The sequence below is a fragment of the Molossus molossus genome, unplaced genomic scaffold (genome assembly GCF_014108415.1).
Source record: "Molossus molossus isolate mMolMol1 unplaced genomic scaffold, mMolMol1.p scaffold_m16_p_4, whole genome shotgun sequence".
Classification (NCBI taxonomy): domain Eukaryota; kingdom Metazoa; phylum Chordata; class Mammalia; order Chiroptera; family Molossidae; genus Molossus; species Molossus molossus.
This window is the reverse complement of record NW_023425377.1, coordinates 5,472,464-5,544,552: the sequence shown is the minus strand read 5'-3', so window position 1 is coordinate 5,544,552 and position 72,089 is coordinate 5,472,464.

Below are 72,089 nucleotides of genomic sequence, written 5' to 3'. Positions count from 1 at the left end.
ATCGGCAGTCACTTTGAGGCAGGGTGGAGGGCTGGCTCCCAGGAGGCTATTTATTTCCAATAAGGAATTAGGCCAGGTTGCTGCTCGGAAAACACAAGTGCTTGGGTGATGGTCTGGGCAGCCAGGCTCCTTGCGGGAGAGGCCGCTCACGGCACTGGCACACGCACGTGCACACAGCCACGGACGCTTGTGCGTGCAGACACGTGCATGCGTCCTTCACCTGCACATACTCATGGGCACGCGTGTCTACACGTACATGCACACATGCACGCATGCTTTTGCACACACTGCCATGAACGTGCACGGGCACACACTCTCACACCATGCAGTTCCTCCATCCAGCAGGCAAACGTACACGTCAAACAACACCCCATTTATAGAAACAACAAAGTGAGCAGAAATTAATAAAATAAATGCCAACACAAAATCTCATACTTTTCTCTCTTCTCTCTCACTAGAAACTTCATCTCTTTCCTTCTCCAGTTCTCATTCTGCTCTAAGGAGAGAGGCTGCCCCTTCCTCTCACTCTTACTTTGGCTTTGAAAGGTGCCCTGAGTCTTATTCTTTTTCTTTTCTATTAAATTTATCGGGGTGACATGAGTGAATAAAATCATATAGATTTCAAGTGTTCAATTCTACGATATGTCCTCTGTATTTTGTGCTGCGTGTTCACTGCCCAAAGTCAAGTCTCCTTTGGTCACGTATATCCGACCCCCCTTCCCCTCTGCTATCTCCCCCCAAACCCCTGAGTCTAATTCTCAGCTCTGACCAGGCTGGAAGCTCTCACTTGCTCTCTCTGGGTGTGTGTCATTTCACGGCCTCGGGAATCAGGCTGTCTGGGCTCAGAGTTCCAGCTCTGACGCTCTTGGCTGTGTGATGTGGGGTGAGTCACCTAACTGTGCCTCGGTTTCCTTGTCTGTACAATGGGGATAATAATAGCACTGAGCCCAGGGCCTGGGCTGTAGTGAGTATCCAATCAATACTAATGATTACTAGTTTCCTCCCGGCTCTGGCTTCTCTGCAGAGATGTGGCTGCCTTGGGCTTTCCCCTCTTGCACCCAATGACCCGAGTGTTTGGGGGACAGACCCTCTTTCCTTTCCACGTGAGCTGGAGGAGGAGGAGCCAGCAAGATGAGACCCAGTGTTCAAGATTCCTTCCTCCGATCCACCGGCTTCCATCTACCTGCCTGCCTGCCTGTCTTCACCCTGTCAAGCTATCGTTGGGATTATTCCTAATTTGTCTCACATGGTTCCTTAGCAACCCTCGCTAGTACATGATTAGGTACAAAAATACTTTGGGTTAGAATTCCAAGCATCCTAATTTATTAAAAACCATTGCTTTACAAAACAATTACTTTGACATCCCCCTTATTTCAAAAGCAATGCAAATGTATTATAAACTAGAACACCCAGATAATCAGAGAGTGTGAGAATCACTTACTGCCAGCATCTTGGTGCATATTCTCCTAGTTTAAGCATGTATGTATAAACATGTATGTATTTGCACCAAAAAGGAATTGTTATGCACATTGTTTTTGTAAACCCCCACTCCCCATTTCACAATATCCGTCTGTCCATAACGTTTTAAAATGATTTAAAAACACACACACAGTATTTCTGATCAGAGGAAGTGCGGCTTCTCCCAGAGACACAGTGCCCACATACGGAGCCAGTGGAGAGGGGGCCCTGTGATGGCAGGGAGCTGGGGGGGGCTGCACCTCGGGGCAGGGAGGATGCAGTCAGAGTGTGGGAGGGAAAGGCATCTCCCATCCTGACATTTCTCTTGCAACCAGAGATGGCTTTCAGCCTAGGTGAGAGGGGCTGGGCGGGCCACCGGCTGCCATTGGCATTTACTGCCAGCAGGGCCGTTCCTGGGCAATGTGAAGCCCTGGGGGCCTGGGCCAGGGCTCGCTCCCAGGGAAGCAGAGTATGGGAGAGCACGCAGATGCCGGAGCCAAACCCTGCATTCAAGTCCCACCACTGCTGCTTGTTAGCTTTATGATGTTGGGCAAATTGCTTGCTCTTTCTTTGTGCCTCAGTTTCCTCATCTACGAAAGGGGATGATGACTTCACCTACCTCATGAGGCAGTTGTACGGAGTAAGTTAATGTGCCCTTAGGACAGGGGCTGGTCTTAGGAGCGCAGTGTGCACTTCGTTTGCAGATATTACAGTTTTAGGGCCATGGTTTTTTACCTTGACTGCATGTTTGAGTCACCTGGGGGAGCTTAAAATGCCACCGGTGTCTGTGCCCCACCCAGATCACTGAATGGGAGTCTTGTCCCACGGGCCGCAGGCAGAGGACTTCGGGGTTCTCCCCAGGTGATCTAACGAGCAGCAAGGCTAAGGCGCAACTCCCTCTGGGAGTCGGTGCCGCCTCCTGAGCCCAGATTTTGACTGGCAAGGGTAGTTCACTGTTTGTGAGGACAGGGGCAGGCACCTGGGGGTTACTCACTGTTAAGGCAGTTAGACATGAGGCCACTAGCCTGGGGTGGCCCACATAAGCAAAGCAAAACCTAACCAGGGTCAGTGCACTGGAATCTAGGAAAGCAAAACTCAAGAACGGCTCATGTGAACAACCAACTAGATCTTCTCAGACCCGAGACCATGAAGAACAATGACCATAGAGCCAAATAACTAGGTGTTCCCAGTCAAGGCAACCGTTTAAGTGATAGCCAGTACACGACTGGTTAGCTTCGCCTCCACGTCTTCTCTACAAAACCTCTGCCCTGCTCAAACAACTCTTCAAGATGGCACTTGCCTTGGTTTACCTCTTTCACCATGCAGAGGTGAGGACTTACCCTGGTAGCTCCAAGCGTCACCATGCAGCGGTCCCCAAGCCTACGTCCTGGGGAATTTAGAGAAAAGATTTTTACATTTGATTCCTGCAGAGTTTCTCTGAGGGTCTGCAGCGTCCTTAGGAATCTCGAGACGCTCCCAGGATAGCCCACGGAACCGCCATGGCCCCTTACAAATCCCCTACGTCTCCAAGCCTCAGTTCCTCAGCTGTAAAATCGGGGTAACTATGCCTTGCAGTGTTGCTGTGAAGATTTGACATCAGACATGCTGGGGCCCCCCAGACGACAAGGGTGGACATGGGGACAGTAGTGACAGACAGCTGAGGAGGCCTCCCTCCCGTGTCCTCCCTCTGGCCGCACACCACAGGCCGCGCTGGAAGGTGCCGCATCCACACCCTGTGGCCAGGGCTGGACCACCTCGCAGGGGCCGTGCCGACTCCTGTTCTCCTGGGTGGGGGACGCTTCTCTGTGGTCTGAGGTTCCTGTGGCTGCTGGGACAAATCACCCCATGCTTGTGGCTTCAAACACCGATTCGTGAGCCTACTGTTGTGGAGGGTAGAAATCCAACCTGGGGTGGGCAGGGCTGCGTCCTCTTGGGGGCCTTGAAGGGAGAATGAACCTTCCGCCCTGCCAGCCGAGGGAGGCCGCCTTCCTCCATCTACAGAGCCAGCAAGGCAGGGTTGAGTCCTTCCTCCGTGAGCATCCTCCAAGCGCCCCCCTGGCCCCCTCTTTCACCTTCAAGGACCCTGGTGATGACCCAGGGCCACTGGCTGACCCAGGATGAGCTCCTTGTTTGAAGGTCGGCTCATTAACCACTTTCATTCCTCCTTGTCATGTGAGGTAACACAGTTCTGGGGGTCAGGAGGGGACATCTCTGGGGGCCATGTGCTGCCCATGGTATCTAGTGCCTGGAACAGCTTTGTGCTGTTATTGGTCCCAGGTGAAGTGTATCTAGCCTGTTACTTACCCTACAGGTGTAAACTCCCAAAAGACTGAAATTATGTCCTGTCCTTCTGAATTGCCTGTGATTTGACCTTCAAACCCAGGCTGCTGGTCTCTCTGGCCGTGTGGGCTAACTTCCTACGGGGATGTGAGCCAAGGGAGTTTCAGGGGAATCCACCGAAGTGTCCTTTTCCTAAACGCACCTGCCTGAGAACGCACCTGCCACGGAGCCCAGTCCTCCCTTGCTTCTGTTCCTCTCAGATGCTTTTCTCTCGTTTTCGCAAAGACCCAGCCCTCCCTCCCCGTGACGGCAAACTGTGACATTCAAAATGGGGTCTGTGGAACCTACGTGTCCTCCCTCATTCTAAGATCTATCTTATTAAAAAATTTTTTTTTTCTTTATTGATCTTTAGAGAGAGAAGAAGGGAGAGAGAGAGATAGAAACATCGATGAGAGAGAACATTGATTGGCCGCCTCCTGCACGCCCCCTGACTGGGGATTTGGCCCACAACCTGGGCATGTGCCCTGACTGGGAATTGAACTGGCAACCTTTTGGTGTATGGGTCGATGCTCAACCACTGAGCCACATTGGCCGGGCCTAAGATATATTTTAAATAAATTGTGTTTAGTTAACGCATACACACCAACATTTGTACTGTATCTATGTTGCTTTGATCAGTTGTGTAGCAATAATAATTGCAATGGCAGCTCAATGCAGAGGAAACAATCTAAGCACACAAAGTCTCGTGGTTGCAGAAATTAAAAAGTAAACCAGCATTTCAGTTTATATACATTTTCTGCATGGAATTATGATCGGGTGATTAATAACATACTTTCTATCATAAAAATTGTATTACGGTACAATTCTGCAAGAAAAAACAAATAAGATTTCAAGGAGGAAAAAGAAAAAATGTGAACTCTTTCAACTTATAAAAAAGAGTTTGCTCATGTATTTTTTAAAATAGCTAATGGTGGGTATCAAATTTCCATGGTATTTAGATTCCATGGGAAACATTTAAAAGGGTGATGTAACAGTTTTATATGTATAGGGAAGGTCAATGTTTACAATAAAGTGGGAATTGCATCTTTTGTACTATTTCAACTTATGGTAAAAATTTTAGATGTCAACCCAAAATGTTCAAGGGCTGCCCAGCCCTTGTTTAAGTGGCTCAGTGGATTGAGTGTCATCCCATGGACTGAGAGGTTCCAATTTGATTCCTGGGCAGGGCACATGCCCGCGTTGCGGGTCCCATCCCCAGTGGGAGGCGTGCAGGAGATAGCCGATGAATGTCTCTCTCTCTCTCTCTCTCTCTCTCTCCCTCCCTCCCTTCTTTTCTCTCTAAAAAGCTCAATAAAAAAATATTTTAAAAAATGTGTAAGGGCCTGCACAGTACGTCAGAATTCTTTCAGGAGTAATATGAGGAGTAGAGACCCTCTGCCCTGGGGCACATTACATAGGTGATTCAGATATATTTGCATTTGAGTTGCAATTGAACTTTGCCCAATGTGAGAAATGACGAAATTAAAGTCATCATACGTGCTTAAAATGAGAACATTGTACACACCAGCTTCTCTGATGGGTGGCCTAGCTGTGTACCTCTTGACAGATGCGAGCATCTTTGGCGTCTCTGTGTGTCTCGTTCTCCCAGCAACCTGTTCTTCCACTCTCTGACACCAACTGGGTGTCCTACAACTCAGTTCACTCCTGACCCTAACTGCCCAGAGTTAGCACAGGCCCCGCAAGGGAGGGCTCAGTCCCATGAGACGGCCCCCGCGGGAGATACCAGTCATGAATGGGGCCCCCAGGTTACCAGCACTTCTGCCTGGCCAGCTACAAGTTGGGGGGTTCCCATGATCCCCCACCCTTCACAGGTTTGATAATTCAGTAGAATGACTCAGAACTTAGGAAGTGCTGGATTTACAGATTTATTATAAAGGCTACGACTTAGGACCAGCCAGATGGGAGAGATGTGTAGGTCAGGGTTGGGGTTGGCGGAGCTTCCATGCCATCTCTGGGTGCCACCCTCCCAGCACATCCATGTGTTCACCACCCCGAAAACTGCCCTAGCCTGGTGTTTTGGAACTGTTATCAAAGTAGGCATAGTTGATTGAATCATCAGCCATCACTGATGGACTCATCAGCCATCACCAATTGAGCTCAGTCTCCGCCCCCTCCCCTCTCCAGATGTCAGGGCTGTGTAGGGGGGATGGGGCCAGTCCCTCTGGCATCCAGCTCCCATCCTGAACCTGTCTAGGGGCCTGCCAACGGTCACCTCACTAGCATCTAAACCTAGGTATGGTCAAAAGGGGCTTGTTATGAATGGTTCTCATCACTCAGAAAATGTCAAGGGTTTTAGGAGCTCTGTGGCAGCAACCCAGGACAAAGACCAAATACATAATTTTTATCATGTCACACTGGATCCTTTTTTTTTTTTTTTAAGTATTTTTGGGCAAAGAGGCTTCTGAAACACACCTGCAAGTTCCTACCGTCCTACAGAGAGGTGTCTTTGGTCCGTGACTGCTACTTTTGTACTCCAGAAAGTAGATCCTACCCTACGTGGCCCTTCCTTTTTTTTTTTTCACACTGAGATTCTAAGAAATCATTAATCTGGCCCTGGCCGGTTTGGCTCTGCGGTTAGAGCGTCCGCCTGCGGTCTGGAGAGACCCAGGTTCGGTTCCCGCTAAAGGCACGTACTTCGGTTGCAGTTTGTCCCCGGCCCTGTTTGGTTGTGCAGTGGCAGCCACTCGATGTGTCCCTTTCACATTGATGTTTCTCTCTCTCTATCTCTTCCTCTCTCTCCCTCCCACTCTATCTGTACAAAAAATGGAAAAATGTCCTCGGGTGAGGATAAAAAAAAAAAAAAAAAGAAATTACTACTCTGGGAAGCTGGAGGGCTGGCTTCGTCAGTCCCAGAGGACCAGCTCTTGGGGAGCGCATCTAGAGCCCTCGTAGAGATTGTAGTTGCTTGTTCAACCCACCAGCCCACCAGCTTCACAGCAAGCTAGGCGCTAGGCTGGGACCGGGAGCCTGGTGGAGGCCCGAGGGCAGGCAGGGAGGAAGAGTCGAAGAAGCACAGTTCCTGCCCCTGAGAAGCTCGAAGTCCGCGGTGAGATACACAAACTCTCCATCTTTCTAAGCTTTCCCTGGAGACCCCCGGCCCGCTCTGCTCTTCTCTGTCTCTATTAGGATCACGTCTCACTGAAGACGTGCTTCTGGTGGGAGGGGCTCTGGCCTCCATGCAGCTGCCTTTGGGGGTCCCCAGTGAGGCAGCTGCTTCTCCCCTTTCTTGTGCTCTCCCTGTCCCCCTGACTCCTGCACTCACCCTCACCTGCGCTCTGGCTGACTTAGTCTCTTGACTTCTCATTTGTAGGAAGGAGTCCATTTTTAGGAGTGATGAGTGGATGGAAAAATGTTGCCAATCACTCGTGACAGATGTCACCGATGCTTAATTAAGACCAGACAGTTTCAGCTCAGAAACATTAGAGGGATGTAGGAGGAATGCTTGGCCACAGAGCATGGACTCAGGGTCTCAGGCTAGCTCTGTCTCACCTCTGTGCAAGGAGGTCCACTTTGCAAGGTAGGGGATGCAAAAGGTGTAAGGTGTAGTTGCTGCCCTCGTGGAGGTTATAATGAAAAATTTTAAAATTTGTGTGTAAAAAGAAATCAGATAAGACATAAAAATTGTATTCATACTCCTGCCCTCATCACCCATCCAGACACCTATATCTCTATCTCTGTCTCATAGCATCCTCTTTATATATCTATAGTCTCTCTCTCTCTCTCCATATATATAAATATGATTTTGGATTCTATCCCTGGCTGCTCAGGCTTAGCTTCCTCTCTCTGCTAACAGGGGTTGTGTGTCTGCCAGCTGGGTCCAGGAAAGGGAGACGGGGGGTGATGTAGTTGAGAACCTTAGGCTAGGGTTTGGGGTGAGATTTTGATGGGGAATTAGCCAAGGCTGGGCCTGAGGAGGGAGGCTCCTGGGAAGCTGCGGGTTAGAGCTGGGACAGCCATGGGGAAAGAGGGTTTAGTGTTGGTCTGGACTGTGAATTAGCTCCCCTTCGAGTTCTAGAAGAGATGCTGGTCAAGACTGGAATTACTTTGAATTAGTTTTGATCTCTAGGCTGCTCTTTCGTGATATCAGACAGACATGACCACGGGCCACCCTGGCTTGTATTTGGGTTATATGCATTTTTCATTAAATGAGTTCATGCCTGTCGTGGTGTAAATGACCAAATACTAAGCATTCGTTATTGCTCAGGCTACAATAAAAATAATAACACGATTTAAACCGAGGCCAGCTAGGCTATTTGAAAATATCTTCAAGATGAAATGTCAATTTAATCGTGCTATTCTTGTGCTTAAAAACTCGTGGGGACTTTTCCTTCTACTGGAAATACAATCCCGTTTCCCTGCTGTGGCTTCAGGATAAGCCTCTGCCCACCCCTCCCAGATATTTCAGGCCATTTCACTCACTCTGCTCTGGCCACACGGGCCTTCTTTCCAGTTCTGGAGTGCTGTGCACTTGGCTGCTCTCAGGGCCTTTGCACAGACTGTGCCCTCAGTCAGCGATGCCTCTCCCCACCCACAGTTCCCCTCCCTTCTCCGTGGTGGGCTTCCCCTCATCCTTCAAGTCTTGGCTAAGATCTCACCTCCTCAGAGGCCTTCTCTGATCTAAAGTAGGTGACCCCATTGTTACCTCTGATAGTGTACTGGTTTGAATGGTGGTCCCCAAAAGATATGTCCTGAAGCCTGGAAATGTGACTTTATTTTGAAAAAGAATCTTTGCAGATTAAGGTTCAGATCTCCAAATGAGATCATCCTGGATGATCTGATTAGACTTGAAATCCAATGGAAACCATCCGCGGAGGAGAGAGAGGAAAAACACCTGGGGAGAAGGCCTTGTGAAGGTGGAGGTGGAGTGAAGCAGCCCCCAGCCAAGGGACGCCAGGGGCCGCGGGAAGCTGGGAGAGGCAAGGAGTGATTCTCCCCTAGAGCCGCAGCGAAGCGTGGCTCTGCCCACACCTTGATTCTGAGCGTTCAGCCTCCAGAACTGAGAAAGAACAAACCTCTATTGTTTAAACCACCTGATTTGTTACAGCAGCTCCAGGAAACTCATACACACTGCATCCTGTCCTTTCTCTCTGTGTCAGTTACGGCGACTTGCTTTCACATCATGAAGTGGGTGACCTGGTTATTATCGACCCCTGCCTCCCCCTCAGCACCGCACAACACAGCCGGTCCGGGTCTTTTGCAGTCTCTATTGTACCCGCAGTGCTCAGCGCAGTCTCGGACCCAGCAGATGCCGAACAGGATCGGATGCATGAGAACAAATGGTACGTTTCCTTACTCGGGATTGTTGACAGAAGCAGCACTTCTGGAGAGCCTCCGGCTCACCGCGGGTGAAAAGCATGCTTCTCAAGTGCTTGATGTCACCCGCAGATGCCAGGTGACAACAAACTGCTTCTCTTTCTAAGGGGTGTAACTGTCCCCTCTGAAGCTGAGTCCACACTTTAAACTTTCCTTGCTCATCCTTTCTTTATGGAAAGGGAGACGTTTAGCTTCCCAATGGTCCTTGTCCGAGTGACCCGGCACCGTGGTAGGTCAGGGCAGCCTAGCTGAGAGGGATGTGCACCAGGCCTGGGCACATCAGGTTTCTTCAGTGCCAATGAAAACACATTCTTTGAAGGGAAGGGTGATCGCTGAAGGCTTTGTCTAATGGTAACGCAGAGGGGATGGACCATTTGAGCTGGTTTAGCATTCACGATAATATATGGTTCAGGACTCAAGAAAAGGGTATAATTCAATTGAGGGATTCCACTGAGCTCATAGACCACGGGAGCGCGGCTCGTCAGCGGAATGCGGAGACTGGGTTACCACGGAGCTCGGAGCAGGGACTGCTCAGGGTTGTCGATCACTCCTGAGAAAGCATTATCACAGGGCTCCTCTGGACTGCATGCCTAGAAAAATCGGCACCCAAGTAATTTAGTTAAATCGTGTGAGTATGTCTGTGGTCCCAAAGTGTACCAAGGATCACAGTGGAACTAATGGTTTCATTATGTGATATTAATGAAATTTATGTACCAAAACATCTGCCTCTAAGGATGCCATATATAAGCAAGTGGGTGTTTCTTAGAACTCCGGGTGGAAGAGCTTTTACCTTTACCCAGGAATCATAGCAGCAAATGTGAGCAGTGGCATGGTGTGAGACAATAGGGAGTAGTGTGGACTGTGATCAACGGGGAAGTGAATGTCTTGCTCAAACCGGTGCTTGCCAAACAAAACATGTCTGCAGGCCAGTGTGAGATTTGGGGTTACATGTTTTCTTCCCACTAGACAAGGGGTTCAAAAACTCCAGCCCTTGGGTCACATCTGGCCTGCCACCTGTGCTGGTATGTAAAAAGATTTATCGGAGTAGAGCCACGCCCCTTTGTTTATGTCCTATTTGTGGCTGTTCTGGAGCTACAATGGCAGAGTGAGTAGTTGTGCGAGAGAACAAATGTTCTTGAAGGCCTAAAATATTTGTCACCTCGCGTTTTACAGAAAAAGTTTGCCAACTTTTGCATTAGACCGTTAGGCCATGAGTGTCTGGAGGGCAGCCTGGCACTCATTGTAAATTTAGCAATTCTTTATTTTGAGGAGGAGGTTTTATATTGTCCATGGCAGGTCCTGTGAGTTGTCCACCCAATGGCTATTCCCCTCCTTTCTTGCTAACAGTGGCAGCCATGGGCTTCAGGGATGGGAGCTGGGCTTCTTGCCAGACAGTACATTTTGATTAGTTCAAGCCAATCCTGGTTCTTCCATTCATCCCACTAATCTGTGCTTTAGGCATAGGCTTGTGATGGGATACTGGCCAGTGAGATGTTGGGGACTGTGCAGTTCCCTGTGGTGGAAGTCTCCTGGGGTTCCAAGAAGGGAAGGTGACAGGATGGGCTCCTACTCTTCAAAAGGGACCCAAGAGTGCTGTCCTTCCTTCTTTTGTTTCTGGACATTGTTGTGGAAGGACATGGTTCAGCAGCTATAACATCTTGGGACAAGCTTAAGGCCAAAAGCCAGAGCTGAGGATCTCAGAGTGGAAAAGGACGAGCCTGGGCTCTAATGACATAATGAAAACCAAGTTAACCAAGCCAGGATCCTACTTTTTTTGGTTTTGGTGGTTAAATGTCCTTATTGTTTATTCACTTTTAATTGGGTTGATTGAGAAGCTTGCATCCTAAAAAAAAAAAAGAAAAAGAAAAATGCTACGTTGTTGGATCAGCCTACTCATTTCTTTGGGGGTTTCTAACTTTCATGCCTGTTTACTGGGAAGGTCTTCATAGACTTTATGTAAATGTTCTTTGATATTGTTTTATTTTTACATTTAGACCACTACTCTGTTAGGAATTAATTGTTTTCTGTGGTAGGAGGTAAAGCTTTAACTTTGGTTTTCTTCTGGATCGAGAAATATTTTTTTTTTTAAATGCAGGATGGTGAATGAAATCCAATGTAGATAGGATTTTTGTAAAGATAACATGTTATTTTATACACTGGAAACTAAAGACAATATCAATTTATTATTACTTTTTAGTTAATCACTCGAGGATATTTTTTCCATTGATTTTTAGATAGAGTGGAAAGGAGGGAGGGGGAGAGAGAGAAACACTGATGTGAGAGAGACACATGATTGGTTACCTCCTTTATGACCCCTACCAGGGCCAGGGATCCAACCTGCAACCCAGGTACGTGCCCTTGACCGGGAATCTAACCTGGGACCCTTAGGTCCCCAGGACAATGCTAAGATCGATTTTTTTGGTAGATATCATCTTAGAAAATGGATAACCTAATTGATGATTTTCAAGTGTGATGCCAATGCAGCTAGAGTGTTTTCTAATTCCCATAAAGGTACTTAAGGTAGCAGCAGTTACCAATTTGAAGATGAACCATATCACATAAGGGAAATGCTCATCCTGTTAAATACATCTGACCTGGGCGGCCCCAAGAAAAGGTGTTGGTCATTCCCTGGTGATTAGGCATGCTGAAAGAAGGGAGTAAAGATTGATCAGCATTTTGCACTGGCTTGAAGGAAAGCAGTTTGATTTGGAACCATAGGTGTTCTTTTTTTTTTTTATCCTCATCCGAGGTCATTTTTCCATTTTTTTGTTCAGATAGAGTGGGAGGGAGAGAGAGGAAGAGACAGAAAGAGAGAAACACCGATGTGAAAGGGACACATCAAGTGGCTGCCCCTCGCACGACCCAACCAGGACCCAACCAGGACCGGGGACAAACTGCAAATGAGGTATGTGCCCTTAGCAGGAACTGAACCCGGGTCTCTCTGGACCACAGGCTGATGCTTTAACTGCTGAGCCAAACCAGCCAGGGCACCATAGGTGTTCTTATCTGAAGATGATCGGTACTGGGAAACCCACTCTTAAAGTAAACCCTCTTGAAACAGGGACTAAAATTTCTTATTGAATCTAAAACAAACATGCAGACAAACAAAAAACCTGTGGCCAAAGCTTTGTTTGTTAAAAGATACCATCAATAAATAACTTACTACGAGAAGATATTTGCAATACACACACAAAGGAGTAGTATCAAGAATATAAAAAGAACACCTACAAATCAATAAGAAAAGAAAATAGAAAAATGAGCAGACAGGAACAGATACTGCTCAGCAGAGGCACAAGCAAGGCTGATACTTTTCCGAATTCTTGCTCATCTCATTAGGATCAGGGAAATTCAGACCAAGACCTCAATGAGATTGCCCTTCACCCCATTTAATTGGAAAAACTGTACCACACACAAAAACAAATTTAGTTCATAGTTGCAACTGTGCACTTCTAACACTTGGTACATACAAAGTAAGAGTCAAATGTTGATTTTTTTGGTGTCATTTTTAAAAAAACCAAAATCATAAGAAGGAAGTTCTAGATACATCCAGAGTCTTATTATAAAGAGGATTGATGTTGACAAAAATTTTGAGGACATCACATTCTGATGTTTACATCATTCTTTTTTTGAAACTCTTATATTGGCATCGTCCCTGCAGACTTTTCCTATTTTATCATAAGCTGGCTGACTTGGGCCAGATCCTCTTTGCCCACAGCCGTGCCTGTAACTGGAGCAGCTCTCCACCGTGGCAGTTCTGGAACACATCCCTTCTTGCATCTCTGAGATGATCGTCAGCATCACTTTGCAACCTGTGTGCAGGGACATCATTGTATCATAGGCCTCTGCCATCCCTGGGAGATTGACACAGACCGTGGCTTAGAGTTGATGAGATCCAGGCCCTTCCTCTGTCACTCAGACCTCTGCTGCCACTGTCACATCTCTTCTCTGCCTTTCACCTTCTTGCTTCCCTTGTTTAAGGACCTTTGGGTTTCTATTGGGCCCATCTGCATTGTCCAGTGTAATCCTTCCAGCTCAAGAGCCTTTGTTTAATCATACCTGTCAAGTCCCTTTTGCCATGTAGTATGACACATTCATAGGTTTTAGGGATTAGGACACAGACATGTCTCGGGGGGAAGGGCGTCATTGTTGTTCCTCCCACATAAGGGTTATCAGACAAGGCATTCATTGCCTTATGAAGCCATCGTCGCCTGTCACTGAGAACTCAGAAAGACACCGTCTCTAATGGAGCAGCTTAAGATGGAAACCTGCAAAGGAATCTTCTGAACAGCGTTGCTCTCATTTGGGGTTTTCCGTTTTTGTTTTTTTTTATTTATTTTTTTAGTTTCAGAACTTTTACAGAGAATTTTGAGGCTGACGAACATATGACAATGTGCCCCACTTTGTCAGTATCAGGGAGAGGAAGTGCAGTGCTTCACAGTGGTATGCTTAGGCCGGATTCTCGAGTTTGTGCAGGCTCTGCTGAGATCTGTGCTGTCCTTGAACCTGGGGGGTCATAGGCTGATGTCGTGGCAGCCACCTGGCCACCATGAGGGGAGACCTTGTCTGAGAATGGAACCATGCCAGAAGGAGAGATAAGATAGTGTGAGAGACCAGGGTCTGACAGTCCCATTGGAGCCCCTGGATCAAGCTGTACCTGAGGTTGGTTCCCCTGGACTTTTCAGTTCTGTGAGTAAAGCAGAGTCAGATTTTCTATCTCTGGCAAGAATCCTAGCCAACACTAGTCCTAGCCTAGTCCCCCAGCCTAGTGGGGGAAGAAAAGGCTCGTGATATCCATCACTGAGTGATTACTACATGCAGTTCTAAGCACTTTGTATATTACTTCATTTACTCCTCACAGCAAGCTTATGAAGCAATGAACTCTTAGCCTCATTTTACACACAAGGAAACTGAGGCATATACAGTTAAAAACCTTGCCCAAGGTCACACAGCCAAGCTTGGACGTAGGCAGTTTGGCCCCAGAGCCTGTACTCTTTACCACTGCCCCAGGGGAGCTGCTGGATGCCGCTTCCTGTGCTATTGATTGAGGCTGGCTGGGCTGCAGGTCCTGGATATAAGCACTGCCCATGGGGTCCTGGATGTTCAGTCTGTGAGGAAAACCCACAAGTCGTTCCCAAACCCATCGTCTTCCTACATTTAGAAGATGATGCTGACTTTCCGTCATGCAGTACAATGATACGGGATTAATTTGGTAATTAAATGTTTGTTGCTGGGAACGAATAAGTTGTTCTCCATCGCTAGGAGGTTTGGCCATCTCACTTTGAAGTTGGAGAAGCAAGACGCCTGCTTGTTCGCTGTGGCATTCCCGTCCACTCTGTAACTTCACATGACATGCTGATGGCATTTCCCCATTTGGACTCCCTGAGAGGATGGCATTTACTGTCCCTGATGCTAGAGGCAGAAGATGAGGTCGCTGCCTCGCACACTGTCCTCAAACCCCCCAGCATGTGCTGCTGGGGGCAGAGATGCACTTTCTGTTCTTGCTCAACTTTCCTCCAGGACTGCATGCCAAATATGTGTCTTACTCCTCATGAACTGCTCGACCTGGAGCCTTCTGTTTAGCTGTAATATTTTACAAAGTCCTGGAGTCACTGACCCCTGAAGCATCAACTCTGCAGTTCATCTCCCTCAAGCCATTAGAGGACATCTCCGAGGTGCCTGGGCACCCAACTTCTCCCATTGGGGGGCATCTCTGAGGTGCCCAGGTTATTTTAAAATTAATTTTATTTTGTACATGTTTAAAATATGTTTTTTTTCCTTTATCAATTTTTTAGAGAGAGAAGAAGTGAGAGGGAGAGATAGAAACATAGATGAGAGAGAACATCCATCTATGGCCGCCTCCTGCATGCCCCCCACTGGGGATCGGGCCCACAACCTGCGCATGTGCCCTAACCAGAAATCGAACCTGCGACCTCTTGGTGCATGGGTTGATGCTCAGCCACTGAGCCACACCAGTGAGGCGAGACTTGTGTTTTCAAATAGTATAGTCATTCTATGCATTTATCATGAAAATTGCCCAATCCAGTCCCTATTGCCCAATTTCAGGTCCCTCAGGGGCTGGCTAATTCTTGGCCAAGTAAGGACCAGCTGAGTGTATATTTAGGCTTAGACAACATTCAAACCTGTAGAGAATTTCTGTGAGTTTATTTGAGCCAAACTGTTGACATTTGCCAGGGAGCAAAATCTCAACAGACTGACATAATGCTCCAGAGAATGGAAGTTTTGCACCTCATTTTATACATTACAATCAAAAGAGAAGACGTAGGTGGGTTGCATGAAATCCAATGGTGATACATTAGGGAGGTGGGAGAAAGCAAAGGGGGTGGGGAACCCTCTGGGATTGGATAAAAAGTAAGATGAAAGACATATACATCTTTTACATCGTTGGGCACAAGATAGCTAACAGTTAACAATAAACATAACAGTAACAATGAGAGGATTTATAGTTTCCACCCTGGTACACTGATTGTGCCCTGAAGATCAATGAAAAGGGACATTTGAAAGGTATGTTATGCTAGATGCAAAAGAATAGACAGGCTCAGTTAAGGTAAAGAACATCGCTTTTAGTTAAAAAGGTTTAATTTCAGACCATCCTTTGGGTTACTTTAGGTCTCTGAGTTTGTAAGGCCGCCATGCAGGCCACCCCTGAGCTTGTCAGGTTTAGTATGTAGTCCCTTTTCATCTACAGTATGTGAAGACAAATCATGAATCAAAGGTCATAATCAGAGGGAATGATGTTTTGGTCTTAATAAATAAAGATCCTTCTAATAACAGAGCTATCTATACCCAGAGTGGCTGGGCACGTGAGGGGAGGCACCAACCAGAGAGGAGTAGGCTCCTAGCCCTACAGTGTCTCCCGTCCAGGCTTGGTGCCCACCTGTCCAGGATGGACGGGGCAGGGGTCTCCTTGGCCTCTGCTAGTTGGATTAGATGCCTCTGACTCGGCTTCCAACTCTCCAGATTTTAGAGGGACTCTTTCTCTCTCTCTCTTTTTTGCATTTTCTTACACACTTTTTGCTATGTGTAAATATAACATAAATAAATAAATACATGTTATGGATAGAGCTAGAGACCACCACACCGAGCGAAATAAGCCAGCCAGAGTAGGACAAACACCACACGACCCCACTCATATGTGGAATCTAATGAACAACAAAAAAACAACAAAAAAAGAAACAAAGAACTAATTAGGCTCTTTCCATTCAAGACCATATTGTATTTCCCGCCTTATTATTATTACCTATCACAGAAATGGCTGTGTAGATGCTTGATGACATAACTCCCGTAGCTGCCTCTCATGACATTACTTGGCCAGGTAGGTGCCTCGCAGGATAGTAAGTCTCGCGATACTAACTGCCTCTCGCGATACTAACTGCCTCTCGCGATGCTCGTAATTACCTCTCGCGATGCTAGTAACTACCTCTCGTGATACCAACTGCATCTCGCGATAGTAACTGCCTCTCCTGATAGTGCCCAGCCGGAAGCCGCCTGTGGCGATAGGAGCGGCCTGTTGCGACACTGCCCGGCCAGGTAGGTGCCGTCGTGTATTGTCCCGCCCAACGGCCTCATGTCACGAGATTTCGGGGATTCGCAGGAAATACGTGTTTTACTTTATTTTACTTGGAAGCTGCCATCTTAAGAACGGAACTGGTGTTTTGTGGACGACACTTTATAAAAAGAACCACTGGATCACCTCATTTATGCCAAATTATATCCATGTGGACTTCAAGTTTTTTTGTTTGTTGGGGGGGGGAACCATAATCCTTTTGAAATAATTGACTTGGCTTTTTTAGTACACAGAACGCTGGAATGTGTTTTTGCCTCTTAGTGCACCCTAAAATAGTGTAGCATTTTCATCACTTCTGAAATTAAAAAAAAAAAAAATGTTGCTTGAAGATCAATCGTTCAAGTCCTTTTGCAGTCCCATGCAAGGCTCATTCTCAAAATGTTCTATTTGGAGGGACGCAGAAAGCACACGTATATATATAAGCGTCTGAGTCAGACAGACTGGGGTCAAACCCAAGGGCTTTGCTTAGCGGGGCTTTGGGCGGCGTGTCCGTCTCTGAGCCTTGGTCTCCCTCTTCCATAAGATGAGGAAACTGTTGTCTCGGTGAAAGCAGAGGTTAACCTACGTATCGGGGACCCCGGGGATACGCATCAAGTCATAGCTGTTTTTATTATTACCCTCCCGGTGGCCTTGCCCCCAGCAGCGAGATTCCCGTGGGGATCTAGAGTCACCAGCTGCAGCCTTGGACGGGGCTGAGAGGCAGTGTGAGAGGCGGGTATGCTTCGTGTTAGACAACATTCTGTGGAAATGAGCAGCCCCAAACAAACACGAGGGTCTCGGAAGCAATCGTTTGCTTTCAGAACGATGCTGCTGCTGCTTTTTATTTTATTTTTTTTTTTTTTAATCATCCTCACCCGAGGACCTTTTTCCATTTTTGGTTCAGGTAGAGTGGGAGGGAGAGAGAGGAACAGAGAAAGAGAGAAACATCGGTGTGAAAGGGACACATCGACCAGGGCCGGGGACAAACTGCAACCGAGGTACGCGCCCTTAGCGGGAACTGAACCCGGGTCTCTCCGGACCGCAGGCCGACGCTCTAACCGCTGAGCCAAACCGGCCAGGGCCAGAACGATGCTTCTTGAAGCTGTTAAGCTTCCCTGGTTTATTTAAAACACGACGTCGCTGTCCTGCTACTTTGGGGAGTGTGTTGTAGACACACGGTGGGGTCTGTTCTCTAGGGCATTGACCTAGACCCAGAAGGGACTGGGCTTCTCTCGCAAAGCAGATGTAAGGTAGAGGCCAGTGTTCTGCTAGTCATAAGCAGGAGAGATCTGGGGGAAAGAGGAAAGAGGAGTGGCCTACAGGGGCAGAGGCCTGGCAAAGTAGGGGGGCAGCCCTGAAGGAGACCCCTTGGGAGGAAGGCACACAGCCAGGTGGGAGAGGAGACAGGGGCCCCCCAGCTGGCTGAGAAAGGCCACACACAAATGGTTAAAATGTTGCTCACTTCTATTTTATCATGAAAAAATGGCAGTGACCAGAGCTGCCTGCATTAGGAAAAAAAGGGTGTAATTCCATCTTGGGGCTTCTGGTGACTTGAGCTTGTGGTTCTGTGGTTTATGATGTCACCAGAACCCCTGGCTGGAATTACAGCCTTTTAATTTACAAGTTGGTAAGTAGGGAGGCTGAGGGTCCATCATGCCTGCTCGAAATGTGGCGAGGACCCCAGGGTCAAGGTTGGCCTGGGAGGTCGCGTTCTGGAGGCTGGTCCCTTCTGCTTTTAGGGGGTAGATGGTCTTGGTTAGGCTACTTCTCCTGTCTGTCCTGTTCTCTCTGTGTCTTGCCATCCCTCCCTTCTCATTTCCCCGAGTTGCACAGCTTGAATTTCCCATTATTTATTTTATAAAAAACCCAAGTTAACCAGATTTCTCTGGCCTTCATCCTCATGAAGCTTACAGTTCAATCCTTGCATCTCAACACCCACCCAGGGACGGCTCAAGTGTGATATCTCTGATGTCTGAAGGAAGAACCCTACCAGGAATCAGGTGGCTCACGCTTGTCCTCTCTTCTTGCCCCCAACCCCCCACTTCATCCCACAGGCCAAGCACAGGAAGTGATGGAGTTCCTGGTAGCCAGTCCAGGGGTGCAGCCTCAGAGTGACTGTTCTTGGCCTCCTCAAACATGGTGGCATATTTGTACCCCAGTGCCTTTGGTGATCCTGGTTCCTCAGCCTCCATTTATTCTTCAACCTTTAACACAGGTTTTCTGAACATTTATTATGTGTCGGGAGGCTCTGGGGATATAGTGATATAATGGAAAGGACACTGTCCTCATGAAGGCCCCTCCTGTCCATTGGACATAGCCATTTGGGGTTGCAAAGGTCTCAAAGGCAGAACGTCTTGGCCCTTATCTCTAAATTCGCTCTGCCTCAAGTGTTCCCCATTCCAGTTTCTGCCACTGTTGTTGCCTCCTTGCTCAAGAAAGAGATCTAGGAGTGTCCTGCCTGGTTTCTCCTTTTCCTTCATCCCCAACATCCAGTCCAACAGCTTGTCTTGTCCATGGTCAGCTTCCTGGGTGCTCCCGGGCACAGCATGAGTTTATGGAATGTCTATTCCCTGGTCTCCCTGAGCGTACGTGGGTATTTTCCTCATTTGAGGCATTGGGTCTCACCTTCATGACTTCTGCCATAGTAGGTTTGCAACTATCTACAATGATTTCATATTGTTCTTTGAACTTACTGTTTAATATTATACCACTGTTGTAAATAGAAAGTCAGCATCAATTGCTGTGATATGATGACAATCATACAAGAATGGCAAAGTTGCTTCGTGCCTCTCAGCTAGGTCTTTTGGCCCACCAGACTTGAACATGAAGCTTTCTTTCTCTTTGTTCAAAGAGAGAGGAGCAACTTTTAGAGATGTGTGAAAGTCATATTAGCATTAAACTGTGACTCTTGACATAAACAGGAGAATTGAGAACAGATTAATTCCTTGATTTAATGATATTTAAGGCTACGTCTGGGTTCCACCTATACCTTTTAAAAATTGAGAACCAACACTTGCATAGTGGAGGCACTGTTTTACATAGATGAACTCACTCTTTACAACAACCCTCTGGTGTTCTGTTATAATCATCCCCATTTCACAGATTAAGAAATCGAGGCATCAGGAGGTCAACTTGCCCATATTCACACAGCGTGTGGGTAGTGGAGGCAGGATTTGAACCTGGCTGTCTGGTTCAGGATGCCTTCATCTCAGATGCTACTCTCTCTAGCATCATGAAGGCACCACTTGTCCCAACACTTTGGGAATTGCTGGCCATATGAAAGGTTGCAGATAACGAGGCTGGGCCATGTCTTCCCTGGGCAGGTGGGTCTGGCATAGGTAGAGGGCAGTGACCTATGGATAGAGTTGCTCCCTCCTGAGTCTGGGAGCATGGCCGTTCCTGTGCCTACAGTACTCTTGTGTCCTTAGCTCTTCATCCATTGTCTGCTGTAGACATGGTGCTGTGCTGGGCACTGGGAAAATGGAGACAAAGGCCCGGCCGGTGTGGCTCAGTGGTTGAGCATCGACCCATGCACCAAGAGGTCACTGGTTTGATTCCCGGTCAGGACACATGCCCAGGTTGTGGTCCAGGTTTCCAGTGAGTGACAGAGGTGGCCAGTGGATTTTCCCTCTCATCGATGTTTCCACCTCTCTCTCCCTCTCTCTTCTCTCTCTAAAATCAATGAAGAAGAAAAAAAGAAAAAGAAAATGGAGACAAAGGCGCCCAGGCCTTGCTCTCAAGTTGTTCACAGTTGTTCAGTGGGGAAGAAAGACTAGAAAATGGGCTCAGAGCTGCACGGTAGAGTTCCGCTGCAGAGTGCAGCACACTGGGCTGGGATGGGCTGCTAGCACCTTGCTCAGGTTGGGTGGTGGACAGGTAGCAGGGGGTTGGAGTGTCTGCTTAAATGAGGAAGGACGTCCAGAGCACAGGGAAAGCCTGAGAAAAGGCTCAGGGCTGACCAGCTGGGTCTGGGCAGGGCAGCAGGCTTCTCGACTCCCGCAAAGAGGGTAGGCAAGTCTGGTTCCCTTCCTGCCCTGTTCCGAAACCCTAGGCAGCACGGCAGAGGACTTCCCAAACTCTCTGTCCTTGCTCCCTTACAGGGTGCAGATTCAGACGCGCGTGGTGACCAGCCAGGACCTCAGCCTGACAGAGAAAGATGAAGGTCACCAGCCCTTCCTCAGAGAACCCCGGAGCACTGCCGTCTGTTAGCATCTCCACATCCCCATTGCAGCCGTGACTCCGAGGTGCAGACTTGCAGCCCCGAGAGGCAATCCTGGGTGAGTTTGTTTGTTTTAAACCCCACACTGGTAGTTGGGTTGGATTTTTATGTGGTGATTTTGTGTTCTGCATATAAGGAAGTATTGCTCGTTGGCTACTATGAATGTGCCCAAAATGTCTCTCAAGAATAAACTTGTGCTTTGCCGATGAAATAAGACATACCGGGGCCACAGTCAGAATAGGAATGTCCTTGGCGTGCTGCGGTGATCCCTGGTGAGCTGCTGATGGCACCCTAGGGTGGGAACTGCCCTACCCAGGGGAACTGAAGGGCTGGGAACATTTGGGGCTGTAAATGCCCCCTGGACTATTTTAAAGGGTGCACGTGCTCTGAGGAGAAATGGTGGTGGAGGGCCCATTTGGGCACAGGAGGGGAGGAAAAATAGTCACCATTTACGAGTATCTAACCAGAGCTTAGGTTGTATCTCAGTGGAAAATGGGAATTGTTTGGGAATCTGCTCTGGGAACACAGGAAGGTGGGGACGCTGACTGCCGTGAATGAACTGTAGGTCACTGGCTTAACCTTTCAAGATAAGAGCGTCCCTTTTTTGTAAAATGTGGTCAGGCCATTAGGGAGGCTTTTAGGTCACTTTCAGGTTTTAAGTCCAGTGGTTTTCTGGGAAAGGTCAGTAGGACTTGGCGAAGATTGTTTTCTCAGTGCATTGGGCAGGAAACTTCAGCTACAAGTTAGGGAGACCTTCTGGGAATTTATCAGCAGGACCCTGAGTGCACTCACGGGGTCAAAAGAAAAGCTGAGCGCCTGAGTCCACGCAAAGAAGGGGGACCAGGACATCGCTGGGGACCTGGGTGGCAGAACTGAAAGGCCATCTCTCACGGCTTTACTGACAAGTACGTGAGGCTGGACCCTTGTTGGCCCTGTATTACTCTACTGTAGCTTCCACATTCCTGGGTGAGACCGGTCTGACTGACCTGTTTTGGGCCTAGTACCCATTCCTTGGGCAAGAGAACACAGGGCCTGGACCAACAGGCCTGTCAAGACCGCGTGCAGTGAGGGGCCTGGAGTGGGAGGGAAACGGGGAGAATAACTCACTCAAAGAAGTGTGTTATGGGAGGGTATATGGGCTAAAATAACAGATTTCCTTTCTCAAAGATCATGAATAAAAAGAAGAATTGTCACCATGCCTATTGCCGAGCATGAATATGGCTATTGGTCTTCTCAGCCTGACCCTATGGAACATTTGCTTAGTGTTGCAATCAGCTGGGGTATGGACAAATATTCTACATGTGGTCCGTGACTCGGCCACAGTGCAGGATCCTAGCTGTTTCAGCCATCTGTCCCAGCCGTTGATGCATAGTGTGGAAAGAAAAGATTGCAATGATGGCATTGAGGTCTGTCTTTTCATTTTGGGAGTCATCACTATGATTTTTGGTCAGGGTTATTTGCGGATGTTCCTTGGACCAGCAGGGCAAAGGAAAAGGAGGAATATGAGGGGACTTGATAGCAACCCTTACACAAGATCTTGGTTTACTTTATTCCCTTGCCCTTTTGGGTTAGCCGAACAAGTTACAAAGTTGAATTTTCACTAAGTACTACTCTTACCATGCACTGACCCTGGAGATACAGCATTTTCTATGGGATCTAGGCCCGGAGATCAGAGTATATTGCAAATTATATGGTCTGTTGGATATTCATATGCAAATTAACATATCGGCAGAGCTGATAAGTCCTGCAGGAAATAAACCTGCTTAGTTTGGTCTAAATTGGCATTTCCCAAACATTTGGGACCACAGAACAGTTTTAAAATAACACCTGTTACTACACATCGCCTCTGGCTTTGAGGGACACTCACAATGCCCTCTCACCTCCATTGCACAGGAACACGTGGGTCACTGGTCACCTCTTGGCATTTACAGGTTTCTGCAGGGTGACTGAGGCCATGTTTACTTACATTTGATAATTCTAAAGTAAACCTGGGACCTCACCGCATACTTACACGTTGCTCCAGATTTTCTGTGACAAGGTTCATCTACCCTGCCACCAACTGTTTGTCAGGAGCTTGTGTACAAGGTGTTCTGTGAGGCACAGTGGGAGGCTTCCTTACAGAGCCTCTGAGCTCACAGGGAAGGGTGCACACAAACAGATCACTAAAAAGAGGTGAAATGTCTAATGATAAACAGATGGGCTCTGCATTTTATGAGCCACTGTCTAAGGATGTGCAAATGTGGTGCCCATTGTAGCTAAAGCTCACAGCACCTCCGCTGTCTAGGCACCATTTCCCCTTTTTACAGGTGAAAGACCTGAGATTCAGAGAGGTCTGTCCTTGCCTGGTGTCTCCATGGATGAGTGATGCAGGTGGGGTCCAGACTAGCTTTGTCTGACTCTGAGCCCGGGGTCTTTCCAAACACCCGATGTGGCTGCCACTTTTTGGCCAGATTTCCCAAACCCCAAAGCCGGAGAGTTTTAGAGACTGTCAAGTATTAGTGGGCTCAACAGTTTAAATGAGTACTGTCTCAAAACCTGAGCCTTGATCCTCCTCACTGATGGGAATTGAGAGAAAGGCTACTTCAACCGTAAACAAGTTATCTGTAGAACTGGGTGAGTTCTACAAATACGCATAAAAATAAAAGCTTGGCAGATAAGCTGAAGAACTTAGCAGTTGCTATCCTGGCGTCCTCTTCTCTTCCTCAGAGGCAAACCACCTGATCACTTTGAGAGCTTGTTTGGAGGTTCTAGCAGGGGAGCGCAGCTACTCGTATACCCTTGACCGAAGACCAGTCCTCTCCTCTGGGGGGAAGGTTGTCCTCTTCGACCTAGCGCGCAGCTTCGGGAGGGACGAACATGGATCGGTTGAGGGAGGAGGGGGACACCCGCCTAGCCAGCCAGATCAGCCGAATCAACCCTGGCGATCAATGGGGTGACAGATGTTGCAGCCAGATCGCCCTCACATCCCACCTGATCACTTTGTATTATTCCTCCAGACCTTCTCTGCGCATCACTCAGGTGCAGATGGATGTGATATGGGAAATGTCACACACACTGAGTTTTCCTTGAACATTTCCCTTTTTCACTCAATAGTATCTTTGGAGGTCTTTCTATGCTAGCACATATAGCTACATCATTCATCCTCCCTGCCCCCAACTTTTTCTTTTGAAGAAATACCTTCTTATTTTGAAACAGAGAAGTTGCAAGAATAATAGTTCAAAGAATCTTCAAATGCCCTTTCTCAAGATTTAATTTTTTGCCCAATTTGTGATATGTATACATAGTGTACATATATAGTATATATAACTTTGTTGTATAATGTAATTTTCTTTTCTGAATCTTTTGAGAATGAGTACTGTATATTATGTTCCTAAATGCTTGACTGTACATTTCCTAAGAGTAAATATATTCTCTAAATAGTCACGGTAGTTATCAACTTCTCTAAATTTAATATGGACATGCTACATGTACCTAGTCTACTCCCATCTGTATTCCATTTTTTTTTTTTTTTGCATTGCACAAATTCTCAACTTTATTTTTAAATGACCATCAAATAATGCTGGTCTCTTGTATCCAGCTTTGGAATCTAGGAGCCTGTAAGGAGTAAAGTTGTACATTAAGCAAATACAAGGGAACCAGGGACTGAAAACCTAGTTGCAATTGTTGGAAAAATCTGTTCAGGAAAGAACTGAGGTCCCCGGTTGTCAGTGATCACTCCTTGACTCCTAGGCTACAGCCTTGATCAGGAGAAACAGCAGCAACGGGACAGATTGTCTTTGGCTCGTGCCAACCTGCCCAGTGGACCATAGGGCTGCAGCTCACATTCAGGATCTAGGGCAGAATGGCAGGCTGGAGAAGTCTAGAGGTAGAATGATTATCTCACACCTCAAACCCTTTCCCAACCATCTCCTAGAAGAGTTCCTCAAACAGGTGTATTTTATTTGTCAATTAATGGAGTAATGTCCTTGGTAGTATTTTTTCCTCCAATCTAGGATCCAGTCTAAGATCAGATACTGCATTTAGTTGTCATGTCTCTGTTTTTCTACTAACATAGAACATTTTTGCAGTCTTTTAAAAAATATTTTATAGTAATGACGTTTTTGAAGAATACAGTCACTTTTTATAAAATGTACTGTTTCATATTTTGGGTTTTCTGATGTTCTCTCATTATTAGTAGAGTCAAGTTAGGCATTTTCAGCTGGAATATGTGGTCCTCAGGGTGCCACATCTGCATGCTCACAATGTCCATCCACCCTCATTGGTGATGCTAACTTTGATCACCTGGTCAAGGTGTAGTCTGATTTGTCTACTATAAAGTTACTGTCTTTTCCTCCTTGCAACAAATATACAGTCTGGAAGACACTTAGGACTATGTAAATACCTGCTTCTCATTAGCATTCCCACTGAGATTTAGCACCCATTGATGGTACTTGCCTGAGCCCATCTTTATCACAATGTCTGTAAAATGATGATTTGCCAGCTGTAACAATCCCTCCATGGATACCAGTGGGCTTGACATTCGCTCTAAGCTAGGGTTCGCCCTTCTCCCCTATATATTTGTTGATTGATCTGTTTATTATGGACTCGTCAGTTCTATTTTTTCAGTGGTCTATAGTTTATTACTACCCTTAATTATTTTGGTCCTCAAATTGTCCCAGATTTGGCCAGTGGAAGCCCCTTCCTGTGTCCTTGTGACATGTACCCATCTTCTTTTTTTTTTTGAGTACTTCGGTACTTTCTGGCATTACAAAATGTTCCAGGCTTGTCTTGTACCTGCCCTGCCTCAGCCTTGGAATCATCCATTTCTCCAAGGACCTCTGTAGTGTCATGGGCCGAGGTCTGCAGGCTGCCATGTTCAGCGCCCCTGGGTCTCATTGCTTCTACTATATTCTTTTTAATTACTGCTGGTATTTCATAGGTTGGCTGCACACGAGTTTATCTATTGCCCTATTGATGGCTGTTTAGGTTGCTTCCAGTTTGTCCCTGCTTGAAGTAATTAACTCTGAGTGGACACTCACATTCATGCTCTCTGCGCATTTGCTCAGAGGGTCTCTCTCCAAGGGTGGGTGGTGAGAATGGGAGTGGCTTGTTTGTAGGTGTGTGTGTTTCAGATGTTACTGGATACTGATGATTTCGTCTCCACAGTGGCTCCACCAAATTAGAACCTAACCAACAAGATCTGAGAGGCCTATTTTCCGGCATCCTTCTGATGCCCGGTATTATCAAACATATATGTTTGTGTACCTGTGTACGTGTTATAGCTATAAATATGTGTATCTGTGCATCTGTATTTTTTCATTTTGGCTGAACCCTTTTAACTGCAGATGTTATGACACTACCCGTTCAGGAGACAGAAATCACACCCACCATGTGAGTGGAGGGAATTTATAAAGTTAACTAGGTAACTAGAAGAGTAAACAGAGAACTCTAAGGAATCATGGAGGAGGCAATTTCAGGAAGCAGGTGCCATCCTTCGGACTCGTGGCATAAAAGCGAAAGGTTCGGATTATTAAGCCAGAAACCTAGAGAGAGGCTCCGTGTCATTGAAATCCTGATCTCTGAGGCCGAGGGGCTGCTTGGCTGCTGCTGGTCTCCGAGGAGGGGTCTGGCCAGATGGGGCTGCTGTCTGTGGGGCTGAATTCAGGGGCTGTTGTAGGGGTGAAGAAATGCGGCTGGGAGGCAGAGCAGGAACAGGAAGTGGACAGGAAGGAGCAAGTCCCTTCTTCCTCCTCCATCCTTTCTCTGTAGTAGCGCCCCCTTTTGGCACAGCCAGCCATAGGGTTTGCAGAGTTCCAGACCCAGTATCCAAGGCCAAATATAGAAGGGTGGTTTGGAGCCAAGAGACAGTATTTGGCACACACTTTAAATATTATAGCATGTCTCTCCTAAACTAAGAGGGTTCTCCTACATATACACAATGTCATTGTCATTCCCGAGAAACGGTAATTTCCTAATTCCGTCTAATATGCCATCCATGTTACAGTTTCCCTAATTATCCCCACGTGTACTTTGTGGCTGGGATTTTAGTTTTTCTGGGCTTAGAATCTATTCAGTGTTTCTGCATTGCATTATTGTGATACACTTCTTTCTAGAACAATCTGATCTCATTCTGGAACAGTGTACTGCCTCCCTCCTCTGTTTAAAATTACCTAAACAGCCTAGGCCAGTTTAGTTGCTTACATCCTAGATTCTGAATATCTTGAGTGTTTCTTCATGGGGCTGCTTTACTTCTTCTTCTGTCCCCAGTGTTTGGTATATCTTAGGAGTCAAGTCTGCAGGCTTGATTAGATTTAGTCTTTTTTTTTTTTGTACGTGCCCCTAGCGGGAACCGAACCCAGGACTCTCTGGTCCACAGGCCAGTGCTCCAACCGCTGAACCAAACTGGCAAGGGCAGATTTAGTCATTTTTGTCAAGAATATTTTACACAGGATGGGACACCCAACATGTTTTTCCATTTCTGAGGGAAACCCAAAACCCCCACCCCCACGCCCCCACAAAAGAATTAAATGCATTTAAAAGATTTATTTGGGTAAATGGCCCATAGTGGGTTTTCCCCCAGAACGGGGGAAGGAATAAGCAGCAGGTAGACTTGTGTTTGGACAGAAGCTAGAAGGAAGGAAATCTCATGCAGTGTCACCATGAGCACCTCAAGCTGTATTAGTACCATTGGGATAATAAATTTGATTATGGTGGTGAAAAAAAGGAATATTTTACAGGGGATGTGGTGCCCTTCACCAAAATGCATATCTTAGTGTACACATTCTAGGATAGGCTTTAAGACGTTTATTAACTCTGGACACACTTTTGTGCCCTGGATAACAAAAGCCAAACTGTTCTCAGGGAAAGAGTGGGAGGGACAGCCTTTTTCATTGTAACAGGTGCTGTTCATTAGTTCTGATAGAACTTGCCCTTTTCCCTGCCCTGCCCCCTGCCCCCTGCCCCCAGCTCCCTGCCCCCACTCCATGCACTGAATCTTCCCAGCCCTCCTCTGGCCTTATCTGGAGATGTACTGGAACTTCTGCTCACTGAGACGAGGCCTTATCCCTCAACCATTCTCTTTTGCAGTCCTTTGGGTTCCCCACTTGCGCCACAGCATATGCTGTGGGCACCCCACTTCCCTGGGCACGGGCCTGGGCTCCCCTGCCTCTGAGTGCTCAGCTGCAGAGCCAGTTTGATGAGAACTGGCTGTGGAAGGGGGATTTTCTCCTCTTTTCTTGTCTGCAGTAGTTCTTTGGGTGAGTTCTTTTGGGGGCTTCCTTACAAGCCTTGCTCTGTGTCAAGCTCCCACTCCTCTCTGACGGTGCCTTTCTCACCTGAGACCCTGCTGTGCCCCAAAGGTCCTGCTGCTCTACCTCCTGGGGCCTTGGCCATGCTGACCTCTCTATGGCATCACCGAGCAAACTTTCACCTGCTACTTGGGATCCTCTTTCTGGGTTTTATTTTCATCAGATCCATTCACCTTCCCACATGTAATGAGTGGAGGGGCAGGCAAGCTGTTCTGAGCCAAGTCACAGGAGAGTTCTAGGATTAGTTCCTTTATTTGGATACCTACACAGCTCCAGGTATAGTGAAGTTTTGAGGAAGACCAGCTGTAAGGAAACCGGCAGCTCAAGTTCCGGGACAGATGGAAACTGAGCACTGGTTTCTGCAAGGGTGGGGATCATGGTGAACTGGAGAGCCCATGAAAAACTAGCCATAGACTCTTTGTAGCTCCTTTTATCAAGAGGTGAAATTTCTTCCCCTAACCCTTGGATCTGGCTGATCTTGTGTCTTGCTTTAACCAACAGGACATTAATAAAATGCATGTAGCAAAGGCTTGAAAACTGCTTGTCTATGGTGGCTTGCCCTCCCTTGCTGATGGGAGAGAACTGAGGTGGCCTGCTGGACAGGCCATGCAGAGGAGAATCCAGGTGTCCCTCAGACACCTGTCAGCCTCTGACTGCAGCTGTATATGTGAGCCTGGGCGAGATCAGCTGAATAATTGCTTAGCTGTGCCCAGCCCAAATTGCTGATACGCAGAGTCATAGCTAATAAATGATGGTTGTGCACTTTGCGGTGTTTTCGTACTCAGCGAAGGCTAACTGATACATGTGCCTCTGTTGGGGCCAGCTCCCACTCAGCCCAGCCCAGAGTTGCCATGCCAGGATATGGGCCCAGTATCATCATAGCCTCAATTTTTTCAGAGAAGAGAAAAATTCAAGAGAATTTTTATGCAAAATAGTCCAACTTTTAAATGATGGCACTAGTTAAACATTTTAAAAATAGTTTGGAGACTTGAAGGAACATCTGGGGGCTGGATTTATCTCCCCAAAGCCATCTCCCTCATCTCCCTTCTTGCTATGGGCTCCAGTGTCTGTCCCCATCCTTCTCCCTGGTCCAGAGGAGGTGGGCAGTGTGCCAGGATGGGGCACCTGAGCCAACCACAGCCTCTTGGGCGCCCTGGCTGAGCCTTGGAGCTGGGGCCTCGCCTTGGCCTGCCTTGGAGCACTGAGTCGTGGATATTTGTGACAGGAAGAGGATGTCTCTAAAAAGTCCCCTAAAAGGAGATTTCTGCTCATTCTTCGAGATGCAACAAATACTAACTCTTGTACTTTTTTCCCACATCTGTGTCTCTCACCAACACTTGTGGGAGATCTTGGAGGTCCAAGTCTGGGGGCCTGATTTCCCTTACCATTCTGATGCACAGGCTGATGCAGACTGTTGAAGGAACAGGTGATCGGGCGAATGCCTGGGATGTTCTTCTGTGCCTGTCTTTCCTTTCTGTGGGACAGGCTGCATCTTGTCCCAGTCTCAGTCACCTTTTGTTGAAACTCTAGATCAAAGTGTGTCACAGAGCACGAATATTCACCTAGCTAAGGAATTCTAGAACATGGAATTTTCTTACATTTCTGTCAATTTCTGAAAAAGCAACAAACAAACCAAAAGCAAACCCCAAACATGTCTAACACCACAGAAGTTAAGCTCCAGAGATGGGACGTCAAGCCGGCTCTTGGCCAGGGAGCCTTTTGCTTGCTTCCCAGGGCCTCGGAGCTGTTACAGCCACAGGGCAGGGTGATATGGGCCTCTGAGCCAAGTGGTTTGCCTCGAGTGAGCACTCTGGCGTTTTACTGGGCCTGGCCAAACATCTGGCTGATGATGGAAGACAAGCCCCCCAGTGCCTGGTCCCATAACTCTTTGTCCTTCCGCTGAGAGAGCAAGAGCATGGACACACTTTCCATTTGCATTCACGTATTTGACCTCTCGCAGTGCGAGACTTGGCCTGGACTGGGTAGGCCAGAAAAGCTTTGAGCCAAGGCCATCAGAGACCCTCAGAGGGCACCTGGGGAGGAACAGATGTGCCCAGCAGGGCCTCCTCTCCTTCCTGCTACAGCCCCCCCGGTACCTGGCTGGTGGAGGGTTGCCTGTCTTGGCAGGAGTGGGGGCTGAAGCTGCGCTGGGAGGTGCATGGCTTTCCTCTCTCCACTAGGGGGTGGGGGAGTTTGGATGTCCAGCCCAGGCTGCCTACATTCAACTCACAGGGCAAGGGAACCAGGGTCTCAGAGAACTAGCTGAGTGGCAGGGCCGAATGGGGAGAGGCCTTTTGATGAGATGCCTGTTGGAGGCAGGTCTGGTTCCGGGGGAAGACCTGGGTCTGGTCTAATTTGATCCAGGATGGGCCAGTGAGTGTAGTATTTTGGGCGGCGACCCTGCACTTCTGACCTCCAGACCCATTCGCAGGCTGTCCTCCATCATTGACAGCTCTGTCCTTTGTCATAGGCCAGCCATAAAAGGTAACTGGGCACTGGGTGGAGGACATGGGGATGGTGTCCTCCTCTGCAACACCCAATGTGGGAGTCAGGGTTCCAGGAAGCGGGTTGCAACTTGGAATAGTCCCCAACCTCCTGCACACTGCCTGACTTTCCCGCATTACAAGTGGTATTCCTTTGAGTTAAGGTGTAGGTGCTTCCTGTGGCCTCCTTAAGCAGTGCAGCTCTCCCTGAGAGCAGGACGTTGAGAGAGGGCCTTCCGAGTTGCCTTGGAGTGAATTAATTGATCGCACTGCTCCCTTTCCTGGGGCCCTTCCCTTGAAACTGAGGATGGAAAGAAGGGGTGGTGACTAAGGCTGGGGGAGAGAGGTACATTAGGAGAAAGAAACTTTGGGGGTATTGGGAAGAACAGCTGCAGAGGCCTCTTGGTGGCAGATCTCTGGGGAGGAATGAGATGAGACAAAGGATTTTTAGAATGAAGGAGGGGAGCTGACCATGGAAGGGGCATAGAAAAACACATTCCAGCCCTGGCCAGTTTGGCTCAGCAGTTAGAGCATTGGCCTGCGGTCTGGAGAGACCTGGGTTCGGTTCCCGCTAAGGGCACGTATCTCCGTTGCAGTTTGTCCCCAGCCCTGGTTGGGTCGTGTGGATGGCAACCACTCGATGTGTCCCTTTCACGTCGATGTTTCTCTCTCTCTCTCTCTCTCCTTCCCACTCTATCTGAACAAAATATCAGAAAATGTCCTCGGGTGAGGATGAAAAAGGAAAAACACATTCCGCCATTTAATCTCATGCTGCCTTTCTATCCGAGCTCCTTGATTTGGGAGCTGAATTTTTCGTTTCCTGCCCTTCCCGACTTCCCTGTCACTCCTTGAGGGACTGACCAAGGGATGAAATGCAAACTCGATTTACTTAAATCCTCGAGTCTGGATTTTCTTGCTGGTGAAATGGAGAGAGCTCTGCTCACCGTTATGCATGGAAAGTGCCTGTTAGAGATCATTGATGCCACAAAGACATGCAGAGGGTCTCCCCCACCCCTAATATGAAGAGCACTAAAAATAAAAATGCTGCATGCTGGGAGGTTGCAGTGAGGTCTCTGGTGCGGATAGAAAGCCTGGAAGATGCTGGCCTCAGCCCCCGAGTCATCATCAAGTTGTTGTTATCAGCTGAGAGTAGGGAAGAGGGGCTGGATTGGCCTCTGAGATGGGCAGAGAAGTAGCCCAATGTCTTCCCTTGGAGGGCAGGTGGGCTACATGTAGACTCAGACTCTAAATATACGAGAATTAAAAAAAAGACAAAACCTAAACTAGACAAGCAATATACAAACATCACTTTCAGTGATTTGTACCCAAACAAATAATTTCAGAAAACCACAATCGTATAAAAAGCCAACCACGTAAAAATACCAAACGTTCCTCCACGGAACAACCAGGCTGCTTGTTTTCCTGTATGCAGGCGGGCCTCTCCCATCCTGTGGCCCTGCTCTGTCTTCGTGGAGTGAGAGGAGGTTCAAGACATCTATGAATTCATCCCTCCTCGATTCAAGACACCCTCTAGTCAACACATAGGAAATGTGCTTGGCAGTGAGCTTAGTGGTGGCCAAAGCAAAGAGGGAAATAAGATCCACGAGAGGACTCAGACTGTTGATCAGTGGAGCTCAAGCCAGCTTGTGTAGGAGAAGCACAGTTCTCCCTGGAACTGAGGCTGGGCAGGTTTGATTTGCATGGAGGGCTTCCTTACCACAGCGGAGCAATGAATTTTATGCACCTCACCAACAGGAGCCCTCCGTGCAGGCAGATGCCATGCAAGCAAGGCCCTGCCAATCAAAACGATCGTACAAGAACCCCAGGCACTCTGGCCCAAACATTCCGCCTTTTCATGGTCAGATTTTACCCAAAGGTAAAATTTAGAAAATAAGGAGCAATAACTTGCAAGTTGTATCCTGTGGGCTAGTAATATGCATGATGTGGGAAAAGGCGACGGGGCGGTTAACAGGCTATTTTTGTAACTGCAGACACTCTCAGAGCCTTTCATGGGCTGACACACTTACCCCTTTATGGTTTGCAGGCTCTCCGAAACATACTTAACTGCTTATCTGTGTGTGTCTGTCGGGGCTTGGGCGTCCAGCCGAGGGGATGACTGAACTAGAAAAAAGGCCCAAACGCTAGAGCCATGTGGCCTTCCTCCCCAACTACACCCTCGCCTCAAACTCTCTTCTTGGAAGGGAGGCTTGTGGGGTGTCACCTTGGCAAGCACCCATCTGAAGCAGTATTTCATGGGTTGGCTATAATTTTCCTAGGAAATATAAATAAATAATATAAATAACTAACTAACAATAAATATTCAACTAAGTCTCACCTAAAATGATCTTGTATCTGTTCACTGGTGAACCTGCCTACCACCGTCAGGGGATTCAGCTCTTGGTGGAGTGTGGACTGACGTGGGTGCTTCCTTGAACCCTCCATGGATTTAGGTCTCTTCCCTGAGATGTGAGGAGAATTGGGCAGAGAAGCCTCCGTGGCTGTGTCCCATGGCCTGGCCCTGACCACTGCATTCCTGGGTGTGGCATTCCCAGAGGAGGGCTGACCTGCTGTGCACGGAGCGGGTAGGAGAGGTCCAGGAACAGAACCGGGTGGTACGCGGCCCTACTGGATATGAGCTACGAGACAATGAACCTTGTTCCCAATTTCTTAAACTTCTTTTCCTACATACATATATATATATATATATATATATATATATATATATATATATATATTTGGTCTTGTGGGGAGATTTCCAGATGGGATCCTTCAGGTTGTAGGAGAGTAGATCAGCTTTGCATCCTATCAGATCTTCAGTATTTCCCCCAGCTTTGTGGCCAAATGTTTGGAAATGTTTGCTTTCCAAAGGCAGGTGTTCATTTATCTCTTTCTGCAGCAAACATATATTCAGTGCAGACCATATGCAAAGTAAGAGGGAACAGGCACACACAAATATATACAAAAGTCGTCTGAGAGTTACATAAATCGCTGTATAAATAGTATAAACCAGAGTTCCAGCTAAAAATGGCAAGCATCATGTGTTTGACAAAGAACATTTATACAACAAAACCCTCTTCTTTCAGCAAAGTGGTTTTTAAAATTATTTTAATTTATACATTTTTTCCCTTTTTATCCATCCTCCCACACCCCTCTCCTGTGGTAACCAGTAGCTTGTTCTCTATATCCATGGGTCTGTTTCTGTTTTGTTTGTTCATATATTTTTTTAGATGCCACATATAAGTGAACAAACCCTATTCTTTCAGCAAAGTGGTTTTTAAACAATTTACACTCCATGATTGTTGCTTACCTTACCAGTCCAATCATTAAATATGAGCATCCTGACTGGGGACAAGGTGATATGCATGACTTTTGACTCTCTGATGTCTGATTTTCAGGGTTCTCCCCCTGCTCTGGCCATAAGGCCTTTCTCTGTCCTTTTCCCTGATCCCATTGCTTGGGGCTAAAACCCTTAATACACTAGCATCAGGGTTCTCCCCCTGCTCTGGCCATAAGGCCTTTCTCTGTCCTTTTCCCTGATCCCATTGCTTGGGGCTAAAACCCTTAATACACTAGCATAATACCCATCGGCAAACATTTTCTGGCTCTCGTGTCTTAGCATGTTCACCTTGGACAAACTTTCATCTGGTGTCCTCCAAAGACTTTCTGGGATCCACCTTGTGTACAAAAACTTTCACTTAGGAAATGTTCTCCTTAGCTTTCCACCAGGCGGGTCTCTGAAAGAAAATGGAACATTCCCTTCTGTGAGAATTATGCTTAAGAGAGGGTTAGCTGCAGACCCTTTCCAAGCAAGATGATGCCTTGTGCTCACCACCTCCCGAACACTCTGTGATTGGGTTGGTTGGAAATGCACAAACGTGGGGAGAAAAATCCCCAGGGTGGTTAAAAGCCAGTGATAATAACTTTCTTTTACAGTCCCGTGATTCAGTTAAAAAAGTGATACGTTAGAAATGAAATTCTGTCTACATGTTAGGCCAGAGATCACAAGGGGCTATTGTTTGGGTCTGGGAAGAATCAATAATACAGTAGCAGGAGACACTGTAATTCTGGTGTGCCGACCATAGACATTCACATAGGAGTGAAAACATTGCTTTGCCCAAAGGACTTGAATGAACCAAGGAGACTTTCTTTCCAGCACATGGGTGTGTCAGACCAAGAGTCATTAATGGATTTGCCAATTGTGCTTTACTATTTCTGGAGGTTAGTGCCTGCTGGGGAGGATCTCCATGGAGACAGAGTGAAGAGGTCTTAGTGGATTACTAATCCACTATCATCCTGTTTATGCTTTCTCAAGTGTCTAACTTGTCCCTTAATTGAGATGTTGTCCTGTGGCCTAAATGTTTTGGCCTCCATTGAGAGGGAAAATATTTCTGGTGGAAGACGGGTGGTCAAATAGGAGTTGTGAGAGCCTAGTGAAATTCATCACCCCTATTATTCAGCCAGCGTTCACTGAGCAACTACTCTGTGCCAGGTATGTTTGTGTATTTTAGCCCCGGGAGCTATGCAGAGCACTGAGGCTCTCTAGTTCTCTCTCTTAGCTATCGCATCTCTTTCTTAGCATTGCATATCAGTAGCCTGTAGCTTGCAAATAGCATTTTCTCTTCAAGTACAGCCCTTTCATTGAAAATCTGAATTTTATACTGGCACAAAGCAATGTTGTTGGAGAACCAAACCATCCTGGTCCCAGAACCCTATAAAATCTGGCTTTAGCCTTTCCATCTTGAGTCTGAAAAAGGCAGTTGTTTTCTCCCAGGAAAATAAGGGAGCATGCTTCTTTCTTTCTTCTTTCCTGTGGGTAAGAGTAGGTTATGATTTTAGAATGTTGTCCCCAGTCCAGCAAGTTTTGCAACACAATGACCTCATCTGTATGAACTCACATTCTGTGGGCTTAAAAAAAAGGCATAGAAGATTAATTGGTGGGGTTATTTGGAACAATTGATACTACTTTGTCTTATTTGATGTGTCTTTGGTTTTTGTTGATTTAAAATGTTTGTTTCCTGATTGACTACTTGAAAATGATTCTTGGATTTGTTTCACACTGGGTAATTTTTATTGAAAAAAAAACCAATGCCCACAGATTTTTAATTACAAAGAATGCAGAAAACTGTAAAGGAGAAAATTAAAATAGCTTGTAATCAGATACTTAAAAGTTCATTGTGGATGTATACTTGTGTTTATTTCTTTTTTTTTTTTCTTTATTGATTTCAGAGAGAGAGGAAGTGAGAGGGAGAGAGAGATAGAAACATCGATGAGAGAGAACATCGATAGACCTCCTGCATGCCCCCGACTGGGGATTGGGCCCACAACCTGGACATGTGTCCTGACCAGGAATGGAACCGGCGACCTCTTGGTGCATGGGTCAACGCTCAACCACTGAGCTACACCAGCCGGACTACCTATGTTTATTTCTAAAAGTGGGTTCATATTGTACAAACCATTAATAACCAGTGTTTTCCAATTAATATGTCATAAACATTTCCATTTGTTACATATTTTTCTGTTATCATTGTGACAGCCTCCTAGTTATTCCTTGTGTATAGTGCCGTAATATATAAACCGACCCTTCATTGTTTGGACAGGGAGGCCGGTTCCAACTGTTTGCTTTTATAAATGATGCTTCACTGGATATCCGAATGTGAATATCTTCAGCCATGATTATTTTCCTTAGGGATAAATGCTTAGAAGTAGAATTGCTATGTCAAATATTATGTATATTTTAAAAGTTATTAATAGGTTTTTTAATATTGCCCTCTAAAAAGGTTTTACCAGCCCTGGCTGGTTTGGCTCAGCAGTTAGAGTGTTGGCCCGTGGACCAAAGAGTCTCGAGTTTGATTCCGGTCAAGGGCACATACCTCGGTTTCGGTTTGGTCTCTGGCCCTGCTTGGGGTCATGCGGGAGGCAATCAGTCGGTCTCTCTCTCTCTCTCTCTCTCTCTCTCTCTCTCTCTCCCCCCCCCCCCTCTATCTGAAGGTAAATGGAAAAATATGCTCCAGTGAGGATTAAAAAAATAATAACAACATAAAAAATAAAAAGGTTTTACCAGTTCATCCCTATGAACAGTGTATGTTCTCTTATCAACAAGTATTATTAAAAAATTTGAACCATATTTGCTAATTTATAGACAGAAATGTTACCTGACTTTTTGTTGTGTGTCCTCGATTATTAGTGGGGGTGAATAGTTTATGTTTCTTGGCCATTTGTATTTCTTCTTTCACGAATTGCTTACTTATGTCTTTTGCTCCTTTTTCTACTGGAATGTGGTTTTCCCTAAGTGCTTTTTATATGTTAAGATAGTAAACACTTACGTATTACTATCACTAATACTGTAAATGTTTTCTCCTCCTAATGTACTTTAAGGTAATTTCTTTTGTTACAAATAGAAGTTTTCTATTTTTTTGCTGTTAAGTCCACTGTGGTTTCCACCTTTATCACATACTTAGCTCATAGTACATGTATGCACACACATTTTAGCCTTTACTTTAAATATTATAAATGTAATGCATGCATCTCCTTACGAAGGCTCCCGATGGTGGGGCTGAGTGTAAAACAGAAAGCAGAATTCTCTGCCTCTTTCTTCATCCACACACCCCAGAGTGACTCCTTTAGCCCTTTGGAAGCCCTTAGTCTTTAGAGCAGGTGTCATCGTTTTGTGGTTAACATAAGGATTCTTTTCACCTGTTTGTGCTGTGATGGTGCGTGAGGCTGACGATGGTGGTTCTTCATCCCACCTCCCATTCAGTCTGCTCTCTGTTCTCTTAGTTCAGGCCCTAGGATTGGTATGGTCAGCAGGTGTTTATGGCTGGGGGGTCTCTTGGTGCCTGCTCTGGGACCCTGAAAGCAGCTTGTCCCAGAGGCCAGGGTGGACTGAGAACGGGGCAGTCGAGCTGGCTCAGCAGGCTCCACACCAGGGTACAAAATCTGGTTATCACGTGCTTTTGTGAGGCTCAAGACTTTAAAAGAGGGGCATGCCTGAGGGGGGCCTCCACGCCCAGCATCAGATGGCTGAGTTGGGCTGTCCAACTGCTGGTGACCACAGTCCCAGAGTAACGTGCCTGAGGTCCAGGACTCAAGACTCTGTCCTCTTGGCTGATGCTTTTGGGTTCTGTTATTATAATGGATCAATTGTGGAATGCTTTTCTCAATACCTGGGAACAGAATGCTCTGAGAGTTTCGGTTCCGTCCTATGGAGGGTTAAAATAAAAGAACTTTTTTTGTTAATCCTCACCAGAGGGTATTTTCCCTTTGATTTTTTAGGTAGAGTGGAAAGGAGCGGGGGAAGAAGGGAGGGAGAGAGAGAAACATTGACACATCAATTGGTTACCTCCCGCACGACCTGACCAGGGCTGGGGAATAAACCTGCAGCTCAGGTACATGCCCTTGACTGAGAATCGAACCTGCAAGCCTTCGGTCCATGGGCCAACACCCTAACTGCTGAGCCAAACTGGCCAGGGCTAAAATAACATTTTAAAACCACATTCTTTACACAGTGTTCCTTAGAACACTGTTACCCACCCCACAGAGCCACACAGAGGTACAGTGCTCCTTCCTGAATGTCTTTTCAAATCAAGAGCCTGGGTCGGATGAATATTGGTTTCGTTCACACAACATTTTGATGTGTGATTTTGGTTCCTCTTTAATTGTCTTAGAAAACATACAGATTCAAACTGAGGTTCATACAGGTCTGCTTTTATTTTTTTTCTTGTCTGGAATAGAACACTTTGGTTTGTGTCACTGTTTGGTAACACAGTTAAGGTTTGGGCCCCGCTCAGGGCTCAGCTAACGGGTGTGGGCTGTGTCGGCTGGGGACTGAGAGTGAGCTCTGAGGACTGCGTTTCTCCTGCTCCAGGGAGAATGGCTCCTCTGTTAGTCAGCTTCCTTCACAGCTCCCAGGAGAGCTGCTCAGAATTCCAGGGAATGTCACCTCCCCTGCTGGCCAGGTGGTGAATGGGGCTCTGTGCAAGGGTGGAGTCATCAGTGGGGGGCTGGCCCCTCCACTCACAGGCCTTCGTTGCCTGGACATGCAGCCCAGCTGCCATTGGTTCTCTCCTTGTGCCTGTTCCTTCCAACGTCCACTCACAATAGATGATTAACAGCAGCTGTTTGGGAGAAATCGATTAGTGACCAGTGACATTGAGCTGAGGGTGTGTGTGAAGCAGATGAATGATCCAGACATTTATCATCTCAAAGAATCCATGTCCTGGCTCATCTGCCTGGGGGACCTGTGGCAGGTGACTTATTTTCTCTGAGCTTCCGTTCATCATCTAGAACGTGGGGATAATGGGGCAATGACCACTCCAGCTGTAGGATGGTTCGAGCAGCATTTGGAGCTCACATGTGCTGGTTGCACATGGTGTCTGGAATAGGGTCATGCACTGAGCTCCTCTTAGGAGCTTAGGGGACACACAGTGCATGTGCATGGGTTTGACCTGACAATATCAAGGCTTCGTAAGAAACGGTCAGTGGCACAGACAGGTATGTTGAAGGAATTCAAAGCAGGGAGGGATTCCCAAGGGCTTGGGAGAGAAGGACAGGCTTCCTGGATGTGCATTCTGGGCATTGAAGGAAAATTCCATGGAAAAGGCAAAGGCAGAGAAAGGTGTTGTGTTCTGCTTGGAGCCGGAAGAGATCTTCACATCACCTATCCACCATGTTTGAGATGTCAAGGGCCTCGATCAAAACCAAAGGATAAATTAGTGGCAGAGCTGAGGCCAGAGGCAGTTCCCTCTCTTGTACTTTATCTATCAGTATTTCTGTTGGTTATTAAGCTTTTGGTTGCAAAGGACAGAAGGACCCAATTCCAATGGACTTAAACAGGAAACCAAAATGAAAACAACAGAATCCTGGCAACAGCAGAGAAGAAAGTACCTGGGCTTCACTCTCGACAGACCCTCCCATGGAGGCTTCTGGCATTTCTAGGCTCACAGGCTCCCAGCTTCACGTCCAGCAGAAAGAAGGCATGTCTAAGCCCCAAGTCCACCATCAGGTATCACTGTCCTGGCTGTGGTCATGGGTCCACCCCAACCCATCACTGTGACCAAGGGTTCATGTATTTATTTTGTTGTATCACTTGTTCACCACTGGAGTCTTCAGAGTGACAGGGTCCAAGGGGTTCTCACTGGTAGGAGGGGTAGTGGCTTATGAGCAGATGGAAGCAGCAGTGCCTACTGAATGCTGGGACGGGGTGAGCACAGTCCTCTGGTCATTTTGTCCATAGTCAGGAGAGGCACTCACAGAAGGACCACCACTAAGAGGCGAGGCCTTCCTTTTCCTTGAGGTAGGAGGCAAAGTGTATCTAATGTTAGCAAAAGGAACAGAAGCACAGTCTGGCTGCCCGTGTCCCCGGGAATAGCAGAAACTAGAGTGCCCATTGTGTGATCCTGGCACATGGCATTGTGGACCGATCCAAAATGGGTCTGGAGAGCTGCCTATTAGAGTTCCCAGTCACTGAACCATGGTAGTTGAACTGGTGACCCTGAACATTCCAGCAGCAGTGTGGACAGCTGGAGGGGGGAAGGATCTACATGCATTGTGCAGGCTGGCCTCCAGTCCAGGGCTCAGAGTGGGCTACAGACTGCGTGCCCGGGTGTCTGCCACCCTGCTGTCCTTCTGCTTGGGCAGGGAGCTAGGTTGGTTTCCCTTTCTGTGTGACAAGCCTGGGTGGTGGACGTTCTGGAGGCAGCTTCCTTACTGCTCTGTGGCTGCCTGGAGGAAGGGGAGACAACAGCACGTGTCACTGCTGTTATGTCTTCTGGGGGTTGGTGGGACGATGACCTCCAGTTCCCCGGTCCTGTGCTCAGAGCCCACCTGGCCTGGGCCTCCTTGCACCTGGTGTCCTAAGTTATGTCACTCAGAGGATTTGTGTGCAGTTGATTAATGAAGGGAGTGCCCCCAAGGGAAGGCAGTGACGGATGGGAAGAGGACAGAAAGCCAAGCCAGAGAGTGACTTTAGAGAGAGCCCATGAAGGTGGCTTCAGCCTCTGCAGGGGACTCTGGGGGTGTAACTTACTGCTCAGAGTTGGTTCTGAGCAAGAGAACTGGACTTTCATACCCTCTTGACCTTCCGTCATCAGCTAAGGGCCACCCAGAGAAATATCAGCTCCCATGTACCTCTCAAATCTTCAGGCTTTTAGAGCACAGTGCATGGAGGGAGAGAGATGGGTACCAGAACTAGCAAATGGCACTGGGGTGCAGGTATGGTCCGGCGGGAGCAGGGACATTTTCTACTCTAGCAGTTTCTTATGTTCACAAAACTCCACCACATCTGTTCTTGCTGAGAGCCTGCAAGCAGACTTCTTCCCTGTGGGGAAGAGTCCAGGAAACACCCAAGTATGTATCTGTATTAACTGAGCAGAACAAGGGGAGTTCTGGCTTCAGGTATGGCTGCATCCAGGTGTTCAAATGGCAGGCACATCAGGGACTCTCACTGTCTCTTGACTCTGCTTTCCTCAGTACTGGCCCCATCTTTCAGCTGGTGCTTCCCTGGTGGTGGCAGGATGCCCGCCAGCAGCACTGGGAAGACTTAAGGCCACCTGGTAGTAAATTGGCTCTGCAGGAAAAAAAAGGTGTACGCTATTCCAGCTCACAAGATAGTGTGTATGAGACGCAGTTGTCTTGTCCCACCCACCAGGTGGTCATTCGAGGTCTGTATGCACGTTAGAGGGACAGATGTGGTTCTGTTCCTTGAAAGAAATTCTGCTTTGCTTTTCACCTGTAGCCCCTGTCCAGAGAGGCAGAGGCTTTTCATGTTTTCTCGTGCTATATTTCTTCTTTCCATTTTTTTTAGTCATTCAACAAGCATTCGTGGAGCCCTGTGCTGGATGCTGAAGACATACAGATTATTTTAATCAGAATCTTGACCCCTGGGAGAAACATACTGGTATGCTGTGGAAAGTGTTCCAGTAATGGGTTATCATCATCATCATCTCTGCTAACATTTATTCTGACTGTTCTAAGCCTTCCATACACATAAACTTACTGCATCCTCACAGCCACTCTAGGAAGCAGGTGCTATTATCTCCATTTTACAAAGGAGAAAACAGAAACACAAAGAGATTTAGTCACGTGCCCAAAGCCACCCTACTGGAAAGGGCTAGAGCAGGGATTTGAATGTCGGCGGTTTGATTCCAGAGCCAGAGATGTAGCTATGGTCCTCAGTGTGTTACTGCATCACTCTGTCCTGGTGAACACTGGTTTCACAAGGTATTAATAGATGTTCTAGAAGGAAAGGGGGTAGTTAAAGGGTTTAGGAAATCCTGCAGGCCTTCTCAGAGCCTTTAATTTGCTAAGGCATGACTCTTCAGTGGCAGCAATGTCGAAACTTAACTGACTGTGCTTTTGGGGGTGGAAACACCTATCGACATCGCATGGCCCTGGTACGCCACCGAATGTAGTTTAAGAAGTTGCCTTGCACTTGCTTTTCCTCCATTCCTACTCATAGTTTGCTCACTTGATCTCTCTGTGACAACTGCTTGGGTGTCCTTTTACCACTCACTCTACTCATGTGACCCACCCAGTGTGGCCGAGTGGATTTCCTGTGGAGACCATTGTCCTGACACTTGATGCTTAGTAGCATTTGTCACTGGCAGTGATGAAGTTGGTGTACAGTGGAGCAGGCACTGAGCTGGACTGGCAGAGTGGCCCAGAGGGCAGGAGGGCACCAGGAGGTCCACTAATACAGGCCATGTGTGGTCTGCTGAAATTCCACCTGGCAAGGCCGGGACAGTGTCTGGGGTCCCAGACACATGTGGGGTCTAGGCTGAGTTGGTGTTTAGGATCCAAGATGGACCCAAAGGAACAGGAGACTGTCCCTGAGGCCTTCAGGGCTGGGCCAGGAAGTGGCTTCATCTTTAAAGGGGTTCAGAATTAATCCCTGTCAGAGTGGCTTTGACCTCTGGCTTTTGGCACCTTCCTGAGTGTGGACCATAAAGGATGGAAGGTTGGTACTGATCCCTGAGTGAAGCAGGAATTAAGCACGCACATTTTGATTTCAAGTTGTACTTGTAGGAACAGTTTCCACGCCTGGATTCTTAGGACCATCAGGTGAAGGCTCATGGGGCAGGAGTTTTAGGCAACATATGGTCCTGACTGGTGAGAACTAAGCCTAAATTTAGTCTGGCAGTCCAACTTCCCAGAATCCTAACTCTGAGAAAGAAAAGGTGAAGGATATAAAGTGAGTTTAAAAAGAAGGGATGTATGTGAAAACAAACTTTAAAAGTAGAAAAGTGGCAGTACTGTGTGGAGTTGTAGGTGCTGGCAGACTTCAAAGGAGGTGATCAAGTGCAGTCTTCATTGTGGCTGAGATGGCTAGTTGGCCTACCAATGTCCACTCTTCTCAAGTTTCATTCTCGAAGTAGCAGTTCTGCCCAGCTGGTCCCAGCCTCCCTTGCAGCTAGGCGAGGTCATCTGACTAAATTCTGTCCATTGAAGTATAAGAAGGAATACTTAATTCAGGACATGATCTGAAATGGCAGGGAACATCCCTTCATTGCCTCTTTCTTCTTCTGGCTGCTTGGAATGCAGACATGATGTCTGGACTTGAGCAGCCATCTTGGACCACGAGGTGACAGGTTCAGGATGGTGATGAACAAAGACAGAAGGTGACATTATGGAGCCACCACACCATCCCTAAGCTGTTGGTCTCTCGACTACTTTTATGTAAGAGAGAATTACATTTTTGTCTTCTTCTAAGTCATTTTTATTTGCAGGGGCAGTTCTGTTATATCAACTAAAATAACACAGCCATAGCTAACTTTACCTTTCTATCCTAGATGGGTGGTGGCCTGGAAAGTAAAATTCTGGAGATCTGAGGTCATCGTAGAAACACTGAAGGCCTCAGGGTGGTGACACATTCTCTTGACTGGCTCAGTCTGCTGCTGTCTACAGCCTTGCTTCGTCCCTCCTCTTTGGCCAAAGCAGTGAAAGAGATGGACGTGAGATGGTGGGGAGGGGAAGCTGTGACTGGTCCTAGCGAGGCTGGGCTGCCAAATGTCTTGCTCTGAAAAGGGAACAGGTTTTACATGGACAAGAGGGAAGGACTGCTTGTTCCCTCTGGAAAGTTCTATTAAAATGACCAACCCAGACACACTTTAATATTAATGGGAAATTCCTCCTGTTGTTTATGAAATTATTTTAGAGTTGATTTTACAAAGGGGTGGGGGGAGGAGAGAGAGAGCTGTTTATTAGTTAAACGAAGCCCAGACAATTATTTATAGATGCATCTAAGTGGCTTGTTTTAACACAGAACAACCGTCTGAAAAGACTCTGCTCTGACATCGGTAAGCACCCCTGACACTAAGAATAAATTTATGAATGTCTTTTATGAGAGTCAACAAGCGAGACAAGTAACCCACAGACCATCCTTCACGTCGAGAGCCGGAACAAAGACCGTCATATTTGTCATTTGCTCAGGTCAGGCACCGCGCCAAGCTGCGCAGCCCTCCTGGGCCGGGAGTTCCCTTCCAGCCAATGTGATCCCTTTGGGCACTGCCATGGTGGCAGGCAGATGCCTGGTTTATTTCCATTCCTCCACTTCTCTGATTTGTTTGGGTAGCTAAATCTCTCTGTCCCAGGAGAACATCTGCTCTTTTAAAAATGGAAAAAGCAGGAAGACCTCCAAACCATTACACGGAACTCACCCCGGTGAGACAGACCAGAACCTCATATAATGTGGCTTCTGGGGTCCGTGCCACATCTCAAGAGAGGGCTCATGCTCCTCGGGCCCCCTCAGGCTCCTGGAACTTGAGCCAGCGGAATGGACTTCAAGACAGTTCAAACTGTCTCCTCCAGTTCCTTAAGCTCATTCATGGCTTTGACCAAGGTCAGCTAATTTTTTGTGCTGTCTCATTTATAGATGGCTTTTTACTCCTAGTAATGCTGTGATTTTAGTTGGAAATGACTCCACAATAATTCAGAGGTACCAAAAAAAAAAAAAAAAGGTGGGAAAGCCTCAAGCTCATCTGTTAAAGGTAACTTACATGCTTCAGAGTGAAAACAATCCCTCTGGGGGAAATACTCAGATTTCTTCCTCTTCTCTTCCTCCTTCCCTTTCTCCAGGGACCTGGGGGCCAGGAGATGCTCACGTAGCTTTGTGGCAGAGTGCTGGGCTCTTCACTGCAGTGTCCTATGGGCCCTGCTGTGTCGTGGCTGATCTGGCCCGGTCTCTGGCTCCCTTTGCAAGTCCTGAGGGGTGGGAGGCTGCTCACCCTTGTTGGTCTGTTTCTGGGTCATGTCAGTACCCACTACTGAAGTCTGTGATCTCTCCACTTCCCTTGGTGGTGAGGTTCCTGTGTTCCACCCTGCAGGCCTCGGTAGGTCCACTGACACACTCCTAGGAGCTCCTAACCATGCCAGGTGACATCTGTTTTACTTGGCCACTCACTATTGCTCTGGGGACATTCTTTTTTTTTTTTTTATCCTCACCCGAGGACATTTTTCCATTTTTTGTTCAGATAGAGCGGGAGGGAGAGAGAGGAAGAGAGAGAGAGAGAAACATCGATGTGAAGGGACACATTGAGTGGCTGCCACCCGCACGACCAACCAGGGCCAGGGACAAACTGCAACCGAGGCACGTGCCCTTAGCAGGAACCGAACCCGGGTCTCTCTGTACCGCAGGCCAACACTCCAACCGCTGAGCCAAACCGGCCAGGGCTCTGGGGACGTTCTTCGAGATGGTTTCTCTATTCATTTGCTAGGACTGCCATAACAAATTACCATGGACTGCGTGGCTTAAACAACAGTAAAGTTTTTTCTCACAGTCCTGGAGGCTGGAAGTCCAAGGGCAAGGTGTTGGCAGGGTTGATTACGTCTAAGACCTCTCCTTGGCTGACAGATGGCAGCCATCTCCATGTGTCCTCAGGAGTTGTCCCTCTGTTGATACATACCCCCAGTGACCCTTCCTCTTCTTTGAAAAGAAAAGTTTTTTCCCTTTTTATTGATTTTAGAGAGAGAGGAAGTGAGGGAGAGAGAGACAGAAACATCGATTGGCCACCTTCTGCATTCTCCCCACTGGGGATCGGGCCCACAACCTGGGTATGTGCCCTGACCGGGAATTGAACTGGCGACCTCTTGGTGCATGAGTCGAGTTGACCCTCAGCCACTGAGCCACACTGGCCAGACACCCTTCCTCTTCTTGTAAGGACATCAGACAGATTGGATTAGGGTCCACCCTGTTGACCTCATTTTAATTCAGTCATCTCTTTAAACACCTATGTACATTTAGAGCTACTAGGGCCTGGGACTTGAACAGATGAATTCATGGGGGATACCATATTCCCCAGATTCACAGTTCCCTTCCCCTCAATGTGTCTGTGCTTTCTCTTTTCTATCTGGACTCTCTCTAACCCTGTTGCAAAGGCCTGGGAGGGGTAAGGTTGGGGGTCCTTCAGAGATTGGGGGGCGGGGAGGGGATACCATCTGCTATGCCTGCATCTCTCTGCGACCTCAGCACCACCTTCAGGCTTTCCTTTCAGCCTGTTGCAGAGGAAACCTGGCGAACTCCCCTCCTGTCAAGCCTGGCCTTTCTCTAAGTGTAGCTAATACGTCCAGACCTCTGCACACTGTTCTCTACAAGGAAAGCAGTGTGGAATTTAGAAAATTCCTTTTCTCAACCAGATCGGTCTTTCAAAATGATTTTCTTTCTGTTGCCATGAAGAAGTCTTGCAGCACCGGATGGGGGGTGGGGTGGGGTGGCTGCAGCTCACCTTGGTTTACAGGGAATGAAAAACAAATTGATCTGATACTGTCAGAGTTATGACTCTGCTGCATGTCATGTGACTGATGCATAGGAATAGCAGAAATCATGGTTCTGAAAATATTGTATCCAGTTTCTTTAAAAGTTATGTTTTTTTTTCATTGTGAAAAATCATATGTGTGCATTTAGGAAATTGGGATAATAATTTCAAAGAAAAAAAAGTCATGAGTAGGCTTACCATCCAAAGATAGCTACTGTTCTCATTTTGGCTTCTTTCCTTCCAATCTTTCTTCTATGGATAATTTTTAGGCTTTATTTTTAATTTAATTTATATTTAAAAAACTTGCTAGTACTCTCAAATGGTTAAGAAATAAATACAATATAGAAAGGTATACAGTGACAAATCATATCCATTCTTGTCTTCGTTCACCCCACATTCTATAATTAATCACCTGTACTAGGTATTCAGTATACCCATCCTTTGCAGAGTTTCTTTGTTCAAATACAAATAAACATAGACTCTTATTCCTCCCCTTTCTTACACAAAGGGTATTGGTGTTCTGTACCTGGAGAAGTGCATAAGCACTTACTTCCTAGCTCCCTGCAGCTAGGTGCCCACCTGTTCTGGTCCCTAACTGTGGCACTTTGGGAAGCACCTGTGCCTGGGTCAAGCTTCAGCAGGGACATGGGGCTTTAATGAGCCCATGACATTATCTGGAAGGGGCTTTTCACTGCTGCCCCAGCTTCCCAGACTTCTCTCCTGCCTAGCACCCCTTTCCTTGTTCCTGACCCCCGGACAGACACCACACAGCACCGTGTTTTGGTAGAAATGGCAAGGGGCTTTCATCAGAGTCCTCGGATCCTGAAATCTCTCCGGAAGCTAATGGGCGTGGTGACAGAGGGGTGTGGGCGGGAGCATTTTGGAACTCTGTCCTTTGCATGTATTAAAGGCTGGCCTAGTTTAAAGCCAAGTCTTTCTTTTCCTTTTTTTTTTTTTACTGTAGTTTTGAAAGAGAGAAGATGATTAGTATGTGTGCACAGGAGCCTGTCTTTGGGGTAAAAAATAAGTCAGTGGGCATTTCCATAACTGGGCGTAGACAATCTTAGGGTGTCAATGAGAGGACATGGCAAGATTCTCCGTCTTCTGTTTTCTAATGTCTTCCGAATGTTTTTAGTTGATCTGTGATCTTTGTGATGAGAAGCATAGGAGGGACTTGATCTCATTTCATTTCATCACCAGGAGAGCAGAGATAGTTGATTGTAATCACGACACATTGGGAATAAGGGACGAATGGTGTCCTTTTTGTTCTGACTGCTGGGAACTCAACTTGCAGCCTATAGACGATGACTGTGTTGAATTAGCACCCGAGTCCCTGTGTGGGAACTTTTTCTGACAACCCCCAGCCCCCACTCAGCGTTCCTTTTCTGAATCTATGATTTCCTTCTCTTTTTATTATATTAGGTATGTTTTTATAAGCATTCTTCAAATCCATTCATCTGTCCATCTAGTCATTTGTACATACATAAATTATTTGGAAATACTTCTCTGTATCTCAGTCAAGCTTTAACTTTATAATTGGAGGTTGAAACTCAGTAATGTTCTATCCAACTGTGTTTTGCTAGTATCTTTCAGATTGAGACTGAAGATAAAAAAACAGAGATTTATTTTTTCTTTTTTATTATTTATTTATTTATTGAAGTATAATTGACTTAAATATTGTATTAGTTTCAGGTGTACAATATTTATATATATTACAAAGTGACCACTGTGATAAGTTGTTACTTTTTGTGACCATACGAAGCTATTACAGCATTACTGACTCTGTCTTCTATGCTGCCTGTTACATCCTGTGACTTATTTTATAATTGAACATTTGTATCCCTTATTTCCCTCCCCCTCTGGCAACCATCAGTTTGTTCTCTGTATCTATGAGTCTGTTTCTGTTTGTTTTGTTCATTTGTTTTTTAGATTCCACATATAAGTGAAATCATATGACATTTGTCCTTCTCTGTCTAATTTCACTCAGCACAGTACCCTCCAGGTCCATCCGTGTTGTCACAGATAGCAAGGTTTTATTCTCTTTTATGGCTGAGTAATATTCCGTTGTATGTACATACCACATCTTCATATTCATTCTTCTATCGATGGACACCTAGGTTGCTTCCATACCTTGGTTATTATAAACAATGCTGCAATGAACAGAGGAGTGCATATCTCTTTTCAAATTAGTGTTTTTGTTTTCTTCCAATAAATACCCAGAAGTGGAATCACTGGCTCATGTGGTAGTTCTATTTTTTAGGAACTTCCATACTGTTTTCCATGGTGGCTGCTCCAGTTTACATTCCCATCAACAGTGCTTGGGGTTCCCTTTATTCCACATCCTCACCAACACTTGTTATTTCTGTCTTTTTGATAATAGCCATCCTAACTAGTGTGAGGTTGTATCTCATGGTTTTGATTTGTATTTCCCTGATGATTAGTGATATTAGGCATCTTTTCATGTGTCTGTTGGACATCTGTATGTCTTCCTTGGAGAAATGTTTATTCAGGTCCTCTGCCCATTTTTAAATCAGATTGTGTTTTTTAAAAATATTTATTTGTATGAGTTCCTTATGTATTTTGGAAGTTAACCCCCATCAGATAAATTATTTGCAGATATTTTCAGAGATTTTTTTAAAGGACTAGTGTGATTTCTTTGGCTTTAACCATACTCTTGTGTAGATATCTTTGACCATACACATCTCTAAATAAATGTGCACACACATATACAAACATAAATATAATGCACACAGGTATTTGGAATTCTGTCATTTGGTGTATGAAGATTTGTGGGATATTTTTATTAATAGAAATTTCTGGTTCATAACAAACTGCTTTTTGTGTCATCTAAAATAGCTGTCAATTAAAATAAGGATGCAATAAAATATCCAACTCTAAAGTTAGACTGCACATAATTGTATCTTTTTAATTCAGGAGGTACTTCAGTCTTGGAATGATGACTGTAGCTGTGTCAACAGACTAGAGATAAACAAGTTAATTCAGGAATTTCTGTGAAGTTAAAGGAATATATACCAGAAATTGCAAATGTGGGTTTTGGGCTGTTTTATACCAATGACACAATGGCATAATGTTTGAAATTTTAAAAATGAGATGCCAACATTTAAAAATTGAGAGAGTTCACATAATAGTCTGGCTTTTGGGTTTCTCTTGGGTGCTCACTGGTCCTGGACGCCGAGGCCCCGTTTGTCTCTCTGGTGGCATTTGAAATTGTACCTTGAGAACATGCCTTCCTAAGTTGATTGCAAATTCTTAATAAGCAGTGATTAAATTATGAAGGTTATCTGTGTTTTGCATTTGTCTGGTGCCTTTTATTTTTCAAGAGTTTCAACCCCCTTGGCTCATTGTTGCAGCCCTGAGGGAAGAGCACAGCGGTTGCATCATGCCCATTTCCTAGATGGATACATTAGGGCCCTAGGCGGAGACCACACCCTCTGTACTTACGGGTCCCTAACTCTTCAGGAAGCAGTTTGCAGTCTTGGCACCTGTGAATGTATAAAATCTCTTTTGAGGTTATATACATTTCTCCCTCAAGTAAAAAATATATTTACTGTTTTTTTTTCATTATAGAAAGAATACATTCTCAAAGTAGAGAGCTTAATGAGTACAGACATGTATAAAAGGAAAGTGACAATTCTCCCAAACATCCTCACACAGAGACAATCACTGTTAATTTGGGTACACTCACTTCAAAACCTTCCCGAGCACATGTGCGGTGTTTGCGGTTACGTAAGTTGACCGAAATGAGAAAATATTAACCATGTTATTTTGTAACCCGCATTTTATTTCAGGAATACATCAGACAGCTTTCCATTTCTGCACCCCGAGATTGTACATAATCATTTGTAGAGTGACAGCATTTCATTGTAGGGGCACACGAGGTAGCTTTGCTGGGACATCTTTAACCTGTCCTCCCTGGTCCGCTCTGCCGATTGCTTCCTGTTTCCCATTACAAACCAGGCTGGAGTGAACATCCCTGTCGATGGAACTTTGTCCACGTGTTCCATGACCCCAGAAGGCTAAATTATGTGTTTGAAACCGTGTGCCTGTGCACATTTTCACCATCAACAGCTTTGGAGAGAATGTCCTTCAAATCCACATGAGCTCTTCGATTTGAAAGACAAGTCCATATTGGTGGCATCCCAGTTCCTGTGTGCCCAAGGGCATAACAAAATTCCAACCTATCTTTATTGACCATCTTTTAGTACACAAGCAATATATAAGTCAAGTCAAACATGATTCTGGCCCTTGTTGAGCTTGATTCCTAGTGCAGAAGTACACACACACACACACACACACACACACACACACAGTTAACTATAATACAATATGGTAAGGGCTGAACTTCCAGGCAAATGAGTCACCAAGCAAAGTGGATAATTATGCCTGGGAAAGTCTGAGAGGAGAACATTCCTGCTAAGCCTTGAAGGACGAAGCAGAGATGAGGGAAAGCTAACACGGGAGAGCGTGACAGGGCTCTGGGGAGCCAAGTTGACATCCTGGTGTGGCTAGACCAGAGCAGTGAGCTGTGACAAGCCTTCCCTGGGGAGTGAGTTTGTAAAGGTCTTTTGGTCTTGTCTTTCTCATTCATGTGGGTAATAATTTTGCCCATTTCATAGGGTTGGAAGATTCAAAAAGGTAATAGATGTAAAGTGCTTAAAATGGTGTCTGGCACATACTAAGTACTCACAAATGTTGTCACCGTGAGTATTATATCCGCTCCCTTCCCAGACAATCTGAACACTGCTTTAGGCTTTAGCTTTCTGAACAGAAGTCCAGTCATCTTCTGGGTGGTTCTCCTGTGCCCACTCCTCCAGGTGAGCTCTCTGGACTGTCTCCAGCCCCACTGTGATTCTCCTTGAGAATTCCAGGTTCAGAAGTGGAGGGAGAGAGCAGAGAGACTCATGTTGTTTGGTTTCAGTATCTTAACTCTGGCCTGTTTGTTTCTGTGCTGAAGACTCTTGGACATCAAGCTGGACTTCTAATTTGGAAATGTGGAAAAGCCATATAATTTCAAATATTTTCCATGAAGTGCTGTAAAATTTTAGGCCCAGGCAACAGTGCTGTCTCAGGGTGATGAAATTGGAAAACCCACTGGTGTGCGAGACTTTGTTTTGCTATAAGCCACAGCTGTGTGATTTTGGACAAACCCTTCATGTTCCTGGCTTTAGCTTCATGATATTGATGATGATGATGATGATGATGATGATGAAGAGGAAGAGGAAATTGGAAGAGGAGGAGGAAGAGGAAAAGAAGGAGGCAGGTACCTACCACAGTGAGAGGCATGTGCCAGGCTCTTGACATTTATTAGTTAATCTTATTCAAGTCTCACAACAACCCTGTGGAGTTAGTATTATTATCTCCATTTTACAGATGAGCAAACTATGGCCCAAGAAAATAACTCAACTTGTTTAAGACCATACAACTAGTATGTGTCAAAGTCACATTAAATCCAGGACAATTTAACTCTAAAAATCAGTGATCCTAACCACTCCTTCCCTATATTTTTCCTTTGGGGAAAATGAAGAGATTTGGTGAGATGACCTCAAAGGGTGCTCTAAATTCTAAAATCCACAGTCTGTGGAAATGTGCCCACCTCCATCTGTGGGTTGGTGATGTTTTTGAATACCATGTGGATCTCCGTCACAAACAGGCTGTCCTAGCCCACCTGGCAGGGCAGGGCAGGGCAGCAGGCAAGGAGGGTGGAAAGTCAGGGTCATGGCCATCTCTCTTTTTTTTTTATTTATTTTTTTTTTTTGTTTTGTTTTGTTTTATCCTCACCCGAGGACATTTTTTGATATTTTGTTCAGATAGAGTGAGAGGGAGAGAGAGAGAGAGAAACATCGATGTGAAAGTGACACATCGAGTGGTTGCCACCCACACGACCCAACCAGGGCTGGGGACAAACTGCAACCAAGGCACGTGCCCTTAGCGGGAACCGAACCCGGGTCTCTCCGGACCGCAGGCTGACGCTCTAACCGCTGAGCCAAACCGGCCAGGGCATGGCCATCTCTCTTCATCCTGCCTCAGAGTAGGGAGGCTGGAGGGGACGGTTCCTGTCCACACTGGGGCATTTTCTGCAGGCACTTGGGGGCCGGCACAGACTTGAGGACACTGGCTCCAGAACGTCACCCCCCCCCCCCCCCAAGGAGAGGCCAGCAGCGTAGCGCCCCCTGCAGGATGGAGGCTGTCCTCAGCCTATGCAGAATTGGACTTCTCAGCTTAGCAGAGAGGGGTGCTTTATGAGGGGTTCTTTATTCCTGGCCTCTGGATTCACACTACCTGCCAAAGGACCCTGGGAGCAGATGTGCCTCCTAACTGAAAAGGTATTTAGCACTCTTAGTGCCAATGGGGCCAATAATGTTTCTGTAACAGGCATACATGAAGAGCAACAATCCTTTCTGCGTGTGATAAAATATATGTAACACAATATGTGCCATTTTACCCATTTGTAAGTACACAATATAGTGGCATTAAAGACGTCCATAAGGTTGTGTAGCCATCACCACTATCTATCCCCAATCCTTTTCATTGTCCCCAACAAAATCTTTGTGCCCATAAAACACAGACTCCCTCTTCCTCCCTCTCCCCAGCCCCTGGTAACCTCTGTTCTACCTTCTGTCTCTGTGAATTTGCCTCTTCTAGGTACCCCATGTAAAAGGGATCATGAAATATTTGTCCTTTGGTATCTGGCTTATTTCACTTAACGTTTTCAAGGTTTATCTGTGTTAAAACATTGCAATATTGTGATTTATAAGAAATAATCTTTGGTCATTCAGATGACTAGAGTATATTTATTACATATACAGTATATGATTTTCACCCAAAGTTCCTGGCGCACAGCTCTCCCAAATCCTTGGAATTTCTTGCAGGTAGACAGTGATAAAGCTGCCTTTTGTCCTGTGAATAGGTGACTTGGAAAGCATCTAAGGATGGGGCCTCCTTGCCAGGTGATCAGAGGGTTGGAACTTTCAGTCCCCTGGGGATGGGATAGAGGCTTGAGGTTGAATCAGTGGCTGACAGCCAGTAGTTGAACCAGTCATGCCAAAAGGACAGGGCTGGGAGAGCTGCTGGGCTGGTCAAGTGGAGATCTGGGGCGGGGGAGGAGGGAGTGGAGCACCGGAGGGCATGGGAGCTCCCTCCTTTCCGCATACTTTGCCCTATATGTCTGTTCCATTAGATGTTTCTGTGTTATGTCCTTTATAATAAACCAGTGCCCTAGTAAGCAAAATGTTTCTTTTGAGTTCTGTGAACCATGCTAGCAAATTAATTGAACCTGAGGAGGGGGTCCTAGCAGCTTCCAATCTGTAGCCAGTGGTCAGAAGCACAGTGGACAACCTGAGTTTGCCACTGGAGTGTGAAGTGGGTGGGGGGCAGTCATGCAGGACTGAACCCTCAACCTGTGGGATCTGGCGCTGTGTCAGGGTAGAGTGTCAGAACTGAGTTGAACTATGGGACATTTAGCTGGCGTCCCAAGAACTGCTGGTTGGTGTGGGCCCTCCCCTCCATGTTGGAAATGGAATCTGGAATTCCAAGAAGCATAGATCAAAATTTTATTCCTTTTCAAGGCTGAATAATATTCCATTGTATGTATATGCCACATTTAAAAGATTTGTTTTACTGTCATGCAATGCACGTAACACAAATTAATCATCTTAACCATTGTTAAGTGTAGAGTCCAGTGGCATTAAGTAAATTCACACTGTTGTGTATTCAACACCACCATCCATCTACAGAACTCTTGATCTTATAAAACAGAAAGTCTGGCTTGCTGAAATGCTTCTCATTTTCCTTCTCAGACCCAGACGGGACAGCCCAGCCCAGCGGCTACCATTTAAAAAACACTCCATTTCTCTGTTTCCTGGCAACGCAGTGGCCTCCGTTTCAGGTTAAGGTTTTGGGCTTTCGAGCATGAGTTTATAAACAAGCCTCACTTCCTCTGCCACGGCTACCTGGTGGAGGGTTCTGGCCCAGGTTCGGAACACGCCTGAGCCTCTCATCGCCTGATCCTCGCGTCCCCAGTTTTGGTCCCGAAGGAGCTTTCCTCCCTGGCCCCTCTCTGCACCTGCCCCTCTGCATTCACCTCGCCAACCACTTCTTCGGCCGCTTGCTGGTGTCTTACTGTGACTCTCAGGCAATCTCCTCTCCTTTCTGGCTCCCTTTCCTGCTCCTACTGCTACTCTTCTTTCCTTTTCCTCCACTGTCTCTTGTCGGCTCTGCCTCCTTCCCTCTCCTTGCCTTCGTTCTGGCTGCTGATGAGAGAGAGGGCTGTGAGACCCAAGTCTCATGTGTCGTTGACCGCTAGATGAAATGGCCTCCCCACTTACTCTCTGGCATCTCACCCATTCATGCCCCTGGCTCCCATCACTCTGGACCTGCTCGTTTCTGTACGCGAGAGTCTGTTCCGTCTCCCTACTAGAATGCAGCTCCACGAAGGCTCAGTCTTGTGTGCCCTGTTTGCTGTGGTTTGTCTTCCTGCCTAGCAAACGTGGAAGGCACTTGATAAACATTACTCAGACGGGTGAGAGGGGACCAGCTCGTGACAACATCGGTGCCGATCCCAGGGGAAGCGTGTTAATGACTCCGTGGGTCAGCCATGGGATGCCTGCTGACTCAGATCCCAAACAGTCCCTTGAGAGCTCACAGAGCAACTTCTGGCATGAGAGCAAATGTCATAACCCTGACAGTCCAAATGAATGCCTGGTTGTGTGAGCCATATGCAGTTTCTCATGCCAGAAATCATAATGTGAATAGCACACGTTGTTGAGTGTTTACTATGCACTCAGTTTTGGCTGTGTAATAAACAAATGCAGACTCTCAGGGGTGTTCAGCTCACACGTCTGCAAAGCGGCTGGGGTTTACCTGATCTACATGTGGCTTGGCTGTGTTGGGCTCCCGCTGTAGGCTGAGTGCAGGTTGGCTCCACAGGATGCTCGTCCTCCTCCACTAGCTGGGGCCTTGGGTGAAGGCAGCATCACAGAGGGCAGTGCCAGCCATGCAGGCCCATTTTGAGCCGTTGCTAGCATCTCACTAGTCCAAAGCAAGTAACATAGTCAAGTCCAAAGTCAAGGGCAGGGAAGGTTCCTCCGTGTTCAGAGACCATGGCAAGGGTATGGATGTATAACACTGCCTCAGGGACACAGAGAAATTAGACCAATATTTTAGTCTTTGCCAACTATGTCACTTAATCTATCAACAACCCTATAAGGGTTATTATTATATTACTATTATATATTATGCCATGTCCTATAGTGTAGGCTATAGTACTTTTTAAAAATTTTTTTCAATTAATTTTTTTATTTTTTAAATTTAATTAATTAATTTATTTTTGTTACAGATGTTTCTCCTTTTTCCCCCACTGATTCCCCACCTCCCTCCCCGCCCTGTCCCAAATGATTCCCCTCCTCCCCGCCCTGTCCCCAGCTTTGTTGTCCATGTCCATTGTTCATGCACACATGCATATAAGTTCTGTGGTTTATCGCTCCCCCACCACCCTCTCCTCTGGGGATTGTCAGTCTGTCCCCCACTTCCCTGTCTCTGGGACTACTCCATTCCTCAGACTGTTATGTTCATTGTATTCCACAAATAAGTGAGATCATATGATACTTGTCTTTCTCTGTTTGGCTTATTTCACTTAGGATGATACTTTCCAGGTCCCTCCATGTCATCTCAAAGGATAAGAGATCTTTCTTTCTTACAGCTACATAGTACTCCATCGTGTATATGTACCACTGCTTTTTTATCCATTCGTCTACTGATGGACATTTGGGCTGTTTCCAGATCTAGCTATTGTAAATAGTGCTGCTATGAACATGGGGGTACATATAGTTTCTGATTGGTGTTTCAGGCTTCGTAGGGTATATTCCTAGAAGTGGGATCACTGGGTCAAATGGAAGGTCAATTTTTTTTATTTTTTATTTTTATTTATTATTATTTTTTTTATCCTCACCCGAGGACATTTTTCCATTTTTTGTTCAGGTAGAGTGGGAGGGAGAGAGAGGAACAGAGAGAGAGAGAAAAACATCGATGTGAAAGGGACACATCGAGTGGTTGCCACCCGCACAACTGACCAGGGCCGGGGACAAACTGCAACCGAGGTACGCGCCCTTAGCGGGAACCGAACCCGGGTCTCTCAGGACCGCAGGCCGACGCTCTAACCGCTGAACCAAACCGGCCAGGGCAGAGGGTCAATTTTTAATTGTTTTCAATAGTGGCTGCACCAGTCTGCATTCCCACCAGCAGTGTACTAGAGTCCCCTTTTCTCCACACCCTTGTCAACACTTGTTGTTTGATGATTTGTTGATGGCGGCCATTCTGACAGGTGTGAGGTGATACCTCATTGTTGTTTTAATTTGCATCTCTCTGATGAGTAGTGATGTTGAGCATTTCTTCATATGTCTCTTAGCCATTTATATGTCCTGTTTGGAGAGGTGTCTATTTAGTTCCTCTGCCCATTTTTCAATTGGGTTCTTGGTCTTCCTTTTGTTGAGTTGTATGAGCACTCTATATATATTGGAAATTAACCCCTTATCTGATATGTCATTGGCAATGATGCTCTCCCATATAGTGGGTTGCCTTTCCATTTTAATGATTGTATCTTTTGCTGTGCAGAAGCTTTTGAGTTTGATGTAGTCCCATGTGTTCATTTTCTCCTTTGTTTCTGTTGCCTTAGGTGATGTATCAGTGAAAATTCTACTGCTATGATGTCTGAAATTTTGTTGCCTACAGTTTCTTCTAGGATTTTTATGGATTCATGAGTCACATTTAAGTCTTTTATCCATTTTGAGTTTATTATGTAGGGTGTAAGTTGATGGTCTAGTTTCATTTTTTTGCATGTAGCTGTCCAATTTTCCCAACACCATTTATTAAAGAGGCTGTCTTTACTCCACTGTATGCTCTTGTCTCCTTTGTCAAATATTAATTGAGCATATTGCCTTGGGTTCATTTCTGGGTTCTCTGTTCTGTTCCACTGGTCTATATGCCTGTTCTTGTGCACAACCATGGCTTCACCCCCTGAAGGTCTCCAACAGCCTTGGTGACCACTGTGGGAATTGCAGGCTATAGATGGACTCATGGGAGAAACGGTAATATTGCAACATGGAAGCTTTTTGGGCTCCTTTAGTTACTTTGAGGTGGGAAGCTTGTTTAGGGCCTGGAACACTTTTAACAGAGTTAAGATTTCCCTAGCTCCTGTTAATCTTGGAAAGACACAGAGAGAGACTACATGTAAAGAGAGCAAGAACCCTCAAGGTTGACGCTGTGGGCCGCCACACACATTGACAGAAAGGCATTCGATGCTGTGCGGAGGGCGGAGTCGCTGCCCAGAATGGGCTTCAGTTATGATGGAATGTTCCAGCTTCATCACTTGGCACCTTCTCTAACCAGCGGTTCTTTGGCACAAGGCAGGCTAGTGGGAGAGGGATCTGTGTGGCAGACGTAATGCCATGCCCTGTTCTGTGTGTATCTGTGTTTGTGTGTTTATACACAAATTCAGTCCTTAATTGTATGCTTGGCCTGCTCACCACTAATTTCTAAAAGAGACATTCCAAAGCCTTGGCGAAGTTTGCTCATCTCTCATACAAACCATAACTTGACTGCAGGCACCCAGCGCTAATCCTGTGTGGAGACGGGGGCAGAGTCACCTGGGATGATTTGACATTCTGGAAGACCCACTGTGCTGAGAATTACTGGTCACTTCCCCAGCATTCATTTTCTATTCTTCCCCAAAGGACCCTAAGTGTCCCAGAGTGTGGTTTGTGTGGCCCCACCCCCAGATCCAGTAGGGACCTTTATTGGTTGAAGGCAATTAGCCTAATTCTTGCTGCAGTGAGTTTGTTCACGCGTGGGAATGTGGTATGAGTAGCTCCAACCAGAGTAAGCCCAGGAGGTCTTTGAAGATTGTAGGAAAGAAAAACTCTCTCCCCCTTGTGAAATGACTGAGGATGATGAACCCTGTTAGCCCTCTGTGACCATGAGACAGGTCAGTGTCAGGATGAATCAGACACTGGGGAAGGTCCACAGACAGAGAGGGAGAGAAATGAATGTTCAGCCACTAGATCAGACAATACCTGAAGCCTGCCCAACCTCCAAAATCTTTAGTTCCCTTTAAAGGCGGGGCCTGAGTTGGGTTTTCTGTTACTAGGAAATAGTAACAGAAATAGCCTGTACTATTACACCCATCTGACCAGATTGTGGTCCTTTGCAGGCCTCTTCTGGTACTGAAAACACCCACTAATGAAACTGCTGCTCTTGGACAAGCCAGCCTACCCCAGAGACCACAGGAAACACTTGTGAGCATTACCCTGGAATTCCCACTCATCCCAAGAAGAGTCCCTAGTCTTGTTCAGGAGTCAGATGTGCCGTGTCATGACAAGATGGCATGATGAGCTCTAGGGTGGAACATGGACGTGTGTGCACACAGTGAGCAGTGACCCCAGAGCTCGATCACAGCCCTAGGTTGCCTCCCATTATTTCAATAAAAGAAGCAGATTGCTTCCAAATTGGGGTATAAGCTCTGCCCAGAGGACTGTGAGAAGGTTTTAATCAACATTTATAGTGCATCAATCATCCACTAGCACTGTTCTAAGTAATGGAGATACCACAGTCAGTCTTACTCAGCTCAGGCTGCTACGACAAAATGCCATGAGCTGGGCGACTTAAACAGCAAACACTTATTTCTCATAGTTCTGGAGGCTGGGAATCCAAGATCAAGGTGCTGGCCCATTTTGTTCCTGGTGAGGGCTCTTTTGCAGATGGCTGCCTTCTTGCTGTGTCCTCAGATGGGGGAGAGAGAGAGAGCAAGCTCTCTTATAAGGGCACTAATCTCATCATGAGTGCCCCACCCTCATGACCTCATTTAAACCAGTTACCAAGGGCCTCCCTCCAAATACCTTCACAGTAGAGGTTAGGGCTTAAATCTGTGAATTTGGTGTGCGCGTGAGGGAGGTGGACACAAACATTCAGTTCATGACATGCAATGAGCAGAACAAAACCCCTGCCCTCATGGATCTTACATCCTGGAGAAGAAGACAGACAATAAACAAATGAGCAATATACGAGAATAGAAAAGCTATGATTTTTTAAAAATCCTCATTCGAGGATGTTTTTCTATTGATTTTTTTTTTTTTTTTCCCAGATAGAGTTGCGGGGGAGGAGAGAGAGAAACATCGATGTGAGAAAGACACATTGGTTGCCTATGGCACAACCCCGACCAGGGCCAGGGATCAAACCCGAAACGGAGATACGTGCCCTTAACCAGGAGTCAAACCCGAGACTCTTTGGTCCGCCAGCTGACACTCTAACTGCTCAGCCAAATAGGCCAAGGCAAAAATGCTATGAAGGAAAATAAGTTCAAGGGAGGGGGACAGAGAGTGGCAGGAGTGGAGGGAAGACCTGTGTTAGGAGGTGATGGTGCAGAAAAGACCTGAGAGGGACCATGGAGCCATAATGGACAGAGTTTAATTGGGACCCCTTCTCTTGCATATTGTCTGTGGCTGAGTTCATGCTACAGATGGCAGAGTTGAATTGTGACAGACGGCATGACCTGAAAAGCCTGAAATACTTACCACCTGGCCCTTCGCAGAAAGTTTGCTGAGACCTTTATTTTTTGGTCTTTCCTCTTCCTACCTATTTTTTTTTCTCTTTCTCCCAGCCGTATGAGAATACATAAATATAAAAGTAGAGGAAGATTGTTCCTAATGGAATGTTTTCATGGGCATTTACCAATGCCAAGCTGAGGAAGCGAGAGCAGTTGCCATGTCATCAGGTGAGTGTTCTGATGCTGTCCACCCTAAAGTAATGCCAAGGATAAAAAGTGGCACCCAATTCCCATAAAATGTTCACGATGTACCTACTAAGTTGCAGACACTGTTCTAAATGTTGTTGGATTTCTCCCATCTGTCAAGTGCAGGCGTTGGCACGAGAGGCGGTAGGCTGTAGAGTAGGGGCCTCCTCGTCTCTAACACATCCCAACTCATCCTTTTTAGAAACTCCCTCTTTCTAAGGAGATGCAGTGTGAACACCAGTGCACAGGCAATCAAATGTGCCCTGGGAAGGAACCTCCTTTCTAGAGATCAGTTGCATACCGTGGACTTATACCACAAACATACTGATCCTGGGTCTTAGGAAACATTTTGTAGCTCCTTCAGCTACCACATGGGCAGAGGAGGAGCCCTGCATTCTCTGCTGACACGCTTGGCAAAACCAAACCCAGCTGGAGGTCACCAGCAACCCTTGGGCATCTGTGCTTTGACTGAGGAGGAGTTGTAGTGTCACCTCCTGGCCACTAGAGGACTTCCTCTTATTTAAGCAGAGGAAGACTTGTTCAGGGCCAGTCTGCACTGGGGCAATTTGCTCATCTTCCCTTCACCTAATTCTCCAGCAGCCTTATGTGTGGATGCTTTATGAGCTGTAAAGTATCAGGCAGTAGTAATGACAGACAGGCCTCTAGTGCCGAATTGCTGGGGAGTTCCAGCCTGCTTGGTGTGAGACAGCCCTAGAATTGCACAAATCCATCTCTGCAAGTTCCACCACTTGAGCCCCTCTGAACAACATGAGGTTTGTCCTGCTTCTGCATCACAGTCCCTTCCAAGATGCCCCCCCCTCCCCTGGTGGACATGGAGCAATGAAATGGCTTGTATTTAGCAGATTTCCATAGCACTTAACTGCATTCTAGGCACCATTCTAAGTGCTTTACAGGTGTTAACTTCATTCTCAAGACCACCCTGTGAGACAGGTGCTCTTCTTAGCCCATGCTACAGATGGGGAAACTGAGATACAGAATATTTAAGGAACACACTGAAAGTCATGCAGTTCTTAAGTGGTAGGACTGGGATTTGGATCCAGGCTGCGAAGCTCTAGCAATCATACTTTTAACCAGCATACTCTGCTCTGCCGCCTCCTAGGAGAGGGGCCAGATAAACAATGACATATTTTAAAAACACATTTTAACCTACTTTTTAAATTATAAGTACATAACAGAAAATTTGGGAACTCAGAAGACAAAAAGAAAAAACCCACCCACAATCTTACCACACCACCACAATTGTAGCGTGTAGCCCAGTGTTTTTGCTTTTATTTTTTTATGCGCGTATGTTTTTTCACATGTTGGTGCATGCAATTTGTATCTTTTTTCCACTTAATGTATCGTGTCCTGCTGTTATTACATAACTTTTAGAACCACTATTTTAACTATTGCAAGAATGTGTGTGCATGGTGACATAATGGGAGCTCTGGAGGAGCTGGTAGAAAAGAATGTCCAAAGAAGGAAGGGAACAGGGCCGAGTGTTAAGACAAGGATACATAGTGCCTGCAGGCCCCCTGGACTCCCATGGCAATGACAGCCAAGGCCACTGCGCTGATACATCAGGTCAGTGGCACTGAGCTAGGAGGCAGTAGCCGGTGATCCAAGCCTCACAGCGTCTGGAGACTAAAAACAGCTCTGCAAGGTGACAACGTGTGCAGAGAGACAGGGTGTATATTCTCTGTCGTGTCTTGTAGTAGTGTGGATTCAGAGAAGCCCTGAGTTCCAGTCCTAGCTCCATTAGCTGTGTGACCTTGGACACATCTGTTCATGTCTCTGGGTATCCGTTTCCTTCACTATCTCATAGGAACAATAAAAGTTCTCATGGAGGGTCTTGGGAAAAATGATGTGTTGCGTCAGTTAGGGATACTTTGGGCAGCAAGGGACAACAGACCTGACTTACAGTGGATCAAGTAAGAAAGACTTTTAATCAGCTCTCATAACAAGCCATTTGGAGGTGAGCCGTTGAAAGCTAGTGCAGGGGCTTCACAATGTCCTCAAGGAGCTCAGATTTCTCTCTCTTTGCAATATGCCATTCTTAGGGTGTGGGCTGTATTTCTTGCTTTTGAGTACAGGTATTTCATGTACTTCTGGATCCATGGTGCAGAGAGGAGAGAGGAGAGTGCTCTGTTGTTTCTCTTCTTTTAAGGGTACTATCCCATCATGGGGGTTCCACTCTCATGGCCTCATTTAAAGCTAATCTCCTCCTGAAAGCCCTACCCCTGAATACCATCATGTTGGGGGTTAGGACTTCAGCATGTAGATTTGGGGGGAGGGGTATAAACATTCAGTCCATAACAACAACGCACCATGTCCTTGTTATATCCTGGAACTGTATATGGTGACTTCTGGGGCGTTGTCAAGGGCTATAGATTCCTGGCCTGTCTTGGATGGTCCTTCTCTGCAGAAGGTGCCTCCTCCCCATCAAATCTGCAGGTAGAAGATTTGTACCTTTAAACCAGTTGTCACAATGGTGACCTATTTTGGTGTGCTATTTGATGAGCGCGGGTCTCATCTGCTAGTCTCTCAGCCCTGTGATGTCAGAAACCATGTCTGTCTGGTTTCTGTCCACTCTTCTGTTCCCATACCTAGCACAGCACCTAGCATGGTGTGTAGCACAGAGTAGGTGCTCAGTATGTACCTACAGAACGAGTGACTACGAGTCTTCTGCAGCCTGAGCCCTTATGAGTACTGCTGCATGCATTTTTAGCTATCACAGAATCTGTTTCCTGAGTCCCAGGGACTTGTTCTCACCAGACCGCTCCCTAACCAACAAGAACACTTATTTTAAAAGCCACTCCATGATCTCATGGTGGTTGGTGACGGATTCTGTTGATGCTTGTTCTATATCCACCGCAGCCACTTGAGCTCGCCTGTAACCCCTGATAGATTCCCACCTCCAGCTTCTGGGGGCTTTTGTGACTCTGGGGGTGTTGTGGGCTCTGGGGGTGTTGATGCTTTGTTGGGAAAACCTCAGCCACATGAGGATGAGAGCCAATGAAGAAGTGCCCCAGCCTCCCCAGCCTCCAGTGGACTTAGTCTGAGGTATGTTCCACGTGGATCCTGAAGGGTCCTCACCAGGACTGAGCTCCACTTGTCTGAAGGCACAACTCGCCCATTGCCGCCTCCTTTCTCCTCCTTGTCTCACTGCCCCATTGCTGCCTGCTGGCACAGCTCTTAAATAGCCTACCAGTGTGCTCTGCTCTGGGTGTCGGACTCGGATGAGACTTTGGGTTTAGGCTGAGCTGATGCTGGGATAATGACTTAAAGCTTTGAGGCTGTTGGGATTGAATGAATGTACTTTGCATATGAGAAGGATATGGATTTGGGGGTCCAGTGCTGGAGTGTTCCCTATGATCATATATGTCTGAGTCCTAGCCGCAGCCTGATGGCGTTCGGCGTTGGGAGGTGATCAGAAAGAAGGAGATTGGTTCCAGTCGAGGAGCCGTGAGGGCGCTTAGTGCATCCACTGAGGGAGGTGGGGTCAAGACAAGAGTCAGCCAGAGAAGGACAAGTGCCATGTGATTTCACTTAAGTATGGAATCTAAAAAATAAAGTCAATGAGCAAGCAGGACTCAAGCAAACTCATAGATGCAGAGATCAATTGGTGGTTTCCAGATTTGGGGGTGGGGTTGAGGGGCTGGGCGAAAAAGGTGAAGGGATTAAGAAGCAGTTGTCAGTTACAAAATAGTCATGGGGACGCCCTGGCCAGTTTGGCTCAGCGGTTAGAGCGTCGGCCTGCGGTCTGGAGAGACCCAGGTTCGGTTCCCGCTAAGGGCATGTACTTCAGTTGCAGTTTGTCCCCGGCCCTGGTTGGTCGTGCGGGTGGCAGCCACTCGATGTGTCCCTTCACGTCGATGTTTCTCTCTCTCTCCCTTCCTCTCTCTCCCTCCCACTCTATCTGTACAAAAAGAATGGAAAAATATCCTCGGGTGAGGATAAAAAAAAAAAATAATAGTCATGGGGATGTAAAGTACAGCATAGGGAATATAGTCAATAATATTGTGATAACTATACATGGTGTCAGCTTGGTGCAATTGGGGGAATCACTTTGTAAGTTATATAAATGTCTGACCCCTGTGCTGTACACTTGAAACAAATGCAATATGGAATGTCCACTGTAATTAAAAAAATAAAAGTCAAGCCCAGCTGGTGTGGCTCAGTGGTTGAGCATCAACCTGTGCACCTAGAGGTCGCCAGTTTGATGCCCGGTCAGGGCACACACCCAGGTTGTGGGCCAAATCCCCAGTGTAGGGCATGCAGGGGGCGGCCAGTTGATGTTCTCTCTCATCGATATTTCCATCTCTCTCTCCCTCTCTCTTCCTCGATCTCTAAAATCAATAAAGAAAAATAAATAAATAAAAGTTAATAAATAAAAAATCATCACAGTAAGAACATCAACTGGGAAACAGGAAACCCAATCACTAGTCCCGGGACTGGGGTAAACGCGTCACTAAGAACGAGAAAACAGAGCCATGGCAGCCACTAGCATTTATTGAGCACGAACTGGGGGCCAGGACTGCATGTGACGTGCCATCCAGCTTCATCCTTGTGGAGTAGGTTCTGTTCCTCTTTCCAGTGTGCAGGGGAAACGAATGGGTAAGAGAAACCCCCAGGTCATGCAGCTGGTGAGTGGCTGAGCCAGGTTTTCAATCCTGATTTGTCCACCTTGGATTTCTTATCCACTCCAGTAAGCTCTCAGTATCCCTCTGTCTCCATTTCTTTTCTAAAAGAGGAGGGTGGCACCAGTCACATAGATCTCCAGGTCCCTGTGACTTTGCAGCAGAATCTCCCTTCGAAGAAGTTGGGCCCTTTATAGCACGGATGATGTATCTTCAAAGTGAAATAAGCCCATCTCTGATGAAACAGTAAAAACAAAACAAACAAACAAAAAACGCGGGAAAGTGACTGTAATGACCATCACAACAAGAATAGCGGTAAAAATCCAAACTTCAATGAGAATCCATCTCACATCTGTTAGGGTGGCTACTGTGCAGCGGAAAACAGAACAACAAGGATGGCGGGATGGCGGAAAATTCGAACCCTTGTGTACTGCTGGTGGAGACGTAACGTGGGATTGCAGCTACGGGAGACAGTATGGTGACTCCTGAAAAAATTAAAAGTGCAACTACCATGTGATCCAGCCACTAGACTTAAGGTCTATATTCAAAAGAACTGACAAAGAGGTATTAGCCCTCCCATGCTCACTGCAGCAGTATTAACAATAGCCAAGGTGTGGAAACATCCTGACTGGCCATCGATGGATGAGTAGATAACCAAATGTGGCATATACATAAAATGGAATATCATTTCTCTTTGCAAAGGATGAACATTCTGGCACATGCCACCACGTGGGTGAACTTTGAAGACATGATGCTGAATGAAATAGCCAGTCACAAAAGGACAGATACTGTATGATCCTACTGAGAGGAAGGACCCAGAGGCATCAAACCCATAGAGTCAGAAGTGGAATGGTGGGTGCCAAGGGCTGGGGGAGGAAGAATGGGCAGTTGTTGTTTATGGGGACAGAATTTCAGTTTTGCAAGTAAAAAAGCTGGGAGATTGCTTGCACAATGAATTCACTTAACAGTACTGAGCAGTACACTGAAAAATGGTTAAGATGGTCAGTTTTGTGTTATGTATATTTTATCAAAAAGAATTTTTTTTTTTTTAAATGGCAGTATAGACTGACTTTAGAGCAGGTTAATATTGCCATTCGATAGTCACAAGAAGGCCATTGCTGGGATGTCAGGAACTTGACTTGGGGGGTGGGGTGAGTCTTGTCTTGGGGACTCTCTGAGTGAGCCCCTGGTTGGACTGGTGGCTGGATCAGCTGCGACAGCTGAGCAGGGGAGCTCTGGAAGGCCAAGGCAGTACGGATGCCTTATGTGATCCCTGTGACATCTGCAATGCCCATATCATTTCAGGAACGTGAGGACTCCAAGTGGGAGACCTGACAGCTGGGGTGGGGGTGGCTGGAAAGGGAGCACGTTCCCCAGATGGCCTCCATCAGCAGCCGATGGCATGCAGCTTGACTGCATACATTTGTGGCATTGCTGTGGAATGTATTTGAGGGGAGAGGATCTTTGGTGACAAGATAGGTTTTTTTTTTTTTTTTTAATTTTTTTGAGGTGGGGCTTGGAAGGTGAAATGGCTTGATTAAATTTTAACTCAAGTTCAGAAATATTCCATTCAACTTTGTCATAGCCCTCACTCCTCAGGGAGGTGGGGAAATGTTCAGTATTTTCCCCAAGAATAGGGTAAGACTAACCACGCGCCAAAAGAATAATCAGTGTTTGCATGAGTCAACACGCAATGCAGCATCCTGACCCACCATCGTGGGCAGGGCCACTCAACAAAGTGGCCCGCCCCAGAAATGCCAATGGAGGAGCATGAAAATGCCACGCCTTTTCTTAACATTAAATTTAGGTCTCAGAGGTGGAAGGATGGAAAGAAGCAATTGTGCAGCGTGGCTAACAGAGGGAGCGTCCGAATCAAGTCCCTTTCAGTAGGGGAGGGAAAGGACCCAACTCTACTACCCGAAGAAACAAAAAGAAATGTATGGGTTCATGTCCCGCGTAGTATGGACTTCAGGCACAGCTGGGTCCAAGTGCTCACACAAAGCCTTCAGACATCTGTCTCTCAACAAATTTTAGCCCTGTCTTGGTTTCCTTCTTGGGCAGTCTGTCTTCGTGTGGTGGCTTCAGCGGCTTCGGGCCAAAATCTTACCAGAAAGAGAGCTCCTCTTTCCCAGTAGTTATTACAGAAGTCCCCTGGTTGGCTCTTAGGTTCTGGCTTGTCCATCCCTGATCCACTCACTGTGGCCAGGATAAAGGAATATGTGAATGGTTGGGCCAGATCCATGAGCATGCCTAGAGCCAGAGAGTTGGGGAAGCCTTCCTAAGCCACAGGGCTGAGAGTGAGGGTGCCAGGGCACCCTGAGGGAAGTCTGGGGTTAGTGCCAGAGGAAGGGGAAAGGGGTGCAGGGCAGCCATCTCTTTCAACCGTTGTTCACCACGCGGGGCAAGTGAGGGAGGCAGAAGCTGGGCCCCATCTTGGATTCTGATCTCTCTTCCCTAGTCGTCCAAGGAGGCAGGTGCAGAGTGCTGTGAGACTGTTGCTGGAGTGGCCACTCCTCTCTCCTGTCCTGCTACGATTGAAATCTTGGTCTCTGTCTTTTTTTTTTTTTTTCATTTATCACCCTTTTCCTCAGTTTTATTGGGAAATAATTGGCATATAACATTGTGTAAATTTAAGGGTACAGGGTGATGATTTGATATATGTATATATTGTGAAGTGATCACCACAATAAGATTAGTTTACACATCCATCCTTGCAAAGAAATATCATGTCCTAGTTACATTTCTTTTTTAGTTTCTGGAGAAGGCTGAATAGTTTACAAGGTGAATGGTTACTATTGAAACTATCTATCCAGCAGCCTGATGGTTTTCATCTCCCCCTATAATGACCGTCAGTATTGCACAAGTTACTTTGTTACATCTGAGTAACAAAGGCACAAAGTAGCAATTGAAGTTGCAGAAAAAAAGACACACTGTTACTGTAAATGGGTGTGCCTGTTGTGATGGAGCTCCTTCCTGCTTAGTCTACTTATCAAGAGTCTGGGGGCAGGGGGCAGCCGCAGAGCAGGTGGACGGAAGGGGGGCTCGGGCCACCAGAGAGCGAGTTCTGCAGAGAATGTGGGCCTTGCCCACAGATGGGTGTCCACAGATGGCAAGGATCACATTTCCAGATCCGGTGTGAGCGACAGAGAAGCAGAAAGCCTTTACTTTCCCGTACATCAGAGGCTGATATTGGTACCAGGTGGAAGAGAACTAATTTATTATTATTATTAACAATAATAATGATACCAAGATCTGTGAGGAACTTATGCACCACGCAGTGGGCTCAGCCTGTCCATGCTCTATCTCCCGAAAATAACGCGAGTGCTAATATTCCCATTTCACAGACAAGAAAGCTGAGGGGGAAGATGGTGGAGTGACCTGCTCAGGGTCGGATGTCCAGTGAACGGAGAGCAGGATTCAAGCTCAGGCCCCCCTGAAGCTCGTGGCAGTTTGTCTCCCTCGAGCCCCCGACTCGGTACAACCCGAAAGCACTCCTGCAGCGCAGCCTTTCCGTCTCTCTACTTCCGTGGTCACTGCTGGGCGGGCAGCCTGAGCTGTGTCCTTCGCAGTGTCCCCAGGGAGATGCCACCGCGCGAGCACCGTGCACCCCGTGGTCCCTGCTCCCTCCATCCTCACTGTTCATTTGCTTTAGACTCAGCAGAGAAGGGTACAGAAGCCAGTTACACAACACAGAGTGAAGGTGGCATCAGGTAGAAAGGGAGGAAGGTGGCTGTGGACAGCGGCCGAGTGCTGTCACACCCTCAGCATGAGTCTAAGGGGAGGTGCTGGAGATGCTGGCAGCTCCCGAAATGAAAGCTGAAGTCCGCGCAAGAAAACACGGCTTCTCGGCGCACGTGTGTGGTACACACCAGAAACAGTCAATGGTTTTTAAATGTTTAAATAAATTACTAGAGGGCAGTCCCAGAAGGGCTTATGAAAGGAACTTGGAACAGCCAGTGGGTTTATAAATTAGTGGATGACTAAAGCCAACCGGCCCTCCTCTCCCCCCCAGAACAAGATTGCCCAGCAAGGCTTTGTGACATTCTGGTGTGTCCTCTTGCCAGGGGAACCCTGAGAGCTCGTCGTCTAGTCACTCCTGTGAATGACCTTCTGGCCACCTGTGGACCATCCGCCAGAATGACACCTGAGCCTGGACACTTTGCCAAGTTCCATCTAAACTGCCCTGGGTGGACACCCCCATTCCCCTAAGGTTTATCCCACCCAGAGCCCCTGGAGACGGGGTGGGTAGGGGTCTTGATACTCAGTGGCGTGGTGGCTATGCTTCTGAGCTTGGGTGGGAACAGACAGTGGAAAACCCATCCCTTCTTCTGATGTTCAGGGGGCAGATGAGGTCAGAGGAAGGGATGGTCACGTGGGTAAAGGCTAGGAAGAGAAAGAAGAATATAAACTGGTTCTAGAAGATCAGAGACAAGCTCACCTGGACGGGGAGGCAGTCAGGAGCACGTAGCAGGCTGAGCAGAAGGGGTGCGGGAAGAGAGCAGCCCGACGTCCAGAGCTGGGCAGGTGATAAATCCATACCTCTAATTCGAGGTGGGGGATATGATGGGCGTTGACGAGAAGTGTAGGCGTAGGAATCAGACAGACCTGGGCTGGTATCCTGACTCTGCTGCTTACTAGCTGTGTGATATTGGGCAAGTCACACTCCTGCCCCCACCCCGGCCTCAGTTTCTTCATCTGTGAAATGGAAACCATCACACCTCCATGGGAAGCCACCGTCAGGGCTTTGTGAGATAATACATAATAAACTATGTACAGTGCCCAGCACACACATAGGACTTGCTCAGTAAATGGTATTTGATCCTTTTGTCCAACTGGGTAATCTCCACCCACTGTTGTTTATGTGTCTTCATGCAGTGAATCCAAGTAGTGTTGAAAACATTCTTTTTTTTTTTTTTTAATTTAAAAATTTTGATTGGTTTTTAGAGAGAGAGGAAGGGAGAGAGAGAAACATTGATGTGAGAGTGAGACATTGCTTAGCTGCCTCCTGCTTGTTCGTCTGGATGTGGGAGCTGGTGGTGGAGACAGCAGATGTGGGAAGGATATGGAGTCATGCTCATGAAGCACTGGACACAGCCTGGCCCTTAACAGATACTCAAGAAATGAGAGTAGTCTGTATCATTCTACATGGATTGTTGCCTGCTTGCCTGCTCTATCCCTTCCTCACACCATGTCACGGGCAAGTGTTTTCTCCTCCCTCCAATCCATGCAATAGTGCACCCCGGTGCGAGGGTCTTCAAAACAGCCCCTCATGTGGTCTGGAACCCTCTGGGTGGGTCAGAGTTCTGTGCACATCCTTTGTCAAAGCAGCTGAGTGTCCACCCTTAAATACACCTTGGGGGTGTGGGGGATGGTTCCCATTAACCAAAGTCAGCATAAAAACATGGCGGCCCCCTGGTCTTTGGAAGTTGGACTGAATCTGTCTGACTTCATTTCTGGAGGCAAATGTAACTCCCGCCTTACCCAAGCCGGGCAGTGAGCAAACTCCCATGTTCCCAGTACTTTGAACAATGCCCCATTATGCCTGGTGACTCACGCATGGGCCCTTGTCCATGGACCAGCATGTGTCTTTCTGCAGTGAGGACAGTGCCTTGCTGTATGTTTGAACTAATTCATAGGCTTGTCTCCACCATGGATGTCACTTGCCTTCTTTTCTGACGGGTGCTGGAAGGTGGTTGTGGCAGAGAAAGCCAGGAGAGAAAAGAGCTGATTCTTTCCACTGGGCAACCTAACACACTGGAGATATTTCCCAGGAGGGAAAGCTGGGTTCAAGGTGAATTAAAGTGAAGTCTTGGGTGTCTTTACAAAAAGGCACTTACCTTAGTTGGTCAATGAAAGCTCTCAGGTCACTGGTGATGGTTGTGGTTAATGCCAGAGGTTCTCTTTGCCTTGACATGCTGGGGAGGGGGCCGCAGAGTAGGGAAAGAGCTCCTGGGACCTGCCGGCGGCACGGGGCACTGCGATCGTCTGCAGACAGCTGGCTTGCCTCTTGTATTGTTCCGATCGTGCATTGGGGCAGTGTGTAGCGAATGGAGAACCCCAGGAACCCAGACTCGATTTCTGACGTTCCACAGGGCGAGAAACCTGCTGGCAGCTACTCAGCGTCAAGGACACGGTGGCCTGGTGCTTTTCCCACTGCACAGACGCCTTGTCTGTGCTGAGCGCCAGCCTCTTGTGAGGGTCCCATGAACAGGGCCCAGGGCAGCCTGGCTGGTGCCATTTCAGACCTCTGCACCATCGCAGACACTGGGCTGCCCGCATCTCCTCGGCTCCCTGGGGACTTCCGGAGCCAGTGGGACTGCGGTTTCCCCCAGAAGCCTTCCTGACTGCCCTTTCCTCGGGGAACTCGATCCAGTTCTAGCACTGGCCCCGTTTGAGGGAGGAGGAAGTTGAGTTTGGAGAAGTGAAGTGACTTTCTTAAGGCCACACCCAGGCCCGCTGCCTGCAGAACCATCACGCTCAATCCTGTGTTCCCCTGTTGTCTGTCCCTTAGCCACATTATTCACAGTTTTGCTCCACAGCACGGGGCCAAGGACTCACTCCTTGGAAACCCTTCTTTCACCTGGAGTGAGCAGGGACCTTTGACAGTGGCCGTGCCAGCCTTGCGTGCTGGGCATTCGATACTCGGGGGTCTCCCTACCAGCTTCTTCTTGGGACCGTCCTGTGGTGTCCACGGAGCAGTGTGTCTGAGTTCACTCATTCTCAGGTGATGTTCAATCTGGAGTCTGGTTCTGCACACCGTGAATTCCGAAATGTGACTGTAGAAGCCGGAACTGAGGAGGGCGAGAGGCAGTGACCTTAGAGACCTGGATTGAGGAAGGCAGGAGGCACCAGAAGGGAGGAACACAGTGTTTATCGAGTGCTTACAACACGAGCACCTTGTAGACTTCCTCAGTCGTCTTCCCTTCAGCTTTGGGAAGAGCTGTTTATTATTGACACTTTGCAGGTGGGGAGACAGGATTTTACTGATTCTGTGGGTGCCCAACCCATGTCGCTAACAAGGGCTCCTCCTGAGGTTTGAGCCCGGGTCTCCCAGGCTCCCAAACCCTGCCTTCACTGGGAACAAGCAGCTAGTGGTGACAGGGAGTGGGCTTCCCACGGGGTCATAGCTCTCGGTGTGCACAGGGGAGTTAGAAATCTCACCTGAATATGAGTACGTTCATGATTACTATGTTCTCCAGTTAATTGACAGCCAGATGATTTGCTCAATCTTAGAAAATA